This window comes from Uloborus diversus, chromosome 6 (genome assembly GCF_026930045.1).
Source record: "Uloborus diversus isolate 005 chromosome 6, Udiv.v.3.1, whole genome shotgun sequence".
Taxonomy (NCBI): Eukaryota; Metazoa; Arthropoda; class Arachnida; order Araneae; family Uloboridae; genus Uloborus; species Uloborus diversus.
In genome coordinates, this window is record NC_072736.1 from 493,455 (window position 1) to 565,543 (window position 72,089).

Below are 72,089 nucleotides of genomic sequence, written 5' to 3' on the forward strand. Positions count from 1 at the left end.
GTTTTGAAAACTTGCAAACAAACTGATCATTTTTATTCAATATTCAGGATGATTGTTGCAAATTTGGAGCCAAATGATCAGAAATTGGTGCCTGTTACATTGATGGAAATGTTTTGATATAATAAGCATGTAGTAATGATAACAACAATTCTTGATTTGTAATTTTCCTTTCTTTTTTGTGAGTCCCCCTGTTTCGTGGGAAAAACAAATCATTATATGTTTAAAATTGTATATATCAACCAGCCTGTGAGATTATCTTACTGTGGGGTATGTTCTCAGGTGAAAAGGATTAGACACCACTGGTATAAACAATGCTTAAGAAGCAAAAAAAAAAAAAAAAAAAAAAAAGAAAAAAAAAATTAAATTGTATAGTATGTTTCTCTCTTTTTACAGGAATTGCAGTTCATGCAATGGATGAAAAGCCTGCGAGTGCAATGGCAGTGCCCCGAAAATCAGAAAAATAACAGATATGCCCTCAATGTAAGGGAATCCTGTGAAAATGTGGCTCAAAGTAAGGTTACGCTGCCCTTGGCACTGTAGGCAGCATGGCAACTTTTCCTTTATTGGCCGATCCTGGCTGCTCATCTCATTGGTCGTAGCATCCTTACTCCTGCCTCCATATTTTGCTCATAACAGTTCACAGACAGGCTATTATGTTGTGGACTTTTCATCTGAAATTGTTGATAATGGTGAGGGCATTTATTGTTTTTTTTCCCCTCTTATATATTCATGGTAGCAGTTTTGGAATTCTTAAGGGAGGGGGGGGGGAATCACCTAAGCTGAAGTTGAGGTTATTGATTAACTCTTGCATGTGGATCAAGACCCTGTCCCCTCCCCCCCCCCCCAGCTATCTCAGTTCTGTGGAGTATTTAAACCAGTATATGACAAGAACTTTCATCACAAAATTGCTGATATGTATTGTTTTGAATAAAAACTTTTTCCTGTTTAAATTGAAAGGCACAAATTGTTTAGATACATAGTTAAATCAAATTATTAGACTCAAAGGACATTTTTGATTAAAAAAAAATGAAGTATCAACCTTTTTAAAATTGGCAAAATTATTAGTTATTAAGCAAAAATAAAGCTTTGGCATTTAACATTTATTATTGAAAGTGAAATTTAATGCTTATTTATGTTAACAAAAGGTATTTTAATGAGTATTTGTGTGGCAAATAGCTTGTTTATTTGTTTATTGAGTAATTATGTGAGTGTTATTTGTTTGCTGAGTAAACATTATTTACGGGTGTCTGTGTTCTGTTTATACACTTAAATTTAGGTATCATTCATGAATTTTTTTTCTTCTGTTATCCCTTTGTCTTCCTTCTTCAGCCCCAAACTGATAAAGAAAACAATTCAGTATGCTCTGCTTTTTAATTTAAATCTATTTTATATTCAACTTCAGTAATCAGTAATATAGTTCTACTGCACCACTAATGCTGCTGGTAGTGTATGCAACTTATGTTTTTAGATTTGTAGCGGATTATCTTTTGTAGCTGTTCTTTTTTTTCTTTCTTTCCTACTTCTTGAAAATCTAATTCATTTAGGTATGTACAGAATAGGACCCCTAAATCTCTAAATTATCGGACTAGCACAGTTCAGGGCGCTCATTCCAAACAATTCTCGTTTCGACTTCGAGATTTCCCGTCACTTGATCGATGTTGTCGAAAAAATCTCGCAACATTGAATTCTGAACAGCTCGCAGCTGTCTCTCGAAGAGGCACCGATTTTTTCGATTAGTTTGGTCGGCCAGGAGGTACACGTGACTTCTTCCAACCAATGTCCTTTCAGCGCAGCTAGTTTTGTTTTGTTTAATCCTTGCACGGAAGAGCGCGAACTTTGATGACTGGCACGCTAATGGCTACTCTTCAAAGAATACGTTTTACGTTACAAAGAATCACACCGAAATAATTTTAGATTTTCTTGAAGCAAACCCAGATGTTCTTAAAAATTAATTCTCCGAGAATTTTACAAAATAGTACACAAAGGAAAAATGGCCGAGTGCTCCGTTGCAAAAAGCTTAGTCGAATGGCAAAAAGTAAGTCATATTTTTTGCATATTTCAATATTAGTGTCTAAAACAAAAATCGAAAAGGTGAAAACAGTCAATACATAAATATGATAAAAATTAACCGTAAATTTTGTTGATTTACCCTATAACACCATCTATATTAGTAAGAACGTCTTATATGAAATATATTTTTCCCAAGAAACTATAATCGAAATAAAAAATAATGATACTAAAAAAAAAATCTTAACCCTCCTAAATGCAAACGAAAAAATACAAATAGTTCGTAATCGTGGACTGAATAATATGTTGTTGCCGTGTCTAATGAAGTGCAGAGTGCGAAAGGTTTAGAGGCATTCAAAAGTCTTGATGAAAAAATCTGCTAATTCAAATTGAATAAAAAAAAACACTAAAATGCAGGGAGGGGGGGTGTTAGGGCATGGCGCTGACTGCGCCATTGAAATTTTTAAAGGGGGTTGAGGGGTATTTTTTTATTTGGGGGGCTCTTGCTTTTGGAGGGGGGAGTCTACCGGATATTTTGGGGGAGGACACCCCTACAAAATGTAAAAGGTTTGTTGTGCTAATTGAGCTTTTGGGGATGGGAGCAGACATAACAGAATATATAATCTTCCATATTAGGATTAGTAATGTAAAAACCAACCCTCCCCCCGCTCCCAGTTGCAATTATAACAATAATCTCAGTTTCAAAGATATGTTCCAGATTTTTTCTCTCTTCTCCTTTAAAATTATAATTTAATAAGCATATACTAAATAAAAAGTATTACTTCTTCAATATTCCTGTTTTCAAATTCCATTTTTTCTAGGTATTGTTTTCCAAAGATATCCTCAAAACAGTACTTTTCTAGATTACTTTTTCAAAACAAGCAACTTGTACCTATGATTACACAATTCCATCTTTATTTTCAAGATTAAAAAGTCAAAACAGTAATCTTGGTTACAAGAGCAGTTTAAAATAAATAAATACTCGGCTTCTGTAAATGTATATTGAAAAATATTCGTAAAAGGAATAAATTTTTCAATCATTATTTCTCTTCAGCTGATAAAGAACTTTAAAGTTCAACCCAAAGGAAAGATCCTAAATTGAAGAAGAAAAGAAAAAAGGAGCATTTTGAAGCATTCTCTTTTCCTTGAAATGCATCATATTACATAGCAGCCAATTTACAAATGCGCACACGATAATCGAATACATGTATAATATTGCTAATTTTGATGTCGGCGAAATGGAAAATCAAACTTTAGAAACAATTCCCCAGAAATTACCAGTATTTGTACTGTTTTGTAATTAGTAAATCAATATCAAATTTCAATAAAGAAAAATAAATTTTCTTACAAATTGAATTCAATTGAAATTGAATATTGACAGTAGGTAATAAATAAAGAATTTAGGAAAAAAAGGGGAGGAGGATTTTATATCAAAAGAAGACAAAAAAAAAAAAAAAAAAAAACCTACGTCAGTGGCGTACCCAGCATGGGTGACACCCAGGGCGATAATTTGTGATGTCACCCCCCCCCCCCTAAAACGCAAAAATAAAAGGGATTGTATATTCTGTGTAAGTTTGAAATTCATACAACTTTCAGAAACAACTAGTACTTTTGTGAAAAAAACTAAATTTTAAGTGGGATAATGTACAAAAGAAAAATAAAATTTATAAACGCTTTTTACATAAAATTTCCCCTAGACGCATTTGTGCAGGCCGTCGAGCGGTCAAAAAAATAAGAGGGAGTAGGAAATTCCTAGCCCCTTAATTATTTCAAATGCATTATATCTTGAAAATTTGGAGTGCCCCCGATTCCCCCCCCCCCCACTCGTACCTTAGTTCTTAAATGATGGGTTTGGTTACTGGAATCAATGGAAGTTATCAACCTTAGCCTAATGCATTTTCATTCATAAACATTTTTTACATTGAAAAAGGAGCTCTTAACACGTGTCTACCGAAACACGTGTCTGCAATTTAAATCGGATGTTTGTACATTATAATGTTGTTATTAGTTGAATTAAGCATTTTAAGCTTTTAAAACTTGTTGTAAAGCGAAAAATTTTGCATATATACCTGTTTTATGTTTGCAGTTATAACCCCCCACCCTGCACCATTTTTGGGGTTGGCCACATCCTAATTCGTTTTCCTCGTGCCAATACCTATCAGAAAAACCAACTGCCGTAATTTTATCACAAAAATTCCACGGACAACCACTTTTTCACCCCCCCTTCACTATGTTCAAGGTTCCTAACATTCTAATTTGTTTTCTGCTTACCAATACATTTCAGAAAAACTAACTCCCGTTTTTGTGTCACAAAAGTTTAACGGAAAACCACTTGCCCCCAGCGCGGTTTTAACCCCCTTCCCTCCCCTTCACAATGTTCAAGGTTTGTAACATTCTAATTTGTTTTCTGCTTGCCAATACCTTTCTGAAAAACTAACTCCCGTTTTTGTGTCACAAAAATTTAACGGAAAACCACTTGCTCCCCCCCCCCAGCGCAGTTTTAATCCCCCTCCCTCTCCTTCACTATGTTCAAGGTTCGTAACATTGTAATTTGTTTTCTGCTTGCCAATACCTTTCAGAAAAACTAACTCCCATTTTTGTGTCACAAAAATTTAACGGAAAACCACTTGCCCCCCCCCCCCCAGTGCAGTTTTATTCCCCCCCCCCTTGCCCCCCTGCACCATCTCCAAGTTTGGCAACATCCGAATTCGTTTTCCTCGAGCCAATACCTTTCAGAAAGACAAACTTCCAAATTGTATCACAAAAATCGCTCAATCTCACCTACTTTAGGGCAGTCGAGATTTCGCTCCGCAAATAAGCGCCCGAAAAGTCACTTTTCCCCTTCTTTTGGCGCTTGGAATTGCTACTTGCGAGAATTTCCTTTCGAGACCCGCTTTTTTCCCTATAGCGCCATCTAGTGAGGCGATCAGAACTAATCTCGCAAGGTGAATTTCGAGCTTGGAATAAGCACCCTGGATTTCAGGACTCCCACTTTCCTGTTTAGCTTCAAAAAAAAAAAAAAAAAACAAAGGCTTGAGAGGCTTGCATTTTTGAGAGAGTTGACTGTAGTTCTGTGTCTATATGATTGTAATAGCTGTATGACTGTTCATTAAGGTGTCCAAAAAAAAAACGAAAGCCGATTTTTTAAGTCGCACTCTTTTATTTTTTGCTTTTAGATCAAAATAGTTGTAAAAAAAGTTTCATATAATTTGAACAATGGCAACCCGTTCCGACTTGCGCCTGAAAGTGTAAACCAGCTCTGTGTACTGGCCCGAATCAAAGAAATTTTTTTTTTGAAATTCGAAATTTATGTTGATAAAATGTTCCCCCTATAGCCCCATATGTACCACTAGAATATTTATTCAGATTAAAAAATATTTAGGTGTCTAGCAGAATACCTAAAATTTAAAATTTTCTTCAAAAAATTAATTTTTTTGATTTATCTTTTAAAAAATTACATATACATTTAAATAAAATATCAAGTTCAGAAATTATTAGCAAACATATTTTCAAATGAACATTTGCAAACGAATAATTAAAAATATATATATTTAAAATGAAAAACTCAACTTAAACTGGAAAAATTCCATATTTTTAGTACAATGTGGGAGACTTAATTATTGCAAGAGAGCAAAAATTTCTATTTAATGCTAATTACAGACTTCTCTTTTTATATATATCAGCTTGATAACTTTTAAAATTTATCTTTCATTTGTAAAAAATATATATAGAAAAAAAAAACAATTTTTGAAGAAAATAATTCTAGGTCTCCTGCTAGACACCTATATATTTTAAAATTTTTATTAATAATTTTTTAGTACATGTGGTTCTATAGGGGCAATGTTTTATTAACATGATATTTTGAACTTCTGAAATTATTATTATTTTTCGATTTGGCATAGTACACAGTGCAGTTTTACACTTCCAGGTGCAAGTCAGTATGGGATGCCATTGTTCAAGCTATATGAAACTTTTTTTTACAATTGTTTTGTCCTAAATGGGAAAATATAAGAGATTGCAACTTGAAAAATCGACTTTCCTTTTTGGGACACCCAACTGTTCATGATACCTTAAATCAATACAATAAAATATTGCTCTTATTTGTACCAACCCGTATAATCTGGCAGAATTAATCTCAAAAATTTAAATATGTGTGTTCTGCATTCTATTCTTTCATCTGCAACATTTTCTTTTCATTTTTCAGAATTCATAGTCAGCTTCAAGCAGTTTTATAACCCAGAAACCCGCGTAAAGTTCATAAAAGCCGCTCTCGCCTCCCTGGAACCCCATGGGTGGCAAGTTCTTCCGCGGGATAATCCCGCCAGCAGCTTTCCCAGTGACTTTGAAGTCTTGCAGGTAATCAACATGTTCATCTTTTCTCCCAAAAAATCTTCCCCTGCCATCTACAAAATCATTGTTAAGGAACAAACTGATGAATTTTCCAAAAATTGTCTTTCTAACTACTAAACTACTTAAAACACACAATGCAAGGCTCATGTGTATGTAACAGATATGGTACCGTAACCGCGGGCTACTTGGCCCAGATTTTAAATTTTTCTCATTCTTTTCTCAATAATTTTGTAACTATTCATTTTTCCAAGCTGTGGAAACTTGTTTTACACATCAAGAGGTCTCTTAATTTCATTTTTGAATAATGATCAGTTTATATCCAAGTGCTTTTACTCTTTATTAGTGTTTTTTATGTGATCCAATGTTACCCTTGCGTTTGGGTTTATTTGGCCCAAAGTGGTTTTCTCTATTTAAAATCACTGTAGAACTAACTAGAGTCAAAGAAATATGTGTGTTCATACGAAACACTATTTATTTGAATGATAAATACATTTAAAAGAAGTTTGAGTCACACATATTTGTTTTAAGGGAAATTATTATTATTATTATTTTCGACATCTGTGTGCAATCCTCTTTATTGTCTCAAAAATTACCGATGGAGAACAGTCATCTTTTCATCAGTTTTGGAGGTTGAATAATTTTACTAAGAAAATACCATTTGTAAAAAAAAAGAATCCTAAACTTTTGGTTATTTCCAAAACTTTTTGGTGCATTCCATTAATTTGCTCTCAACATTCGCTCCTTCTTCTCTCGCATCAACAACTATCTTTGGAAACCTAAGCTCATTCCAGTTTACAATAATAAAATTCCATGAACTTTCCAACAAATTTAACAATATTTGTAATATGTAGATGCAACTGCGTAAACCTTTTTTTAAAATCTCCTGCAACTTTTAATTCCTCTTCATCTTAAATAATGAAAGCCATGTAACTGAGCCCTGATGAGTTGAGTCTGCAATCTCTCTATTTTATCTGTTGTCAATAATTCCAGGTTTTTTCTTGTGTTTTTCTTATTTAGAGTTTTACTTTTAGCTATTTTTTACTTTTCCAAATCTCTCTGGTGGTTTTTTCCACGTTTTATGCTGGGCCAAAGTAGGTCGTAATTTTTAGGTAAAGAGATATGTTGTCATTGTGAATTTTTTAAAAAAAACCTAAACAGAAATGAGAAGTACAATTATACTACGGCATAGAGTATTAAATAGTGCTCGTAAATAGGTACTTAAAAAACTCATATCTGATGTAGAACTGCTTCTACATGGAGAAGTTTGAGAGCTAATGAAGGCACATGTTAGCACAGAACCACTAGTGTTGCTTCTTGTGCAGAGCTATAGAACTGCTTGGTATTCATAATTGAGTGTTTGGGGATGCTCTCTAGTGGAATTTGTCAAAATATGTTGAAAAAATTGCGTCCTGAAGGTTGACAGAGGACGTTGTATCTTTTCATCCATTTGGGCCAAAGAAGGACCCTAGAACCAAAGTAGCCCGCTTTTACGGTAATGTCTTTTACTATGTATTTAGTTTTTCGATGTATTACAATGAACATGCTTCCAAAATTGTTGTATTTTTATGTAAGATTGCGTTGAAGTTAACATTTTGTTTGATTTTTATGAAATGATATTGGATCACTTCTATCTTAATAAGTTTAAAATAGGACGTGCTATTTAATGAATATCTTTTTAAATAAAAAAATGTTTCATTTTTTATATAAGATAGTTTTATGGTTCTACTAAACTTTTGGGCATTCAATGTCAGTGTAACTAAATTTAATGAATAACACCAAGGCATTTTTTCATCATATATCACAAAAATGTTTTTTAACATTTTCTGTATTATTCATCTAATAACATATATTGATTAGAGGTCAAACTAGGGTTCAAAATGAGGGGACAAAAGTTAGGAGTATTTATTGGTTTAGTTGCTGAAATGTTTTACTTCTAGGCCTCACTTTAAAATAATTCATATAGTGCAACCAACAAAGCAAATAATGCTAATAAATATGCAAATAAACTATATTGCAATAAGCAAAACACCCAACTGCTAATTGCTACAATAGTTATATTTTTGTTTCTAATTATCTGAAACCTCCCTAATTTACTGACAGTTATTGAAATCTGACTGACTGTGATTAAAAATATATTTCTATAAGAAACTTTTGAAAAGTTGGCAATGTCATTTAAGTGTATGCATATGTACAGATGCTTATTTTTATTAACAGTCAGCAAAATAAAGTACAGGACAATCATATGAACCATTAAAACTATAGCTCTCAGCTATAGTTTTAATGTTTTAAAGGAAATAGTTTTTGTAATAAGTTTCACATCAAAAATGAGGGTTGACAAAATTGTAGTGTTCAAAATGAAATTTCTAGATTCATAATGCAACTAACAACCATTTATTTCAAGCCCTGGGTCAAACATTTAACTTCAAAGAAATAAATTAAAAAAAATAACAGTAGTTTATGTGTCTCTTTGATGATGTTTTTCTAGCTTGAACAATTTCTTAATAGTGTTTGCCTGTGTTTTTATATGCAGATTCAATCTGACATAATTGAAGAAAGCATAGAGTCACTGAAAAATCACAATTCTATCAAGCATGTTACACCCCAAAGGAAAGTAACCCGTACTCTTGCATACCGTAAAGGTTAGTATTTAACAATAAGATTTTTTTTCAGATGAATTTTTTCGCTGTTGTCACTGGACATTTACAATTCTTGATGATTTTTTCAAGGATTTTTAAAAGATGTAGATAAAAAAAAATGAATTAGTTCCTTATCTATCCTTTAGATAAGATATTGTACCTCTTTCATAGCAACTTAATGCAGCAACTCCTTGTTTGATTATATCTATCCATGGCCCCACTAGATGGCACTGAATCTTAAGAGGCCTTGGCAATTTATGATTTTTCTGTGTTAAACCGATTCAGCTCATGCATCCACCAATTTATGTCAATGTTTCAAAGTTGGCTTATTTTTGATTGGACATCGCCCATTTTGACCACAAGAGGAGCTGATAGGAACCCCTGCATCCACCAATCAATGGAAACAGGGATTCCCTATGGCGCCCTCTTTGTTGCCATGAGTTTCAGCGATTATCATGACCTATGAGAATTAAGTAGGGCCATGATCTATCCTTCTGATGTATTTATAGTGATTTTTATCTGTCTCCCAAAAAATTAAAGGCAATAAAACAGCTTCAAATTTCAAGTCTCTTATGTATTTTTTTTAAATGTATTTCTCAAGAAAATTCTTTTTACTTCTTTAGCCTGTAAATAAATCAGGGATGTATTTCAATTCAAAGTTCTTTATGTTAAAATAAATTAATAAAAAAACAAAAATGAAAAGCAATTGGTAGGTTATTTTTTTTTTAGTTGTTTTTATTCAGAAATCCATCCTGATGTAATAATAATATAATTTTATTGTAGATGTGCGTATGAGATGTTTGAATGAAAGTTGAATAATATTTTGTAACCTTGGTTGCGTTATGCCTTTACTTTGTCTTCCGAAAAGCCAATCATAACAAGGAGCTACTATGGTTTTTTTTAGGGTTAAGGGATCATAAAAATCTTGAAATAGTTATTACAGATTATGATATGACTGGAAGCAGTAATTATTTTTCTATTCTTGATTTATAACCATTTTGTTTCTAGTGGTAGTGTTGCTTGGTTATTTGTATTATTTTTATATTTCAATTCACTTTATCATGATACTGAATAAAATCTTCTTGTTTACTCTATTTTAAGAATAATTTTAACTTTTCTTATATATGATCAAAATATTGAAATGATTAAAATATATTACTAAATTTTATTTCATTCTAATAATTGATATGTTATTTCATGATAATTACTTAATACAATTTTCGTTTGTAGATAAATCTGATTTGCGGGATCAAGACTGCGAAAGCAAGAGTAATAGTTCGTGCAATTTTCAGAAGTGGTTTTCATCTCGTCGGTTCACTCAGAGATCAAGTCTCTCCTTGGTAAGTTCCAATTGTTTTTTCCTTCTATGTTCGCTGCCAATGAACTTGAAATATTTTCCGTTTTTCACCTTTAGAAAAATAATGTGAAATCTGAAAACAACATCTCCCAGTTGAATCGATTATTTCAGAACGGGCATAAGTCCAACTAATGCAACTTTTCAGGAATCAATAAAAAAAGATTATTTCAGTCAGAAATGAACTAAATTCTACAAAAATTTTTATGACTAATCTAGCCGCTAGTAGGATCATTACCTCACCTTAAATTATGTTTCGTTTCAGCACTGAAATTGATAATTTTTTTTTTTTAATTTGGACTTACGCCCTTTCTGCAATAAATATCCTAAAAGACTAGTTTACAGTGATGAAAATGTAAATTAAGTGAAACAGATTTGTTTCATACTGATTTATGATAGCAAAAAAAAATAATATTACAAAGTGACAAAAATAATTAGTGAAGTCCGTATTCATAGATTCATTATCTTAAGAAAATACAACGTGTATTTTCCTCTTTCTCTCTTCTTGGTTTAGTGAAAGTCTGGCATAAAAAAATTAAAAAAAAAAAAAGAAAAACTAATAAACAGATAAAAAGCAGAAGTTTTGCATGCGTATAAAGCTATACTCATATTCGTATTCATCAAATACATCCTCCATAAAAATCTTCTTTTCTTTCCTTCTCTTGTCTAGTTTTGTGTACCAAGTTCAATGTATCAATTAGTATGACTGTGTTCAAAATTGCATTGAATAATCATCTTGATATTTGTTATATCTTCCAACAACATGAAAATTTTTCCTTTCTACTCAATATTGGCAAATTTTGTTCAGCCGACAAGCGTTACTTTGCAATATTCTCTTGAAAACCGTCTATAACATAGCTAGCCTGAAACCATTCCTTTGATGTTCTGTCAAATATTTAAGCATCATGAACGTTGATAATTGAAAACATTTGTCGCCCAGTAGGATATTTTCCCAAAATCTCAATTTGGGAGATAAGTCCTCTTAAAAAATGAAGGGCACTTGTTTAAGCAGCTACAGATTTCGTTATTTTCAATAGATTTGATGGTGAATCTTGATGTAATTTCAGGATTTCACTTATAAGAGATTGGATTTCATATGGTTATAATCTGTCATATCTCTTGAACATTTGCTTTACTGTCCCAAGATCTCAGTCGCAAAGGACAAACAAATGTCCTCTCGGAGGAAAATTATCAGCAGTCTTGTTAAATTTCTTCAGTGTTATTTCTTAAAAAAGTCTCCTGCAGTGTTGTTCTTATTTTGACCAGTGTACATCTCACTAAAAGCATACAGTTTTTTTGCAGTTCCTAGAGTGATGTTAATAAAACCCCTGAGAAATTAAGAGAATTTCATTCGGATTCCAGGATTTCGACCCCCCCCCCAACCCCCTGAACTGAACCTACCATTACCGAAATTGTGTTAAATCAAAAGAGTTATTTGTTTTTACTTCATTCTGCCAAAAAGTCTAGTCCTTCTATGATCTTGCAATTTCGTCTTATCATTTCTTCCTTCACGTTTCGTGCAGAAAGAGCATAAGTCCGGGACTTACGCCCTTTCTGCACTAAACAAAAAATGTGACCCCTAAATGAAGTGCTTTACAAGGCACTTGCAAGGATTGACTTCTTTGCTACACTAGTCGATGTCTTTACATACAAGCATGGGAAAACCACAGCTAACTCAATTTTGAAAAAGAATGTGACTTATGCCCTTTCTGCAATAATCGATTCAGTTATGATCAATAGCACAAACATAAACTCATTGGCATTTATAACAAAATAATGAAAATCATCAATTTAGGCAGTAGACTATTTTTTATGCTGTTATGTACAAAATCAGTTGATACAAAATCAAAGATATTGATATCCAAGTACAGTGGCGGCAATTCAGGGAGGGAGGGAGGGAGGGGAGGGCGATTGACTCCTCCACTTTTTATGGATGGTTTATTTATTTTATTTTCCAATTTATTAACCAAAACTTGAGATTACAGAAAAAGCAGAAAGGTCGAAATTTTCGGAACAATTTTTTTAAAAAACTTAGTAGGAAGCATTATTTAGCACAGGCATTAACTGTTAGTTTATGTATTCATTTTTTAGATACAGTAACACCTCGTTATATCGTGCTTTTTCGGGGGACAAAGAAAAAGAGCGATATATCTGAAAGCTCGATATAACGGAGGTCATTAAAAATAATTATAAGCCCAATTCACAAATAAATTAGCATTCGTTCTTTTTGACATGATTTTCTAATGGTTTTGATGTAGCTCGCGATCTACTATCGCGATCTACTATCGCGAATGTACTATCACACCTATTGAAATTTGAACAAGATTGAAATTTAAGTAAATGTTCACTGTTAGAAAGTAAAAAACGTCAAAGGCGAATGAAGACGACCTTTTTGAGCTGCCGCGAGATAAGAGTGAGCATTCCAATACCCTCTTATTCCCAATAGACTTTCTAATTTGTTTGACTTGTTGTAGAAAGGATGTGAAAAGCAAAAGTAACCACATTGTTAACAGAAAACTCTTTCGCCCGTCCAGATCATTCTTCCTTTCTCTGATGCAAATCCTGGTTTGTGCAACCAAGCACAAATCTTTTCTGCACTAAAAGAAGGGAGTATGTTCTCTTCTACATGGACTAGTATGACATGACACCTGCTTGATGCCTCTCACTTATTGTAAAGGCAACGTATCAATACAAAAGAAGATGTCTAGTAGTATACAGACTATCAGAAATATACTGCGCGGGTATGTACATTTGGATGACAGGTATTGCCGCTGCTTTTCCAGCGAATTCAGAAGAATAGCTTCCTTTTAATCATTGACAAAATAAAGAAGAAAGAGTCCTTCTCCGAGCAATACCATATGTTTTCAGAAATGGTTTCAAACTTAAAGTGAAGTTTTATTTTTCTTATTTTAGACTTTAATGTTTCGGGAGACAGAAGAAAAGAGCTATCTATCCGAATGAGCAATATAACAAGGGGCCACTGTATTAGTAAATTAATTGTTTTACTGAAACAAGCCATACTTGTTTAATAAAATTATTACCAAATGTTTGTGACACTTCAAAATGCTTTGGAGTAAATAATGTAAGTCAAATTCATGGCTAGTAGTTTCTTTGGGGAAAGTTATTGTGTGCATAATGTATCAAAATCTTAAGAAACGTGTGAGTTAAGCTGTTACATTCACATCAATTTCCACTCACATGCTCTCAAAACCAGCCATAGCAAAATGGTGTGTGTATGTGTTTTTTGCTGCCGCTAAAAATTCTGTGGCTTTTAGATGTCGTTTTTTTTTGGCCCCCTCCCCCTCACTTTTTTGTCCCAATTGCCGCCTCTGTCCAAGTAACTGGACTGCTAAGAAAATAGATTTCAAAGCCCCTATTTTTTAATCTTTAAATCCTGTAAAACTCCTGAAGTTTACTAGAGAAAAAAGGGTGCAAACCCTGTTTTGAAATTTCTTTTCTCCATAAGATCTGAAATACCCTATCTAAATAATATTTAACATGTTACATACTAAGTCTGTTAATGCTTTTAGTTCATTTTTCTTATATCTTGTGTTACAAATTTAGGGATCCACATTTTGGGAGTCTGCGGGAAAATTTGTCAGACGTCGATTGATGAGAGCTGTTCCCAGACAAATTACTAGCACATTACAAGCTGATGTTTTATGGAATATAGGGATTAGAGGTTAGTGTTTTTGCATGTTTATTATTTTTATTAGTTGTTGTAGTAGTATTAAAGGTTTGAGAGGAAACAAAGTGTATTTTTGAAATATTTTGTAAAGTCCTTGTATTTGTCCCTCCCTGTGAACATAGTCGTTAAAATATAAATATATAAATATATGTATATTTAGGTTAATGCACCTTTTTACTTCCTTTTACAAAAAAAGGGAGTATTGTATTCAAAAAAAAATTTTCACTCAAACTTCGGCCTTAATTCCCATTTTGCTCACCCCCTAATTAATGTTGAGTTTTTTTTTTCAACCCGACCACATGCAGATAAATGCCTAAGGAGGTATTGACTCCTGAAATATCCATTTTAACATTCCCTGAGTTAATTACAACGACTTTTCTCATGACGTCCGTATGTACGTTTGTATGTGCGTATGTGCATATGTATGTCGCATAACTCAAGAACGGTATGTCCTAGAAAGTTGAAATTTGGTACGTAGACTCTTAGTGGGGTCTAGTTGTTCACCTCCCTTTTTGGTTGAATTCGGATGTTCGAAAGGGGGGGGGGATCTTTTACACCTTTTTGGAGGGAAGTCAATGTCAATTTCAGTGCAAACTCAAGTGGTGTTATACTTTATGCAAACACTTGGCTCCAAGCTTTTGGTCGCCAAGTTTTGTCGCCAACTTGGCGATTTTTTTTTTAAAATCTGGTTTCAATGTAGCTTTTATTGTCATTGAATCACATTAAAATTGCCAATAATGGGGAAATACCTTTAAATTTGTGCAAAAGGAAGTCATGTGGTGCACACATCAGCTCCTTTTTAAAGAAGATGTCATGTCTGGCAAATTTTTGTTAGTTAAAAAAAATGTAAATTTAGCTTACTTGTGCCAGCTAAAATCCAAACCTTGATATTTATTTCTTAAAAAAGGTGGTTTAAAACCAATTTATACTATATTTCCATCAATTTTACAATAATAAACTATACAGTTCTGGAAATGGCTCCCCCTCCCAAGCTATTGCATTGAATGTTAGACGATCAAGCATGCAATGAGAGCTGGATAAATACCTACATCCAAATTGATATTTCAAGCTGTAGCTTTTATGTTGTGCAGTAAATTATTTAGTCTGTTTGTGAAAAATATATATTTTGAATGTTAGTACAGTAAAACCTGTCTACAACGATACTGTTGGGACCTAAAAAAAATATCGTAATAGACAGGTTATCGTTATAGACAGTTTGATTATTCGTGCTGACATTTTGCTGGGGCCAGAAAAAAAAAAAAAAAACTGGTTTAGACAGGTTATCGTTATAGACAGTATCATTATACACAAGTTTCACTGTATTTATTTTTGTGATGGCTAAAGCTAATGCGTTGTGAAAATAACTTTGGATTTTCTTTTTGATACATAATCTATCTTTGTATAAACTCATCATCAATAGTTTGAAGTTATAGCTGAGCTAATATTTGGCATAATGTATTTAATCTTTTTTCTTTCAAACTAATTGTTTCTCACTTCATGCACTTTTAAAGCCCAAAATATTTGCACTCTCACCAATTGCTTAATGTTTACTAAGTGTGTTTATAAAAAGTGCAAAACAAAAAAGAGGATTTTTGCTTTTAAGAATATTTGCTGCATATGACAGGTTTCAATTGTGTTCCATTCTGTTATTTCGGTCATTCCTTTTTCTTAATCACATTGTTGATTCAAAATTATTATTTATTTCAATACCTCTTTTTTTTTTTCAAAATTTTCTTTCCATGTTTTTAGGTGCTGGAGTAAAAGTTGCCGTATTTGATACTGGTTTAGTGAAAAATCATCCCCATTTCAAAAAAATCAAAGAAAGAACAAACTGGACAAATGAAAAAACACTTGATGATGGTAAATGTTTTTAATCCTCTTTTTTAAAATTTATTCACTTTTTCTGTTGTTACACACCATTGTAATGATGGTATGAACGCTATTCCTCACAGGACTAGGCCATGGAACCTTTGTTGCCGGAGTTATCGCAAGCAATCGAGAGTGCCTGGGTTTCGCTCCTGAATCAGAATTGCATATTTATCGAGTATTTACTAATAATCAGGTATGAAATTGCACTTCTTTGTACTTTCTAATTCATAACATGTTTTATTTCTGCTTGTAATATTTCAAGAATGAGTGAGTTTCTATTCAACCAAAATATCTTCTAGCATTATGAAGAGGCTAAGATTTATTCTCATTGCTTTCTTTGATTTCTGAATTATTTAATTGTGCAGCTGTAATAATAATAATACAGTTAACTCTTGTTTATCGCGATTAATTCGTTCCAGACTTCACCGCGATAACTGAATTTCCGCAAAGTGGGATCCTGTATTTATAAACTGAATATTTTCCTAATTAGAGGGCATAAAACTTACTGACGACAATTTAAATAGGTTTTTAATATAGTTAGAGCCCCCTAGACATGAAACAGCACCCTTATCCAACATTACATTTGTATTACTTAATATATTGCACAAAATATGAGAAAACAAGATATATTAGACAAAATCTATATCACATTAATTATATATTGGGAAATAAAGTACACATGCACACATGCAGTTCTTACACACTACTACTAACCTATGAAAATAGCTCAACTTCAACTTGTTCAGTTCAATGATGAATTAGTTTTCAGTTAGTGACCGTATGTATCCCCTTTCTTCCTCTACATTTATCCTCATCAAAGGTATTAAGCATACAGCTTAAAAAACTAGTAGTACGTTGTTGAACACCATTAGAGATGTATTTATCCCCTAGTAATAATACAGTAATTTATACTTTGCAGTTAGCGTTTAAGGGTAAATTGAGATAAACTTTCTTCGGCAATTTCAAACCTCCACTCCCTCAACTAGTACAACTACAGTCCCTAAGAAGAGCTTACCTTATTCAAAAGACATAATTTGTAATTCTCTTGTAAGGAAAAGTTTACGCGAGAACATAAAAAAGGCTCATTGCTATAATTGAAAAAAACAGAAAAAACCGCGATGTAGTGAAACCGCGAAAGTCAAAGCGCAAAGTAGCGAGGGACGTCTGTAATGAGTTAATTTTTAATGATAAAAAATAACTTTTCTGTTCTCATTTTCGTTGATTTGTGATAGAGCAAACATAAATCTTTTTTATGTTTTTATTTTCTCAGGCCACTAAAAATTTGTCTTTTATGGGCCAGTAAACTTTTTTTCAGCATGAACGGTTGTTCACTTGTTGCTATAAATACTTCGCATGTATCTTTGCTTCAGGGTCACGTGATCTTTGACATGTGTTTGTTTTAACCATGGTTTTATATGTCATGTCGAAAATTAGTTCATCAAAAATGTCAATACCTTGTTAAATTAGTGTTATCTGCTATGAGCAATAGAATAAGATAACACAGCAAGCCATTCACTTTTATCGAGGTACTTATTATTGTTTATTACTTAACTATTCAAACATTTTTATAGAGTATTATTTTACTATGAATTATTTACTGTATTAATTATTAAGTTTATCGATTCAATTGCAATTTGTTAACTATTTATAATTATATACACAATTCAGTATAATAAAACATGTATTTTTATAACTACAAGCTTAAAATGTACTTCCTATTAAATTTGTTTAACTTTCATTATACGATTTTTAATAAGTTTAAAAAAAAAAAAAGAACATGAAGAGTTTCATATTTGGATTAAAAATATTTCGTTTTTCATGAAATTAAATTTTTTATCTTGTATACTAAAAGTCAATTGTATTCAGATATGTGCTATTTACGGCTAAAAATTATTGATGATTATTTTTTACTGCATGGAATACAATTGCTTTGATTAATTTGTGTAATATAATTAAAATTAAATAATTACTTTGAATTGTGTGCTATGTTTAAAGTAAAATATTTCAGATTTTGGATTTTTAACAACTTAGTTTAAATGGAGATGAGAATGGTCGGGAAGAAACCCAGAAATTTGGAGAGCGGATGTTTTTTTTCTTTTTCTGCCCCCCCCCCCCCCCCAAGGGTTTTATTCCAGGAAACATTGAAAATTTTGAAACTTCTAGTACAAAATTATGTATTGAAAAATTTATAATTTTAAATCTTGGATGTTTTTTGTTTTGTTTAGGTATTTAGTTTTTGTTTAGTAACGCTACGTGAAAAGATTAACTTTTATTGCAAGCTCTAAGATGACTTAATTTCCCTGAGCACCAAAGTATTATATGCTACTTTTCTCAACAAAGTAAACAAAACAGAATTAGTGTATATTATTAATGTCAGTTAGACGAAATGTTTAAGTAAAAATGTTAATATGTTTTCATTTAATGTATGTGTGCATTTGTACACATATATATATATATATATATATATACAAGTGCATGTAAGAAATTTTAAAAAATAAGAAAATTTTCAGTTTAAAATCTCACAATTTGCCCTCCCCCCCCCCCCCAAAAAAAAGAATCAGTCAAGAAATTAAATTTGATTTAACAATTCAGAAAATTCACATTTTAATCATAATGAAAGGCTGATTGATGATTCGGCTAATTTAATTTCTGGTGCTCTAAACAGAAAAAGCTACTATCTTTTCTTCCCTAACAGCAAAAGTTTTAAATTAAGTTATGTTTTAAAGAAAATAATAACATGAATGGTATGTATCTTTTATGAATTCACCATTTTTTATGTTTTCTTAGAAAATATAGCTATTAAAATGCATTTGAATTTTCAAAAAATCAAACTTTCCATTTTTCCAGAAAAAAAAAAAAAAAAGACTGGATTTTCTCCACCTGCCACTTTAAAATTCTTGGAAGTTTTACATCTCTAGTTTTAAACAAGGTTTATACACAAATCACTTCAAAAGACTGCTTTTGATGTCAAGAATTCAGTCCTGCTTTACTTTATGCAGAATGTATAATGTATTTATGTTTTCAATATCAATAGTTACTTCTATTTAAGGTTTCTTATACATCTTGGTTTCTGGATGCTTTTAACTACGCCATCTTGAAGAAAATTAATGTACTTAACTTGAGCATCGGAGGGCCGGATTTTATGGATCATCCATTTGTTGATAAGGTATTTTTTAAAACTGGTTTCTGTTTTATTTTACCCTTGCATTTTACTGATTGAATAACCTTTATTTATATTTAATTCTTTTCCGTTTAAATCGTACTTCAGTGTGGTGAGCAATGGGGAAAAATCAGGATAAGATAGGGAATTTAACCATTTTGGAGAATTGTGTCTTAAATTTCATTATGTTGGTAACAACGAGGACTAATTGAGACAAAAAAAAAACATTTACTATGATAAAGTAAGAAAAAACAATGTTAAAAAATGCACAAATTGCCTATTACAGCAGACATGTGTTTCGGCGGTACAGGGAACGCCTTTTGTCGGATGTCTTTTCATCCATAAGCTCATTACTTTTTGCATCGAAAAAGGCATTCCCTGTAATGCCGAAACACTTGTCTGCTGTAATAGGCAATTTGTGCTTTTTTACTTTACTGTTCAGCACAAAGGTATTTATTTATCTTATTTACTATGATATTGCTTATTATTAGTTAAAATTGTGCTGATCCAAATTCTGGGATTTTGTTATTATTTAAGGAATTTATTAATCTTTACTACTAAATCAAGTAATACTTAACACTGCTCAAGGATTTTTTTTTAAATGAAAACAAAATAAGAAACATTAGGTTCTAAAAATAAGTTTGTAATTACAATTTTAAAGAATTTTATTGGTAAAATATACATATAATAAAAAGGGCTCTGTAAAAAGTTTGTTGCTTTTGACACTAGCAAATCAAGTTAAAATTTTACTGAACTTAAACAATAAACACATTGTTACCTAATAAACTTGACTGATAAGATATTATTAAAGTTTAGTGATTTTGTGCTTGATAATAGTTGTTTCTTTTTCATCACTAAATGCACTTCTTGTATGAAATCCGGCTTTTCAATAGAGAAGTAATTTAACTCAAGATTTCTATAGATATTGCATTCCTTTTAGTAACAAGCTAATCATATCAAATATTTATTTAATAGTTTCCATAAGTTACTTTAAGATTTTTTTTCAATAATAATTGGTTTACATTTAGGAATCATTAGAATTGTTAAAGGATGTTGGAAAGGAAACAATTAACAGCACCATTTCAAAGAAATTTTGAATGTCTTCGGTACCTTTATGAATTTTTAAAATTATTCATGTTAGTTCAGTAGTACTTCAACCAACCATACTCTGACTATCTGAATCGCTTTTGGAATTTCAGGAAAAAAGAAAGATTGTAGCGTGCTGTGATTCACAAAATAATGATTCTATCTATGCGTGCTAGTGTAGACTCAGTGCTAACATTATTGGAGTGATGAGTCAGCATCTGATAGTGCAGTTCTATTATTGGCTGCTGTCAATCACTAGGCCACCCATCCTTTCATTTAATCAATTAAAAACTCATTTTCTTCAAAAAGTTTTTTTCTCCCATTTTCACCATGCATATAATTATTTATCAAAATGGAACTTTTTGAAAAAAATGCTGTTATCCAAATGATGACCTGTCCCAATTGATTTGGATAATTGGAGTTCGACTGCAATTAAATTTTTGCATTACATGGCTGATTGTTTTCTCCTTGAAATTGTACACTTGTTGTATAATATTTTGAGACCTTATGTAAATTCAATGGATGTAGGATCATTTTGAAGCAGATTTTTAACTTGGTCTTCTTTTAAAATTTTGTTTTTTGTTTTAACTTGCAAATTTAAAAAAACAATTAAGACTCTATGTGATTTCAACATGGTTGAAACAATTTTACTTGTGAATATATTTTGAAAATAAATACAAGTATGTATTGTTATTTTAGGTCTGGGAGCTCACTGCCAATAATGTGATAATGGTGTCTGCTATCGGTAATGATGGGCCACTGTACGGGTTAGTAATTTTCTCTTTCAACATCTTCTTTACTAATAATAAAGCTGAAAGTCTCTCTGTCTGTCAGGATCACTGTGACGCGCATAGAGTCTAGACCGTTCGGTCGATTTTCATGAAATTTGGCAAAGTTGGTTTGTAGCATGGGGGTGTGCACCTCAAAGCGTTTTTTCGAAAATTCGATGTGATTCTTTTTCTATTCCAATTTTAAGAACAAAATCATTATAAGATGGACGAGTAAATTATGAAATTATCATAACATGGAACCGTAACATTGGTACAAGCCAATTGGCAAGAAAATTCACCATACATTATTTGTAAATATACAGGCGAACCAAAAGACCTTTTAATTTTTATATTACGAGCAAAGCCGTGCGGGTACCACTAGTTACTAATAATAAAGCAGAAAGTCTCTCTGCTGGATCTCTGTGACGCGCATATTGCCTAGACCATTCTTCCGATTTTCATGAAATTTGGCACAAAGTTAGTTTGTAGCATGGGGGTGTGCTCCTCAAAGCGATTTTTCGAAAATTCGGTTTTGTTCTTTTTCTACTCCAATTTTATGAAAATTTTCATAAGCAAAATTATCATAAGATAGACGCGTAAATTACCAAGTCATCATAATGTGGAACCGTAACATTGGCAAGCCAATTGACGAGAAATTCATCATACATTATTTGTAAATATACAGGCGAACCAAAAGACCTTTTAATTTTCTACTACGTGCAAATCCGTGCAGGTGCCACTAGTTTATTATAAAGTGATCAAATATCTCATTATCAAATGTCTCAGATTAAAAAAGATAAATAATTAAAACAGAAAATAAAATGTTAAAATGAAAAGGGAAAAAAGAAACTACAGTTTTGTAAAAACGGATTGTAGCCTGATCTTAAAACCGTTCCCCCCTCACAAGTCTGTTTTTGAAAATTTTGTTATTTTCCCCCTTCAAATTTATATGCTTTATTGTTGATTACTCCTTTCTGATAGTTTGCATAAATTTATATTTTTCAATTTGTTATTCGTACTGAGATGCATTTTGTAAGAGTATTTTCCTATGAAGTTGATTTGTTTTGTTAACAATTATTGATAATGCAAGTATTTTGTAATTTATTGGAATTTTTTCTGTACAGTACTCTTAATAATCCCGCGGATCAGATGGATGTCATTGGAGTAGGCGGAATTAATTTTGAAGATCAAATTGCTCGTTTCTCCTCTAGAGGCATGACAACATGGGTATAACTTATATTTTTTAATAAACACCATCTTCTTAACTTTTATCAAAGTAGTAATGCAATCTTTTAACATGGAAAATATGATTGACTTGCAAATTAATTAAACTAGTAAAAGTCATAAAACATTTTCTTTTTTGTTCCCATATTGCACTTTGGCAGCAGAAGTCATACAGTTCAAAAATTGGAAAAATCTACAAATTGTTGGTTTAAAATCTAAATTTAATGCTTTTTCTTGCCACGGCTATAGCTAGAGAGGTAGGCTAGCAAGGTAGGCTAACCGAGAGCCAGCCTACCTTGCTCTAGGTTAGTCTGCATAGCTGGAGCTTTGTGAACTTGTAGACTATATAATCAGTAGTTACACATGATGAAAAATTTAAGAATTTGTAAAAAAAAAAAATCCCACTTTAAGCATACAGTATTCATTTAAACTACAAAAACGAACCTGTAAACATAACATTTTCACATATTGTAGTACTTAAGAATAAATCAGTTAAAAGTAGTAATGTGTAAACTCTTAATTTTCTCTAATGCTGTTTTTTGGAGTTGTGTCACTTCTGTTGCAAGGGTGTTATATAATCATGTTTTCTTCAGTGTCTCAAATTGTTTTGAAAGATTAGAACAAATGTGAAAAATAAAAAGTTGGTTTAGAAAGAAAAGGTTCAATATTTGGACTGTTTTTGAGTTTTATTTTTCATTTATTATAATTATTTTTAAAAATTATTTCATTTTAATGAGTAACCGTAATATTTTAATTCTTTCCTCATATTTTCTGTACATTTATGATTTTTTTTTCTTTTTTAATTAGTTACTCTCTCAATATATTTTAACATCCACATCTAAAATACATATTTTTTGAATTTCTGAGCTGGAAAAACAATTTTGGTAACATCCAGTAAAATCTTTAAAACTTGGTAAGCAATTTGTAAAACCTTTTACCAATAAAAATAAGTCTTGAAGAAATTTTCTTTTTTTTTTTAGAAGTCTGCCTTACTAAATTTTGTTTCTTGTTCTGCCAGTATCATTTGTAGAAGTTTGTACTATTTGATTCGTTATAATATTACACTTTTTGTAGGAATTGCCAGCTGGATATGGCAGAGTGAAACCAGACATTGTAACTTATGGATCATCTGTGAGAGGATCCAGTATTAAGTAAGCTTCTGATTTCACTGATTCTGCTGATAATAGTTAGCTTAGATGTTTATTCCATTTCTGACATTTATTTTTTCTCAGGGGCATGCACAGAAATTTTAGAACCTGTCACAAATCACTTTTACGATCCCCCTTCATATTGTTTACCCCTACGTATTTACATATATTTCGCCCCTTATTTTAAAAATCTCGGGCCCCCTTCTGGCTCGGTCCGGTCCAACAGATTTCCCTCCCCCTTCCCCCTGTACATGCCCTTGTTTTTTCTCAGATCTTCGAATTAGAAAATGAATTAATTGCTTGATAATGTTTTTTTAAAATTTTTTTTAAATTCTTAAATACTGCAATTTAAGTTTTTTAAACTGTACCAAACAGTGGCGGATGGGGCCGGCGGGCAGCCGGGCAAATGCCCGGTGGGCCGCCTCGGTTTGGGCCGCATTAAATCTTTCAATTGAATAGTACCAAAAAAAAAAAAAAGAAATTTTTTTTTTCTTCCTTAAAAAAACTAGTGAAAAAAATCTGTCGCCTAGAAGACGTGAAATCAAACCACTTTGCGACACTGGAAAATCTAAAATTGGTTCACTCATTTTTGTAAACGGATTTCAAATCTTCGTAAAAATCTTAGGAAGACCCTTGCCTTCTTTAAAAAAAAAAAAAACTGTCGACTGTTATATGACGAAAGCCTTCTTTTTCTTCCCTTGTGGACCGGCCGACCACGCACTCGGCGCCAGACTAAGCAATCGATTAGCACCCCACCTCATTAGCCCTTTCATTGATGATAGCCGATAACCATTTCACGGCCATCTGTGTACAGGGTACGGGGGGGGGGGGGGTGACAGGGACCAGTACAGGAACACTACTTGGGACGGGACGGCAAAAGGAGTTTTCCGAACGGAAACAGCTGTTTTTCATTCGAAGATGCAAAGAGAGAGGTATTTTTCCGAGAGTGAAGCCTAAGGCTGAAGGGTCGGGATTGTTTCCTGGAATTCTTTTCCATAATTTTTGCTTTAGGGTAACTGAGGATTATACCACACCTACCACTTCCTTTTTTACGGCTTTGTGAATAAAAGGGATTGGCGCGTTGTAACTTGTAGGCACTGGCAATCTATTTATTTTTTCTCCAGTTTCGAGGCAACAGGACTGAAAAATGATGGAGTCATTTGCAACACGTTTTAGCTGTCATTAAAAATCCTTTTGAAGTTATAATGAAATTGAAATTCATTTTGATGATTCAAACAAAGGATTTTGAGAGCAAGTTTGGTTCGTAAAAAAATTTACTTATTTCTAAAACTTTTACTTTAGTTATCCGTTACCGCTTTTAATTTGTAAAAATGTTTTGGAGACTTTGTTATTTATACTATCATTTCCAGGGCCGGATTTACATTTTAGTTGAAAGCTATTGCTTATAACGAAAAGTTGTGTATTGTCGTTCCTAAAAAAAATGGAAATATACTTGAAAAAAATCAATTTCATTTTCAAATGCTTGAAATTTTGCAAAAATGTGGCTACAAGCCTTGAATTTTAAAATTTCTAACAAATTGGAGTTGATAAGGGGGAGGAGTGCCAAAATATGTTTAATTCAGTGTGTGCTTCAATGTATGTTCGTCAAAGTATGCTTCAATTTTATTTCTTACTAAGAGTATAAATTATGAATTGTTCAAATGGGCAGTATATTACTCTCTTGCTACCTATTCTCTAAGTGTTGTACCCTATTTCTTTTAAAGCAATTTGTAGATAGGTTGCAGAGATGATTAAAAACTAGCTGTATCGAAAGTCCATGAGCGCAAGTAACAATGCATTATCCTTTCTCCTCCCTCGCTCTATTTCTCTGTCGACTGCCTCATCAATGTGTCGACCCCTAAAAAAATTTTACTGTGTTTTATCTCAACTTGCAAGAGTACATAATTTAAAAAAGTTTTGTTTGCCTACTTTTCCCCCGAATATTTTTGATTCCAATCTTCCTTTCTATGGCTTCAAACTGCAGAATTTTACTATATATATTTTTTTTTTCAAAATTCCCTCTGGGGGAACCCCTAAATTGGGAGCCCTGCATCATTCTCTCGATGCTATTCCCCTTCTTAAGGGAAATCCAAAAAGGCAGGCAAACACACATTAAAAAAACAAACACAAAAAAAAGAAAGAAAAAAAGAAAGGAAGGAAGAAAAAAATAATGCATAACTTTATGTGTCTCAGGGAAAAGACAAATATAGAGCAAAAAAAGTAATAATAGTCATTAAAAAAAAAAAAAAAACACTTTAGCATTTCTTTTTTCGCCACCGACAAAGTGGTCCGGATTACAAAAAGGGCCCCATACCTGAAATAACTTAAGGCCCCGTCAAGTCTAAATCCAGCCCTGATCATAAATGTTTTAGAAATAGTAACAAAACTGGCTTTATATGCTAGTCTATGTAATTATTCTTTTTAATATGAGATCTTCCAAACCACTCCTCTTGTTAATATTACCAAAGATCGTCTACAAACTGAGTTTAAAAAAAAACTTGTAAAAGTTTCCAGGGGAGGGTCCCCCACCTCTCCTTTTCGCCAGCATCGTTCAAGATTGGCCGATTTTGATAAATAAGGTGTCATTCGTTTCGTAATTAAGACCCGGGTAACATAGGCTATATTTTTGCAGACTTCAGCAATAGGAAAATTTGATTTAAACTTATACATCCTAATTTTAACCAATTTCATTCCTTTCTCTTTTTAGCATGGGTTTCAAATAAATATAACAAAATCTGTAACCATTCTACGGAAAAAACATTATTAGGTAAAAAACAATTTAGGTGTTGATTATTATTATATTCTTATTAAGTAAGAGCAATCTTTTGTAAACTAAGTTGTCTTCCAGTTTAAGGTAATAACACTAATTTCATTTATCTTTCATGTGTTTCAAACTAAGATGCTTGCTTGCAGGTATATAGTGCTCAAGCTATTGTATTATTCGTTTTCACCCGACTAAGGCAAAGTCAAAAGAAAGGGTTATGATTTTAGCAGTCTATGTATGTTTGTATTTACGGTTGTTTCACCGCAGCGTCAAAACTATTCATCCTATTTTGTTTTTTAATTGTAACCCGGCTAAAATAGGCTACATTTGAAACTTACAGTCCTGATTCTTTTTAAAATATCTTCGAAATTGAAGATTAGTCCAGTCAATAGGTAGAAAAAAACGGGCTTGACTTACAAAAAATGGGGTCAGAGATTTTTTTTTTTTTTAATTTGTATATACTAGTGCCAATATGAAAAAACCAAGTTATCCGGTAGTGCGGTAGTCCGTAGTCGTGCGGTATAGTAGAACTATAGTTGAGAACGCACGACAACGGCATTTGAATTGAATTATAATGTTATTAATGTGAAAGTGACAGAGGATTTCAATAGAACTAAATAAATAGGAATATCTAACCTATCGAGTTACTGGTTTTACTCAATAGGACGATGATATTAGACAGCACCTACCTTGTTTCTTATCTTTTAGGGGTTTTTTTTTTTTTTTTTTGCCGTTGTCGGGTTTCAGTTTTTTAATCTTTTATTTTTTAGAGCTACAATTTCCGAGGGAGTGCTCCAAACCTCTTCTCCCCTACCGTTATAAAAGACAAGTAGAATGCATCTTTAAGAGTGCAAATTAGAAAAATTTCTTGTTGCGGGCCCTAGAATCACTCCTCCACGTCACATCACAAAAAGAGCGCATTGAACTCCGTTTTTAGCACTACAATTGCAGAAAAAAATCCGCCGGAAAACCCCCGAACCACCCTCCTCTGAACATTTTTGGACATAATGTTTGCGTTTTGAACGTTTCAATTTCGAAAAACGGGCGTGGGGAGGGAGTCGCACCCGAGCGCATAATATTACGAAAGACAGTTAGAATACATTTCTAAGATTACAAATCAAGAAAAATTTCCTGGGATATGAACCGTCAAATCTCTCCTCACTCTAACATCTTCAAAAAGATCGCCTAAAACTGCATTAGAGCTACAAGTTCGAAAAATAGACAGGTGAGCGACACCGAACCTCTTCAATCCTAACATTACCAAAGATCGTCTAAAATGCGTTTTCAAAACTAAAAATTTCGAAAAATTTCCGGGGCGGAGTTAATACTATGCTTAAGGTTTGTTCATATCGGCTTCCTTTTAAATCAGAAATCCCATACAGCTGCCACAGAACAAACAGTACTTAGAGAAATACCACTTTGAGACGACGATTATGCATACATTTGTTGAGAAAAAGGCTGTAACCTTCTCAATAATTTTTACTCTTATGATAAACTTGTGTCGCCTAGTAAAAATTCCTTAAAAAATGCTCTGCTGTGAGCAATAAGATGCTTTACTGTGTGTCTGTAAATTCATCGATCGGTCGATAAGATAACTTTGTTGCATGACTGTCCCGGACCTTCTAAGGCCTTAACAGCTGCCTGTAATAATAGTCTGTAGGGGACAATGAACATGTAAAGGCAGGGGTGGCGTAGAACCGTGGCTGCCAATTTTAATTTAGGGATGAACAAAGTAAAAAAGAAAGAAAACCTTCTCAATATTTAAAAAAATTAAATGGAAGTAACAAAATACCAAGTGGAATTCCCGTGACAAAAAATATTTTCTCAACAAAATTTTGAAAGAAAATGCAACCCTTGAATATTAAACCTTTAAATATTATTTAGGAACATCCACGGTTCTTTATTATAATTTACCTAACTAAAGGCAGCTGAAATTTTTCGAGACATTCTGACAAATTAAAAAAAAAAAAAAATCAACCAAAAAAGTATTCAGTACATAGTAAAACCCTGTGACAAGTTTTAATTTAATACAATGAATGAATAGCTGGATAATAATGGCGGTTTCATAGGGGCCGCCGAAGCATGTTTTAAATAGAAAAAAGTTAAAATGCAGTAAGTGTTTGAATGTATAAGACGAAAGTAAAATAAAACTTTATTAAGATATTCTAGCTGGAGGATATTTAAAGTAAAATTAAGTTGGAAGAAGATCTGGTGTCCCTGAAAAGTACCACATTAGTCCAAAATGTTAAAAAATATTTTAACGAATCTCAAACTCTTTTATTTTCAAACAACTTCAAACAACAGGTTGGAAATTGAAAATTTCACTATGAAAAAACCAAAGAACTAAAATGATCTCGGAAAAGATATACTGGGGGAGGTTTTTCCATAACATTTGTATCAATAATTTAATAAAAAGATCGAGACTTAGCAAAGAATGCGGAAGGGAGAGACATCCTTTAGCCTTACCCTTCATTTTACACCTCCAAGGTATATTAGAAACGTGTTTAAAACTTCTATTTTGAAAGAGTGCAGGGGAAGTTTCTAAATCGGAACCCAGTCCCATCTCATATCGCCTATCATTATCAAAGATGGCCTACAATTCGTATTTAGAACTTCAAATTCGAAAAGCTTCCAGGAGAGTGATCACCCAAATCCCCTGCAGAAGTGTCTCCACCCCATCTTTAAGGATCATTTAAAATTTACTTTTTAGGACTACAATTAAGAAATTTTTCAGAGGTCATCGAATCTCTCCTCCCTCTTGTATCACCAAAGGTAGTGTGAAATTTCGTTTTTAGGACTTCAATCCCGAAAAGATTTCTGAGAAGAGCCCCTGAACCCTTGGTAACATCAGCAAATATCATCTACAACTGCGTTTTAGAATTCAAATTTCGAAAAATTACCGAATGAATGTCCCCGAACAGCTTCACCCACTAACATTACCGAAGATCGTCAAAAACTGCGTTTTAAAAGCTAACTTAGAAAATTTTTTGTTCCCTACACGCTCGCCAGCATCACTAAAGGTCCTCTCAAATTTCGTTTTATGGGATTCAATTCCAAAATATGTCCCGAAAATTCTCGCCCTCACGTCATTGAAAGTCGATGAAATAACGTTTTTTAAGCTTCAGTTTCCCAGAATTGTCAGTCCCCTTTACGTTATCAAAGAAGACCTACAATCCCTTTCTTTAGATTTCAATTACGAAAAAATTCTTGGAGAGCACCTTCGAGCCTCTTCTCTCCCAAACATTACCTAAGATCACCTAGAATGCATTTTTTAAGACAACTAATTGAAAAAAAATTCCCGGAGGGGAGGGGAGGACACCGGATCTTTGCTCTCATTAACATTGTCAAAGATAGTTTAAAGACGTTCATCAAAATTATACGTTCTCTTTTCACGCGATATCGCGTGAAAAGTTCCTCATCAATCGTTACTGCACATAAGACCTTCAGATACTGACTTTAGGAGAGGGGGGGGTAGGCAATTGATAGGTAACAAACTTTTTGAAGAACTTCAATTTCAAAAACCATAGCTCTCCCCCCAGAGATCGTCAATTGTCCCCTTAAATTGGCTCTTTGGGAACTTCAATTGATAAATTTTGCCCTGAAAGAATTCCTCCCCCCCCCCTAGTGTTTCAAAACAATGCTTACGCATAGTTTTAGAGCTCTGATTTTGAAAAAGTTTTGGGGGAATTCTCCAAATACCCCCTCCCGCAAACATCGCCCAAAATCATTTAAAAAGTCTAACAATGCGTTTTTGAAGCTATAATTTTGAAAATTTTTCGGGGGAGTGCCCCCGAACCTCCCATCATCAGCAAGAATATTAATTTTTACTATGCAGGTGTTCTTATTATTGATTCTTTTTCTCCACATTCGTAAAAGCAGTTCTCCTAATTTGAATACTCAAATTCTAATGGTGACTCCCTACTAAAACTAGAAGATGTATCCGCTCTATCTTTTATATCTGAAAAAAATAAATAAATAAGGACGGTGGGAGCGTCTCCTCTTCAAGGAGCAAGTCTTAAGGGGACCGGCTGGCCTGTAAATGCCAGGGCCGGTTCATGTTGCCCCATCCGCCACTGGTACCAAATTGAAAAAGTGACATTTTGTTGCCTAGTTTTACTTAATTACTGATTTAGTTTGTCTGCATAGCAAAATACATTCCAAAAAAATGCAGTGTGAGTCAGCATTTGACAAATATGAGATTTTTTTCTTAAAAATTCTAGGATTTATTTATTTTCTTTTTTTTAAAAATTAAGTAGTCTGCAGACTTTCTCATGAATCTGTAACAATCATCTCAACATTGCCCTGTTTCTGCTGTGAGGTATCATAAGCAGGGGCCTGCATAGAAATTTTGGGGCCCCTCACAAATAACTTTTTTGGGCCCACCTCCATATTGTTTACCTCTATATTTCACCCCTAGTTAAAAAAATACTGGCCCCCCTTCAGGCTCATGCCCGGGCCAACAGGTGTCCCTTCTCCCCCCCCCCCCCCGTGCACGCCCCTGATCATAAGTTGCATGTTGTGCAATAACTGACATTTTTAAATGGCACTTCTTCCATACATTATCTTACCATGTGTTATTATCATTTACTTCACTAGTTTTTTTAAAGATTAGGTGTAAAAAGAATTAAAATCTGATTGTATGTGACAATGGGGTTGTTTCCAAAATTTTAAAAGTATTTTTTTTTTCGGAAAGAGCATGCTTAAAAACATAGATCTGACCATTTTTTAAATAATTTCTTTAAGTTTTAATATTTTTAAAAATTACTTAAATAGGTGCTCTTTTATCGTTTAATGATTCTGCTGATGACATCACAAATGATGAAATGCCATTCAGTGTTGCTATTATGGTCCAAAATATTTAATTCACATCTTAACTCACGTGTATTGGCAACTATATGGTTGATAGCAAAGGTAGAGCGCAGTTTTAATTTGCTGCTTGATTATCATAATGTGGAAGCGTAGTAGAAAGATGCGGCAAAGTGCATCATTTGTGATGTCATAAAGACTACACCTTGTTTGAAAAATCAGAAATTTTAAAAAATTAATGAAAAAAACTGTTGGGAAAATGAAAGTATTTTCTGTGTCCATGTTTTTTTTTTTTTTTTTTTTTTTGCTCATTCTATCCATTTCAATGACTAAAAGTAGTACTTTTGACTGAAGGAAACCGCCCCATTGTTCTAACAAATTATTTAACTTTTATGAAGAAACTTTTACTTAAGTTATGCTATTAACTTGATCCTTATATTTTGGATGATAAACACACCTATTTTAAGATACATATTTGAAAACTATGCTCAGCTTTAAAACTTCCTCTTTTTTTTTTTTTTTTTTGATACATAGAGGAGGATGCAGATCATTGTCTGGCACAAGTGTAGCATCACCTGTAGTTGCTGGAGCTGTTACTTTGCTGATGAGGTATTTGTTATTTTTTGTAACTATAATAATAAAGAAAAGAGTTATCAACACTACTATCTTTGAAAAAAAAAATCTAATTACCAAACGGCACGACCTTAAGGGTCACAGATTTGGATGAAATTCTGGATTTAGGTTAGTATGCAGAGGTCTGTCCAGGATTTTTCACAGGGTTTGTGAAAAATCAAATAATTTTGTGAAAAATGAATTAATTTTGTGAAAAATCAAATAAATTCGCAAAAAAAAAAAAAAAAAAAAAAAAAAAAAAAATGTTAAAACGAAATTTTAGAATTTAGAGATGGCACAAATTGCATCAATTAAACTTAAAGTTGAGTGTTTTCCTCTTCTATGTTGAGAAAATCATTCTGAGGTGTTTTTCTGATATTTGGCGGGGGGGGGGGGGCATCGCTCTCTCAAGTATCAATATTACCATTCTACATTATGTTAAATTATACTAGAAATATTTCTGTGCAGTATTTAAAATAATTGTAACAAATAAATAAATAAATAAAATAAAATTCAGAATAGGGTTCAGCATTTTACTTTTTGACCCAAGACACTCTTAAAAAGCACAGAATTTCGTTTAAAACTTATAAGTTCCGTGATTTTAACAAAAATAAAAAGATATTTTAATTGTTTACCTCTTAACAAAGCGTAATAATCATCAAAAATTCGAAAAATTGGATTCCCATAGCGGATGCAAAGAGATCGCAATTCTCAAAGTGAAGGCACCAAAAGTATAAAAACGGCTTGTAAAAGAAATACCAGAAGAATTTTTGATAAAATTATTTTAAAATTGCATTTTAGTGTCCTATGATAAACATTTCATTAATATTTGTGGACACAGTTGACGCAAAAAAAAATAAAAAATAAACCATCTATTCAGCATTTTAATTTTTGACTCATAACAGAAAATGGAATTTTGCTTTAAAAACTTGAAAAAAGAGTTCTAACAGAAATAAAGAGGCTTTTCATTTATTTGCATCCTAATAAAGCGAAGCTAGCTTGAAAAAAGAACAAAATATGATTCTCATATCGGATGTTAAAAGATTGCATTTTTCAAAATGTAGACATCTAAAGAAAAAAAAACCGGTAATTAAGAGTTTATTTAAAGTTAATCATTCTTGTTAGCATCGAAAAATCAAAACCATATAATTTTCTCCCAAAATAACAATTAAACATTGACAAGCTGGTAAAATGATGAGAATATTTTCTAATCAAGTCATTATAAAGGTTCAATGCCAGACGCTAAGTGGTGGTAATTTTGAAGTTGGTAACCCTATCTGAAGCGATCATATTTTTTCCCCACCCATATCCTCCCTTTCCCCTATCCCTTTGCAGTTCTAAGTTCATTTCACAGATATATATTATTATTGTTTATTAAATTATGAGCGGGGAGAAAAGTGCTTACCAATGCCTTTTCAGAAAGTATACAACAACACCGCTGCTAATTAGATGTGATAAAACAAATAACCATTATATTTATTAGGCTGTAGCAATTATTTATCCCTTGCAGGAGCATTGCAAGAGTGCCGATTTTTTTTTTCTTTCAAAATTAGCCGATTTTGTATAAGCTGATCCCTCTAATTTGACTTAAAAAAAAGTTCCAAAAAATATCGGTTTATACACAGAAATATGGGTTATTTTGCTTTCAGATTTGCTCTTTCAATAAACAATTTGTGAAAGATCCGATCTTGTTTATCAGAATTTTGTGAAGGGTCCGTTTTGTTTGATCAGGATTTTGTGAAAGGTCGGTTTTGGTTGATCGGATTTTTGTGAAGGGTCCGTTAACGGACCCAAATATCCTCTGGCCAGACCTCTCATATGCACTAGATGTGAACCCAGGTAAAGCGGCTTGACTACATAGGCTCTAGTTCGGCTGCAATGGCGGTCCAAAGTTGCTGTTTGAATCCAGAAAAACAATGGTTTTTCCTTCGAAATTAAACTTTCTATACCCTTTTCTTGATTTGCATTGCCGTATGTGTCAATTAAATGCATTCACAATATGTACGGAGGGCCATCGTTGTACTGACAACAGACGTCGAATGTCTACAGAGGGTAGATATTGTCCCAAAGTTTCAAATTCTAATAAAGACGCCATTGCAATTCTGGAGTCCTGCAAATCAGTGTAATTCAGACGGCAAAAACTTGAGGATCATGAATTTGGATGAACTTCTGGATTTAGGTTGATTCGTACTAGATATGAGCGCAGGTAAAATAGTTTGAGTACATAGGCTTTAGTTCGGCTGTAAGGAGGGTCTAACTTTGCTGGTTTGGTCCCGGAACTGCAATAGTGTTTTCTTTGGAGAATTTGAAATTCTGGCACAATATTTGCTTTCCTAACATTAGTCGCATCTCTTGTTAGTGCAACATAGGGGCAGTGGAATTTATTCTACACAGTGACTGCATTCAGTTGGGTGATATTGCCATACAATATCAAGAAAAGATTTTAAAAAGGTTAATTTCAAAGGAAAAATTATTGCATTCTGGAGCTGAACTAGAAACTTTGGACCCCCATTACGGCCGAACTAGGACCTATGCAGTCAAACCGCTTTACCTGGGTTCATATCTAGGGGGAATTAACCTAAATCCAGAGTTTCATCCAAATCCGTGACCCTCAAGGTCGTGCCATTTGGTAGTTAGTTAAAGCTTAAATGTTTGTTTCAATTGTTAATGCTGAAATGGAATTTTTACTGCATGGTTAGGCAGTGATGTACTTAGCATGGGTGACACCTGGGCCGGTAATTTATGTGTCATCCCCCCCTCTCAACAAACACAAAAGAAAAAAATTATGTAAATTTGAAAACGTGACATTCATGCAATTCAGAAACTGCATTTGTGTTGTAACAAAATTTTAAGTCGACCAATCTACAAAAAATAGATAAATATGGGGAATCCGGGGGTTTACTCCGTGGAAAATTTTCGAATTTGTAGTCTTAAAAATGCATTTAGCTGTGTAATTTTGAAAAACTTGCAATTCCACTTAGATTGTTACCCCCCAGAAGTGTGACACCCCGAGCGTACTCCCCCCCCCCCTTCGTAGTGACGCCACTGGTTTAGGGCTTAATTTCTAACAAAAAAATCGCAGAGCCTTGTGCCTTTGAAAACTTATATTCTGGTGAAAATGGTCTGAAAATTTGACAAGTCGGTTAAAATTCACCAAAAAAAAAAGCATAAAAGCTAAATTCGTATGCAAATTAAGCCTTGGGTGTGATTATATATGGAACTGCTTACTGGTGAAACATAATTTCCATTGTATTTTCATGAATGATTTTTTATATATTTTAAAAATATTTCTTACAAAAGTAGTATTTTATTTTATTATATTTAATGAATTTCTTTTTTTCCACAAAATTATTGATTTTTAAGAAAAATAATTTACAAAACAAAACTTCAGGGCCTGGTCTGATTGTGGATAGTTTAAAATTAAAGTGCCCATTTTATTCAGTGGTGTGATGTATTTATGTCAATAAAGTTAGTAAAATTGAAAACTCAAGAACTGTGAGTTTATGTAGTCTGAAATTGACAAATGATAATAATTATTAAATTTATAGCCTTTACTCCTATCTCCTCAGTCAAGGAGCTTTAAATGAGTAGGACATAGGAGTCTTTTGTGTCTGCAATTTCTTTCTTTTTCATTATGTTAAATATATTTTTATCACCTTTTGGTTAAAATTAATTAAATTGAATCGAATTCGGACAAGTAAAATGCCAATAAGTCAATTGTTTTTCCCCATTAAATTAATAATTTTTCTTTAAAATAATTTGCAAAGCAAGATTTTAAGCATGAACTAAATGGTGCTTACTCTCTAAAAATGTCACCACATATTCTTACACCATTTTTCTCCAGCGGGGTGATTCATCTTGGTGGCGCCATCAATCCAGCCAGCATGAAGCAAGCGCTGATGGCGTCAGCTCGTCGCTTGCCCGGTGTTCCAATTTTCGAGCAAGGGTGGGGGAAGCTGGATCTGGTTCGTGCTTACCAGGCCCTGCGCAGCTACAGGCCACAGGCAACCCTCAGTCCCAGCTATCTGGATCTTACTGAATGCCCATACATGTGGCCTTATTGCTCACAGCCATTGTACTATGGTGGTCTTCCTACTATTGTAAATGTAAGTACAAGCAGTGGTTGCTATTTTTTATCAGATTTTTATTGATATTGTGTAGCTTGTATTGGCCTTTAATTTTGACAGAAAACCTTGATTTATGTTTAGAAGTAACATGTTACAGTAGAGTCTCAAAAATCCGAGGTAATTAGGGCTCACCTCACCTTGGACTACTGAAAGCTCGAATTATCCGGATAATTCCTTCAGGTTTAAAATTTGCACTATGCGGAAGACATTAGGAGGAGCACCTTTTACTTCCCTGTGTAAAGAAAAGAAACTTTTGCCTTCACGGAAAATTTATTGCTCAAATTTCAACACAAATTTCCTTTTAATTGCGTCGAAACGAATTTTGACTTAATTGTTTCTCGATATCCCTACGTATTTATGTGTGCAAGGCAACCAAAACATGCATTCTGACTGCACCCGAATCTACTTCGATGAGTTTTCCATGACGTCTTATCAATATGCATTCATGCATATATTTGTATCTTGGTTACACAGAAAGCTCAGCTTTTGGAAGGTTTCAATTTTCCCGTATTTGCAGCTTATGTGACTTCAGGTTGTGCACCTCTTTTTTTTTTGATGAAAATCGGATACTCCAAAAGGAATGTTAGCGTGATCTTTGTGGCAAATCAATGCCACTTTAACGCATCAAGGTTGTTATCTCTATGGCATCGCTTAATCTATATTTTGTAGTCGATGAATATTTCGCGCCACTTAGGGAGCGTTGTTGAAACCAACCTCTCGATGTTTTTTATTATTAACAGAACGAAAAAGCTTTGCAGTAACGAAATGTTTCTATTTTCAAATTTTAATGAAATTTGAATTTTTTGCTACTAAAAATATAGAAATAAAGCACCTCGGATTAAGCGGAACCTCGAACTTTTGAGACTCGGATTTTCAAGACTCTACTGTATATTCTTTTTTAAAAAATTATTGTTATGAATGCTATAATGCCCTAAAAATATGCCATTTTGCTTGCTATTATTATTTTAATGTTGGAATTAAAATTAATGAGTATTTATCACACTTTTACAAAGCACTGCTACCTTAAAAAGAACTTGTTTGCTTCATTTCAAAGTTCATACCATGTTTCGGTCTTCAAAAAATCATTGCATATTTATATTATTTTTGTTGTTTCAAGTTGAAGCATATAAGTGATCTCAGTAACAGTATAATATTTATTGCCTAACTTTGTTGCATTATTTGTTTTGCATCCTTATAGTATATTGTCTTTATTCTATTACGATTTTGATTGTCTTCTTAGAAGCTCTCATAATAGTCTTATCATTATTATTATTTTTTAATTCCTCATCGTTCAACCATAATTTCAATGTTATTTTATTCCGTTCTTAAAGCTCCTTATTGAAGATCATTTGAGAAAGTTTTTGTGACTATTTTTTGTTTTTTAATTTTAGGTTACAATATTGAATGGAATGGGTGTTTCAGGAAAAATTGTTGGCAAGGTAATATTGCTTTTTTCCCTTTTTTTTTTGAATTTATTCATACATAACCATAAAGTGAAAAGTAAATCTTGTTTTGACTGTGTTGAGTTAACAAATAAATACCTTTGTGCTTTAAAATTAAATGAATCAATTGACTAACGTTTTGATGCACAAAAATTGCAAATTACTGCAGACACGTGTTTCGGTGTTATGAGGAACACTTTTTTCTTGTTGATATACTTTCTGGAAATTGAACCATCTCTAATCATTATCTTTCCTGTTTAGCCCCTATGGCATCCCTACACCCCACAGTATGGCCACCTTCTGGAAATAGCCTACTCCTACTTGGACATCCTGTGACCCTGGTCTGGCTCTTGTAACACAAAAACACATGTCAGCAGTAATTCGCAATTTTTGTGCATCAAAATGTTGGTTACTTGATTCATTTATGTTGAATTAATTTGCATTTGAACTTTGTTCACACTGAAAACTTGGTTAATTCATAAGGTAATCAATATTGTTACAAGAATAGAATTAAGATAGGTGCGTTTTTGGTAGACATTTAGAGAAATGTACTATTTCTTGTTGATGTGCTTGATGGAAATTGAACCGTCTCTGATCGTTATCTTTTCTGTTAAGCTCCAATGGCATCCCTACACCCCACAATATGGCCATCTTCTGGAAATGGCCCTCTCCTATTCAGACATCCTCTGGCCCTAGTCTGGCTACATAGGTGTTCCTTGTAAAACCGCAACACATGTCTGCAGTAATTTGTAATTTTTGTGCATCAAAACGTTGGTTAATAGATTCATTTATGTTGAATTAATTTGCATTTGAACTTTATTGACACTGAAAACTTAGTTAATTTATAAGGTTATCAATATTATTACAAGAATAGAATTATGATAGACGTCGTAGTCTCTTTGGTAGACATTTAGAGGAATGCACTATTTCTTGTTGATATGTGGGATGGAAGTAGAACCATCTCTGATCATTATCTCTCCTTTTCAGCCCCAATGGCATCCCTACACCCCACAGTATGGCCACCATCTGGAAGTGGCCCTTTCCTACTCAGACATCCTGTGGCCCTGGTCTGGCTACATAGCTGTTCATATTACTGTGTCTTCACTGGCTACCAACTGGGAAGGCATTTCTCAGGGACACATCTCATTTACAGTGGAATCCCCACCAGAGGTAAAGATTTATTCCTTTTATAGTGCCATGCAATCAAGATAAGTACAGTCATTCCTTTTTTTTAATATTGTTTTTGTATTTTGGTGTATATTGTTTTGTATTTTTTGCAAAGTCTAAGTAAAGGTTCTTAATTTTTCTACAAAATTTGTTATTTTTTTTATTCATTGAGCGTAATTGATTTTCAAATGTTGTTTTGCCAAATCAGATTGAAACAAAAAGTCAAAATAATATTTTGTATGATATTTTATTTTTTTCAAAGTGTTTGACTTTTTTTTTTCTCTCCAGAAATGATTCTAAGTCTTTAGTGCTTATATTCCTAAAAACAATTAAAAAGTCCTTCCTTTTCCTCAATTTCATCACAGTTTTTTTTTAAATTTATCGCGAAAATGTAAGTTTGAAATACCATTTGTGCGATCTGTATTTTTTCATCTAACAAAAGAGAGGTTGAGTTTGTCTGAAAAGCTTATGATGTAAACTTCCTAAAAATGAATAACTTTTTACTTTGCTCTAAAAGTCAATACAGTGAAATCTCATTACAACAAACATCAAAGGACCACAAATTTTGTTCATTGTAGTAAGAAATTCTATGCAATGGTATTCAAGCAATGTAACATAAATTAAATCGAGATTGTAAATGTATTTTGTTGAAACAAATATTTCTTTGTATCAGTATTAACTGTAACAGGATTTTACTATATTTTTTTTACTATCAAGCAAAATCGAATTGAAAAAAATATTATTTTACCTTAGTAAAATAGAAACAAATAAGTTTTAATGCTGGTTGTTTTTCAAATAAATTGAATTCCGTGTAATAACGAAAAAGAAATGTAAATTTTCAATCAAGATCATTTCAGAGAGTTTTTATTGTTTCAATTACTGTGAACTCAATTGAAATATGTTTATTTTTCTATTTAAACTGCTAAATTTCAAAAGATATATCAGTAATGGCTCTTGAATCATTTCAATGAAATCTGTATCATTTAAGTTGTTGCTTGATGAGCTAGAGTATATTTTGTTCCTCATTAGTTTTATATTATGCATAAAAAGTAAATTTCACATTAAGTTCCTTGCAGGAAGACTTTGTATTTTCTAACTTTCATGTTCTTTTAAAAATTTCATATGCTCTGTATGTTGCAATTTTCTAGTATTTTTAACCTCTGACGCACAAATGAAGGGGATTATAAGTTTGACGTGTCGTATATCTGTGTGTCTGTCTGTGGCACTCGAGCGCCTAAAGGGATGGACCGATTTTGGAAAACAAAAAAAAATGTTCGAAAGGAGAGTTGATCGAGAATGTTCTTAGCTAGGTTGCGTCTTTGGATGGCATTAATTAACAAAGATGTTAATTTAAAACCTCTAAAAGGTTTTTCGCAAATTTTTGAAGTGAAAATATATTTAAAAATTATAAAACTTAGTACCAAAATTAAGATTTTTTTAATGCATCTGATAGAATGTGTTTGTAACTTCCATGTTGTATAAAATTTGAATTATAACGCTTTTTTAAAGCAGATTTTTAATACACCTAAGCTTTTTTTTTTCAGAGATTAGTAATCGAGTTCAATGTTGGCCGACAAAGGAAATTAAAAGCAATGATTTAAAATTTTTATCTGTTGCCCATTTCTATTTGTGAACAAATAAAACACTTGCAATTGATTGATAATAGCATAGTCTTAAAAAGGATTTTCAATTTATCCTCTTGATTTTTAATTTGTGACCCAGTTGGTTTTTTTTTTAATTTTTAGTTTTAGTTACTTGTTGCAGTTAATTAGTTTTTTTATCTGTAGAACTTTGTTTTACCACTTTTTTTTGTTTATATTATTAAAAAAAAAAAAAAAAACATTTTTTTAAAATAAAGTTGACTGACATTAAACTTATGCTTTCTGTAAATTTATGTATTTACTGTCGTATGAACAAGTTATATGAATGATGTTCAAAATTTTTAAGTGGAAAGTTTCCTTCATTTTTCATGAGCTTGTTGCATGCAAACATATGTTTTTAGAGCAAGAAGCTCAAATGTGTTTCAGCTGGTCTGTGGATTTCAACTTTGAATGAGCTTGGTCTTGCTTGGAAGGATTAAATAGTTGTAGATTGTTCTGTTGAATGAATACAATGTTTTTGTTTTCTTTCTTTTTCTTTTTGGCAAGTTCTGTTAAAATTCACACTGTTTTTATTTTAGGAGGGTGAAACTGAGCCTAGAAAGTCTCACATAAAACTTCCTCTTAAAGTGAAAATCATTCCAACTCCTCCGCGAAGGTAAGCATAATTATCCATTTATATTAATTCAATTTAAATAAAATAAGATGATAATTGATAAAGAACTTACCTTCTATTTGTTCATCTGTTGTTCACATTGCGGCTTCTCTCTATAATCATTTATATTTTTTTTAATTGTGTTGTGTTATCATTGTTTCATGCTTTGTGCAGTCACTGCTCAACAATAGTTTAACTAATGAAAAGATTAACAACATTTATTAGCTTACATTACATCACATATCTACACACTACGACGGTTCAAGAGCCTTTGACTGTTTTGCAATATGGATGCAAACATGGAACAAAAAATAATTTTTGATTTGGATTTGAAAGTTTGTATTTTGGTTTATAGTTTTGGTTTGCTTTTAGCAAGTTCTTTTACAGTTCAGTTCAGGGATTGTAATTATAAAGATATTTTTACAAGCATGAATCTTTTTTTCTTTGACATTATCAAGTGTTTATTCCATTGCATTTATACAGGTAGTTATCAAAATAATGGAAACACTCTGTGACAAGTGTGGTGGGAATCGCTACTCTGACATAAATGTTCTGTTGGTAAAGGTGCCTTCTGACTCTAATCACTCACACTGGTGAATCCAGATGGTGATTGAGTTCTCTGGTCATTTTTGCTGATATTGTTCGCTTTTTGGACATTACAATCCTCTTCAATACCGTCGATTTCTTTCACTAAGCTTCTCTTTCCATCCTTTATTTTGCTTTGCCGAGCTTTTCTTACCTCGCTGCGTGTATGCTGTCATGACTTTAGATACTGTACCTCTAGAAACACCAAAAAGTTGAGATGTTTCAGTTACACTTTCTTCAGCTAGACGTGCTTCAACAATTTGGCCTCTTTTAAAATTTGAGAGGTCCAATATTTCACGCGCTTAAAAAAAATCCAAGACCTCCAGAACTTCAGTCAATCCACCATATACTACCAGAATATGTACATTGCTACTTATAAAAAACACAGATATGTAGTTTTATTCTTTATTATGTACGAAGCACATTCAAAAATATCACTTTTATTCACAGGTGTTTCGATTATTTTTATAACTACCTGTATATTATTGTCAACATTTGCCTTTCAGACCTGAAGAGTTTCAATACATATTTAATATATTTAGCAAAGTATTTATATTTTATTATTATTATTTTTTTTAATTCTTATTTTCTTACGTAGAAAAAACAAAAAAAAAAAAAAAAAATTCAGGAACTATGCAGTTTCAAAACTTGTCTTAAATGTTTTAGAGCTTTCTTTCATTAGTTCCTTGCTTCTTCCTATAAAACTCTTTTAACTTAATCAGTTCTCGAAAACATCCTAAGTAATTATACACATTGAGAAAAAATTAGCTGTCACTCAGTGATTACCTTAAAAGGTGGATCTGATAAGACCCAATTAACACATTTGGGTTGTTTTCTAATCTTGTCCTTTCATTCTTAAAATTTGATTTTGTTTGTTTAAAATATATATTTTGTTGCATTATTTTGGATTTACATGTTTTACTTTTAGATTTTTTGACCATTTATTGCTTACTCTTCTCTGAAACTTATTTATTAATTTTTTTAGTAAGCGTGTACTGTGGGATCAGTATCATAACTTAAGGTATCCACCAGGATATTTTCCTAGAGATAACTTGCGTATGAAGAATGACCCCTTAGATTGGTAAGTGAATGTTTTGTGCACCAAAATAATGAATATACTGTGTTGGATTTTTTTTCTGCATTGCTGATGTATTTTAAATCCTTCTGTTTTTAGTCATCTAAGTTCAGATTGTTTGAACTTTGATAAAAAAAACCCTGCAAACTTATTTTTAAATTTAAAAGTTAGTGCAATAGTTGCAAAATAAGCCTGGAAATACTGTGACTACTTTTATTAATTTTCATGTATTATGAAAAAAATATTAATTTTTTTACAAAAGTTTTTGAATGATTTGCAATAGTTTGTTAAGGCACATCGAAAATTACCACTCTATGTGACATTATTAGTTTGAGGGAAGTTAGGAGGCAACAGTTTTCTTCAGCTCCTCTTAAATACATGCTTGTTTTGATCCTATTCTTTGTGCATGTAGCACTTTTCAATGTTCATTGATCTAGCCCAGTTTCGCAACTGTAAATTATAGCAACAGAGGAATTTTTTTATATTCTGATAAATTGTTTTTGTTATTGATGCAAATAGTTTTGATCTTTTTTTTAGAAATCTTCTGAACATTTGTTTTTTAACTATCGTATAGCTTAAATTTTAGTGAAGTAACAGAGGTATGAGGTCTCTGTACACATCTTGTCCTCACAACACAAACTGGTGGAATAGACATTGAAAAGTCGTCGAATCTGGTCCAAACACTCGCCTATAACTGATCTAAAAACCTTCCCTAACTCGTCAAAATGTCCCCTCAGAACAGTCGAAGGTCATCTTGTACACATCAAAAAGACGACTACAATGGATGAAAAATGGTGGAATTAGATCAATAATAGACGATATCCATAGCACTAGGTAACGTTATTAAGCAAAGTTATAGATAATCTAAAAAACCTCTTCTAAGTGCGCTTATTAATGCAGCACACCTTTTTTAAATTCTGAACTCTTAATTATTTATACGACACATTACATTTTCCTTAACCTTTTAGCATTCATACATTTTTGTCTAATCTGCCAGTCCAATTTTTTAGTACTTATTGCAATTACATTATTAAACTTAAACCTTATTTTCAATTTTTCATGTGTGCAAGCTTATCTTTTTATCCAACAGTCTTATTTCCATATATCATTTTAAAACAGAAATCAATAAGCCTACCGAAATCAAGGCGCTATAAAACAGACTCTAAAATATCGGAAGTAAAGAGCGATGCTGCTCAACGAACGTTGAAGCACGTGCTTCAACACTAATACCATAGCAACAAGTGTTGCCAAACATGTCAATTTTATTATAAATATCATCATTGTCATTAATTCTTTTTAAATAAAGTTCTAGTCCTTTAACCGTTGTTCTATGAACTAATGAACTATTTTTAATTCACTTTTCGCAGCAATCAGCACCACCGCAATGCGCGCTCATCCCTCACTGTTTGCGTTGATTCTACTGGACGTTTAGTAGACGACCCTTGTGGATGATCTAATTTACGTCTGTAAAGGATAACTAATAGACGTCCAATTATAGATGTTTAATAGAACATCTAGAAATAACGTTTATTAATCGTAGAATAGATATCACCTTTAGATGTAGATGAGTATAGATGAGTTTTAGATGAGTTTTGATGAGAAATAGTCGTTTTATAGACGAGTGTGCTGTGTGGGTGTAGTCATGGTAAAAGGTGATGTCGCAAATAATTTCACATTAATAACATTCTATTACCTTTCATCATAAAGTTGTGACTTGGATGTATTCACTGTAAAACATTCTTTGCATAAAACAAATCTTTAACATTCTGTAATCATTTATTTAGTAAGATCATCTTCAGATTATCTTCAGATCATACAGCATATTATTTTGGATTGCAAGTTTTATACTTTTTTTAATTAGTACGGCTTTGCGTTTTGAATTCTTAGAATTCCAATTTTTACAGATTAACTTGGTTAATAATATGTTTCTATAGTGGTTTAATTTATCTTTGTTTTCTATACTTCTGCAGGAATGGTGATCATATTCATACAAATTTTAAAGATATGTATCAACATTTAAGAAATAATGGTTATTATGTTGAAGTTTTAGGTAAGTATTACTTATAGTATTAAATTTAATTTTGTTTCAATAATAATTTGTTTTGCTTCTAAAGTAGTAATCATGTAATTATTTAATATAGGTTCACCTTTTACTTGTTTTGATGCTCAGCAGTATGGTAAGCTAATGCCACTCTTTACTTGTTAGTTAGTTTTTTAATTTTTTTTAAAAGATGTTTGATTCAAGTGCTTAAAGTATAATCAAACCTCATTAAAACAAACTCAAAGGAACTTTTAAAATCAATCTGTTTTAACCATAGTTTGTCTTATCCAAGCAACAATCTGCAACAAATAAAAGGAAAAGGATCCCAAATGTAGTTTGTCTTGTGGGAAATTTGTTTTAAATGTGTTCAAATTAACAAGGTTTGACTGTATATTTCCTAAAACCTGTCTGGTATTTGGAAACATTTTGCATAGTACACTACACACTGCTATGGATCGTTATTGGGAGGCAAGAGAGCGTATAGGCAGCTAATATTTTACTGTATTTCTTGTTCTGAGTATTGTGTTGGAGCCAGCCATTGGTTGGTGTTGTGTACCAGCCATTGGAAAAAAAAGAAAAAAAAAACCTTTCTTGAACACATTTTACTGGAAATAAGTTTTTATTGTTTATGTACGAGGGCAATTCGGAAAGTAACCTCCGAATCGCTGTAAATAAGACAAACCAGCACAGAGGAAAAACATTTATTTACATATTAAAGGTACAAATCTCCTCTATTTTTCAATGTAGTGGCCGCCATTATTTAGGCACTTGTCGTACCATTTTACCAATTTACCAATTCCATCTGCATAAAAAGCGGCCGCCTGCAATTTAAGCCAGTGTGTCACTGCGCAATTAAGTTCCTCGTCCTCAGCGAAATACTGTCCCCCAAGCCACTTCTTCATTTCAGTGAACAGATGGTAATCAGAAGGAGCCAAGTATGGGCTACAGACGGCCTTCCATTCAATGATTCGTCATGAATGTCTGTTATTCCGTCCTTGAAAAAGCGTACCCACCGACGCACTACACCTTCACTCATAATGTTTGGGCCATATATGGAACACAATTCAGGATGGATATCCGCTGTTGACATTGTTTTGGCCAAAAGAAATCTTATCACTCCTCGCACCTCATATTTCGCGGGACATCTATGCGGCACTTATTTTGTCACGATATAACTAGCAAACGCTTGGTCCTACAACACTCTCACTCTCCCACTGGGAGCTTACTGAATCACAGATTGCTATTGCATTCGATTGAGAGCGCTCCGAACCGTACTTCCAGTGCCACGCTCAAACGGCGGTTACTTTTCGAACTGCCCTCGTATAAAGTGACAGATTCAATCCTGTTATTTACTTCAAGGATAAATTTGAACCCCCCCCCTTCCAAAGGCACCCATATGCAAAGTTGCAGGGGGGGGGGGGGCTAAAATATTTTTCCTGTGGTTTAGCTGGATATTTTCCCCGTGGAAACTGATTTCAGGACAGATTAGTCATTAAAATTTGACATTTTTAATAACTTATTCATTAATGACTGAAGAAGAAATGTTTTTAAATTTTTGCAGAGAAAAAAGTACTAAAAGCAAGGAAGTTCTAATTTCAAAGGGGGGACTCGAGCCCCCCCCTTGCTTCCTATATGGGCGACCTTGCCCCCTTCCCTTTTTATTTTGAAAATTTCCGTCTTGAGAATTTTTACAACTTTCACTCTTGATTCTCTCCTCCCATTATTGTGAACTGTATATAGGAATCAGTACTGAATTGTAATTACACAAAATGGTTGACACAGACAGATTAGTAATGATGTTTAGATTTTATGACATTTATTTCTATTTGTGGTCAATAATAAGTGCTCATTCTTTAAAAAGATACTGTTTTAAATTTATTCACGTAGAATGTATTTTGGCAGCATTTCTATTATGCAATTTAAATTTTTATGCTGCAGGTGCTCTGCTGTTAGTTGACAGTGAAGAAGAATTCTTCCCCGAAGAAGTCTCAAAGTTAATCAAGGACATAGACAGTGGTCTTTCTCTTGTTGTCTTTGCTGACTGGTACAATGTATCTGTTATGAAGAAAGTGAAATTTTATGATGAAAATACTCGGTAAGTTGTTCGTTTGGCATGAAGTGGGGTTGTATTAAACTGTTGCCTATATTTCATGTCATATAATCCTTTATAATAATCCTTAAATTTTCATTAGTAAGTAATATTAGTCCTAATCTTTTAGTTAATAAGTAATTCAGTTATTTAGTGAATTTCATATTGTTAGTTAAAGATGAAATAAAAAGTACAGTATGTTACCAGCAGGACTAGAAAAATCTTAAAAACGTTACATGTCCTACCGGGCATGTTTGTCTAAAAGGTACACGCCCGAATAAACTTTTACATGCCCAGGTATTTTTTTATTGTATAATAATAAAAATATTTAAGCTTGTTGTCTAGCATTAATCACACAAAAATTAATTTCACAGCTTTATATCTGAATCAAGAACTATTTCAATATACAACATAAAAAAAAGTTTAAATAAATAGTACATAATAAGTCATTAAAATTAAAACACATAATTTAAAAATTGTAATAATTATATGCCTAGCTGGGCATGTATTCGTAAAAGATGCATGCTCGATTGGAATTTTTACATGCCCTGGACATGTTGGACAATATAATTTTCGAGCCCTGGTTACCAGTTAAATAGAATGACTGTTTCAGACCTGTTTTTCTGAATAACTAGTTGCTGGTTGACATAATGCATATTAGTCAAACTTGTGCTGTAGAATGCTGTCAGTTTTCCTTAGCTGAAACCTCCCACAAATTTTCACATGCGTCAGTTCTCCTCTGATTTAAATCAAAATAGTTGCGGAATCCCAGAATTAAAAGGATGCAAATTGTAAGTGAAAAAAAGGAAAAAAAAAAAAAAACGTATTCAACAGCTTGTCTTAATTAGTGTCAAAAAAAGATAGAGACAGCAAGTGCAAGGAGAAAGTGTCCGTCATATATTACCCTTTTTAAAATGGAATCTATCCAAGTGTTGGTCTTGTCTTTCAAAAACAGACAGTATGTTTCTCTGTAATTTTTTTGTTATTTGAATTATGTTAAAATAATTACATTAAGAATAAGAAACAAGCATTTATGTTTATTTGTTTAAATTTAGATACAATCAATATCTTAGATTACTTAGAATAATGATGTTACTTTTTAAATATTTTTTTAAATTAAAAATAATAATTGTTCTAGGGACAACCACTGTTATGAAAGGGGGGGGGGGGAGCACTATTTTGAAGAAAATTTGATATCTTTTATTTTCAACATTTAAGGCATTTGTTTCAAATTTGGATGCTTGAAATCATTCGCATTTGGTTTTCACATACTTAAAAAACTAGCTTATTTTTTATATGTTTCTTTGAGGCCAAGTGTCATGCCTGATATTATTATCTTTCTATTATTGTGCTACAATCTTTTAGCATCCCCATTCTATTTACAATATTTCTGATTATTTTCTGAATAGTGCACAATATAAAGCATATTGAACAGAAATACGAATGTATTTGTTACAAAATATATGTTTTTATTATGTACTGAACAACATTGTTTGAGCAAGTGATTGCTATTCTGAACTCTGAATTATTAACCAAAAAGTGCGGTTTGTTTTCCACTTCACAATAAATAATATAATAAAAAATATTTTTGGAAAAACACATTGTTAAAAATTACTATGATGATTGACATTTATGATGCAAAAATTTGGCAATTGATCGATTGAAAGAAAGTGTGAGACATTTTTAAATCTGTCATTCATTGTAAAAGTGGTCTATCTCAATATTTTAAAAGTGTATATTTGTTTGTTAGATGGTAGCACACTTAGTTATATCTTTTAGTATCAGGGGCCAATCCAGGTTTTTTTCCTCACTACCTATTTTTGTGAAAGTATAGCATCAACATTCTATTTTTGTGAAAGGTTTTTTTTAAATTTTTTTTATTAGCATTGATTTTGTGATTTTTTAAAGGCACATTCTAATTTTTGTTAGAAACAATTAGAGAAACTTAAACGTTAGTTTGATGAAAAGTTCAAATGCCATCTACTATTTTTTTAGTAGGTTTTTTTTTTTTTTGGGGGGGGGGGGGGGGGAGAGCTGAAAACCTTGAGATAGGAAAAATGCCATTGTATATGAGCTCAATAAGCTTTGTACTGTATACAATTCAGGAAAGCATCTGAAAAACGGCTACCCCCCGCCCCTCCCCCCATAACCGATGTTAAAAGATTACTGAAAGTTGTTCGCCTAAACAGCTAAAAATTTGGCGAAAAACAACTAAAAATGAGTTTAAATACTACGAAAAAGTTGTTACCTAAGCTATTGTTCATCTAAATCATCTTAGTATTTTATTTATGAATAAACTGTGTTTTAAACAGAGAAGCAAGAGGATTTTTGTGAAACTTTTGCATTTTTAATATTGTTTTGCGGTTTTTCAAAGTTAGCTGTTTTGTTAAGCTGCTGATTTTATTACTTGATTTTTGTGAAAGTACCGATTTTAAAATAAAAGTTTTGTAAAGATACCAAAAAAAGGTAGTAAACTCAGCCTGCATTGGGCCCTGAGTATAAATTCGAAATAAAGCACTTTTCAAAAGGTAAGTATCTCATGACTAATAGTAGCTTAATACTTCAATTTTTTCTCCTGAGGAAACATTTGATAAGGGCTTTGTATGATAAGGGGTAGTAAAATCATTTACAAACAGATACACCAATTTTACAATGAATAACACAAATGTAGGTTTGTGCACCGTATAGGAAATCGATTAATAAGCAACTTCTATCCGATCAGATCTACATGTCATAAATAAATAAAACTGACTGGAAGCTACAGCAAAGCAAAATCAATAAGCAGTCGTGAGTGCTTAAAAATCAAAAAAAGAATGAAAGAAGAAAAATGAATCAGAAACATTATCGAGTGAAATCTGTTTAAAACAAATATGTCCCACCATTTTTTTCCACATGATTTTTCTAATGCATAAAAGGATGTATCCTCTTCAACTGTTTAAGGCACTGGAAGTTTTTGGTAATTTCTTTTCATTGTGTGAATCTGTATTATGTAATACAAGTTCTTGGACACATTGTCCCTTTGTTTTAGAATATGTAACATCTGCTGACGTCCCTCCCCCCTTTCATCTCAAAATGTTCCTAAAAATTTTATTTCAAAAATGCAATTACACAGAGCTGCCAACTGCTATGAAAAAATCGTTGTTCTTGAACTACGACGCTGCAAAAACATGTCCAAAAATTACAAATTTCTTCTTTTCTTATAACCCTAAAATTTTTTCATCAATACAGATATTGTCTACATTTGTAATCATTTAGTTGATAATGCTTTTTTGCTAACTAATGGTCCAAATTTTTGCTTAAAAATAAACAAAAAGAATTTATCATACTAAATGATAAAATAATTAAAAATTAAATATTTTTTTCAAAATTACCTGGAACTTGTCCTAATGAAAATTTATCATGAAATCTTGAAAGTAACCATTCCATCAATTATGCCCCCCCCCCTCCCTTGTTAACAAAAAGTAAGATTATTCTGTAATCCAGTATATCCTCATAATTTTTACCAATTTTCTTCATTTGCCGCTCCCTCGAAAAAAAAAGAAAAACACACACACAGATTGAACATTTTCAGCTCTGCTCATCAGAACGTTTTTAGAATTCTTGTTCCCACCTCCATGTGCGTTTTTTTTTTTTTCTAAAAAACAAAAGTAAAGCAAGCAATATCACGCATTAAAAAAAAAAAACAATTTTCCAATTCTAGGGATTCATTCCTTCTGCTTTATCTTGACCCATTTTTGATGATAGAGCGCCTTTTCTTTTTGTTCAAATGTGTTACAAAAGGAACTTATTTGGAACGAACAAATTCGAAACTTACACTGAAAATGAACAAACTCCAACTTGATGCTATGTGGGGAAAACGTTGTCAAAAATTTTTGCAAAACTTAGATATAACCTGTGAATAGAACTGAAAACAACTTTAAAAAACAACTGGATAATAATTATCCCCCCCCCCTCGACCTTAAATTTATCAGTTTGTTTTTGAAATGGGGGGGGGGAGGTACTTTCTAGAATTTACTAACGTAACTTATTCATTCTGTCTGTTACATTTGTTATGGAATGTGTCCCCCCCCCCCCCCCGGTCTGCGCAAAACTCTGCTACGAATTTATATTTTCAAAAGTTGGCAGCTCTGCAAGTACATATCACCAGAAAATTTTTACTGAGGTGAAGACTAATTCCAGCAGATTAAGAGGTTTTGATTTTATTTCCTCTGCTGGGGGAAAATTTACCTTTGCCCTAGTAATTTTTCATTATCCTGTAGGATTATGTTACTGCTTTCTTCTCAATAATTACAAATTAACTGATATTTGTTCTTTGAACTTCAGAAAGATGGAAAAGAGTGGTTCATGTTGCTGATCATTTTTAAAGTGTTTGATTTGCTAGTGCTTCTTCTTTCAAAAACTTTCTAATAATTAATTAACATTGTGATAGAAAATTTCACCCTTTAAACTTTCTTGTAGACAATGGTGGATGCCTGATACAGGTGGTGCTAACATTCCTGCTTTAAATGACCTTCTTTCACCTTGGGAAATGGCTTTCAGGTGAGTTTAAATATTCTACGCAATTTTTCTTGGTTTTGTTTTCGAGAGTGATTTTTAAAAAAATAAGGAACTTGAAATTTATTTTTAGTGATGAAGTGTATGAAGGTGATTTGACTCTTGGCAATCACGAAAGTAAGTAGAAAATTTACTCCTTTGTTCTGTTGAATACTTTTAGTTGAAATTGCTCTTCACAAGGCAGTGAATATCGTATTGCCTGAAATGAAAACTTCATTTTGAGGTAAATTTTTGACATGAGAAAAGATTTTTTGACATGCATATATTTTAGCTGTCAGTTTAGGTAAGATATTTAGTTTAATTTCATAAGGAAATAAGTTGTAGATTAAAGCTCAATTGCTCGTTGTGCACAGTTTTAAAGAATAATGAATAAAAATGAATAATTAGAAAATTCTCAAATATCAGTTTAAAAAATTAGTTTATATAAAGTAAGTTTTTAAAATTCATTCCTCTTCTTTGTTAGGTAATGAAAATCCAAGTTAATCATATCATAACTTTGTTTCTGTGCTCTCTGCCTAAAATTTTGTTTTGTAAATCATATTATTTAGACCTTCATTTAGATGCTCTGCTTGAAATAAGTTTTGATTATGTCTTTGCAGTGTATTATGCTTCTGGCACAAGTATTGCTCGGTTCCCAAAGAATGGTCTGGTTGTTAGCCAAACCCTCAATAACCAAGGTAACAAAAATTTCTTCTTTTATGCTTTGAAAGTAGTAGTATTGAATCATATTTCAATTTTGTTTTTTTAATTTACTGAAAATTTTCCATTTAATCGTCTTTTTCCTTACTGTTTGTCCCTCCCCCTCCTCCAAAAAAGGAAGATTTAAATACTTAAAAGGAAATAAAACTTATTTTAAGAAAAAGAACAAGATATATCTTTAAAAAATAAGAATGATCAAACTCATACATAAATCTATACTGTTTCATTAGAGCTGATAGATAGCCAATGTATGTTATGTTATGAATGTGTACATATTGCCTTTGTTTTTAATCTTTGTATTATGTTTATGTGTTGAGGATGAATTATTTATTTATTTTTATTATTGTGCACTATAAACTAGACCCAAATGTGGTTCCTATTTGCGTAGTAGTGGAAGCTGGTCAGTAGGGTGGGCCGAAAAAAGGAAATTTTCGATAAGCAACTTCTAATAGCAAAAAAAGTTGTGCATTTCCATCCTAAACATGGAAAAAATAATTAAAATAATCAATATTTATGTCGTTAGATCGCGCATTGGCTGCAAAGTTTGAAAAAAAGGTAAAAAATGGCCAATTTTCAAATGTTTTTATGAAAATCTAAATGTTTAAAAAAAATTTTTCACCTTTTAAATGCTTCATATTAACACTCTTTTCATATTTCTTTGAAAATATTTGCATTTCTTTACAGTTTTTAGTTTGCACGTAAGCAGCAAAGTATTGCAAAATTCACGAAAAGTCGACATTTTTAGCTTATTTTGCACAGAGCAGTATTTCTTTTTTGAGATCCCCTGTTATAATCATTTTTACAATGAATGTGTACCATAATACTCTTTGTTGGAAATGCAATTATATTTTACTGCATTAACAACCCAGGATCCACCACAAGTAGGTGGTTACACTTTTGAGTTCCACACCCTGCAAATCCCAAGAACAATAGTTATTTACAAAACTTTATAAAAAAAAATTACGTTTGCAATAACTAGTGATTGCAATACAGGTATGCTAAATACCAGTATTTGGAGCAAAAACCGGTAGTTGCTAAGATAAAATACTGGTATTTTTGGGATTAAATGAAAATAATAAATATTTTCAACTAAATAATTTTCAATTTAACTTATTAAATACCTACTCATGTTTTAAATGTGCATTTCTTTTTCGATGATGTAGTACCCAAAATCAATCTTTTGATGTATAAATTTGGCTTTAAAAGCACGAGCTAAAAGAATATCATTAACCAAAAGTAGCGGAAAGATTACAAAATGATATTGTCAGGATGGTAAAATTAATCATATTTTTGTACATTTTTGTGCACTATGCTTTTATTTTTTTCCATTTTCCCTGATCACTCACTTTCCCTTTTGGGAAAGTTAATTTCGAGTGCAATTCTGAATGCTTTTGTCCTAAGAACAGCTCATTCCAACCACCAATTGCAGTAATATTTTATGTTTTTTTTTAAAATTATTTGTCTCAACAACTGTACTTTTTCTTCTTAGCATAACAAATGGTAATTTGTTTGTCACCAGTATTGGTTTGTTGTTCTGTTTCGCTATTTGGCTTTATACTTGGCAAAATAACATTAAGAAATTATGTAGAGGTTTGAAAATTTGCATAGAGGTACTGCATAATCCATCAAAACATTTTTTCAGCTATTTACACAATTATTATAGTAAAGCATATTGAAAAGAAAGCAAAAATGAATAAGAGAAACTAACAAGGTCAAATTTAGTCAAACTTATCGTAAATTTTAATCCAAATGACTAATAAAAAGCAAACACAAACCTCTCCTGCTCAAGAAAAAATGATGTTAATATTGGAAAAGTATCATCTCTTGGAAAGATATTGCAACTATCTGTTAATTGAAAAAATAAAATAATGAAGTGTACAGGTTCACGGAAGTTTCACGGAAGTTTGTTGTTTTCTTTAAACTTTCATTTTATCAAAACATAGAATTATCATTTTCAAATGTATAATTTACGAGTGTCTTCATTCCTTTAGTAGCTTAGTTTGAAAAATATACTGCCCGTTCTCCGTTAGTATGTATTAACGAATGCTAATGACTGAAAGGTCTGGGTTTGGGGAGAATGAGATCAATTTTACATTTTACTTTCTGTATTACATTGACCATCAAATACTTTTACTCGTTTTTTAAGTCAGTTTTTAAAACTTCGATTTCTTCCGACCCAGTTCTTTCTAAGTTAATAATATTTAATTTTACAAAAACAGTTGAAGCTTTACCCATAGCTCAGTAAATACTCTTTTACACTCCGGCAGTTGTTAGGTTATTGAACTGGTTAGTGAGTCAGTAGGTTGCGTATTTTGGAATGAAACGAGATATGGATTAGTGTGAAAAACTTTATGTTCGCCATCACCAATGAGAAAATTGAGTCACAAGTCCAACTTCAAACCTTAATTCAAACTTAGTAACTTGTTTTTGCTTTAGCCCTGGCTAATGGGCGGTAATTTACTGAATATAATGTATAGTTATTAAGAATGTTTTTTTTTAAACACATAAGTTCTTGGAAATTGTAGGGTAACACAAAGTGCACCCCCTACTTGTGGTAGGTTCTTCTTGTTAGGATGGGTGCTGGGTTCTTAATGCAGTAAAATGTTATTGCGTTTTCAACAAAGAGTTGTAAAGTACATATTTATTGTGGAAAAAATTGTAAATGGGAATCTCAAAGAAGAACTACTGCAGTGTGCAAAATAAGCTAAAAATATCGATTTTTGGTTAATCTCACAATACTTTGGGGCTTACGCGCAGGGCTGGATTTTATTGGGAGGGCAGGCGGGGAAAATATCGGATACATACATATATATCAAAATATTCGGATATATATCAAAGTATCGGATATTTTCCAAAATATGATGATCTTTTCGAACCCTGACTAGGAGCCTCCAATCCTTCGTTGCCCTGGGACCTCCACACTTCCAAATCCGGCCCTGCTTACATGCAAACTAAAAATTGTAAAGGAGCGTAAATATTTTCAAAAACATATGAAAAAAGTATTAATAGAAAGTATTTAAATAGTATTAGAACAAAAATTTGAAATATTAGGATTTTCATAAAAATATTTAAAAATATGCCATTTTTTACCTTTTTTTTTCAAACTTTGCAGCCAATGCTCCATCTGAAGACATAAACATTAATAGTTTAGTCATTTTCCTCATGTTCAGGATGGCAATACACAACTTTTTTTTGCTATCAGAAGTTACTTATCGAAAATTTCCTTTTTTTGACCCACTCCACTGGTTAGGCTGTTATAGCCTTTACTCTCATCTACTCAATTAAGGAGTTTCCAATAGATAGGGCAAAATATAAATAATTTGTCTGTAATTTATTTTCCTGTTTTTGTTTTTATTCTATATGAATTGAATTTTTTCTTAATTCTCTTAGTTGAAATACGCTGAATTAAATTGAATGCAAACAAATAGTTGCTGGTTTTCCCACCAACATTTGCAACCTTATTTTTATCTTTTTAAATTTGAGTTTGAAAAGAAATCACTGAATTCAGAAATGTAATTCCTCTAAAAATTTTCATTCTAAATGATGATCTTTTAGTCTTTACTGTGCCAAGCAAGCTACTGTATTACTAAATGTCACATTGCTTGTCTACCTGTGCTGTCAGTTCTTGTGAAATAGACCCTTGGGAAGTCTAACCAGTAAATAAACACTTAAGAACGATTTCATGGTCAGAAATTCATAATATCTTTAAACCATAACATTTGGTACGTGGCAGCAAAGAAATTTTTATTTATGGGTGAGATTCTCTAAAAATAAGAACTTCTGCTTCAGTTTTTTTTTTTTTTTTTGGTGGTTTCAATAAAAAATTTACAGCAACACAGTGAATGAACATATTCAACCAACAGCACTGTTTTCACATTTTCTTTTTGGAATTCTTTAGATGGAAGTTATTACTGCTAATTCATCAAAGGAAATACTATTAAAACGGTATTTTTTAAAACAAAGTGCAAACTGTTCATTCCCTGTATCTGACTACACCACATGCAAATTAAATTTTTATCCTCTCGTAACCAAGTGTGAAGAAGTCCGCTGTGCTTCATTCTGACCCTGGATCATTTCTCTGCAGGCATGGAAGTACTGAAAGGCCAAGCCGACAAAGTGGACAAAGTCCCCATCCTGGGGCTGTACCAGACGACTCATCGACCTTCGGCAGGTCGCATCGTTGTCTACGGGGACTCTAACTGCCTGGACACGGCCCACATGCAGAAAGGTTTGTCTCGTTCATGATTCCTCTCTGAATGTTTTGCTGGTGTCTGGAGTTAGAAAAAATAATGAATGTAATTGGAGTGCAGTAAACTCCTGACTATCTGTGGAATTGAGTGGCATAAGTGCTCTGGATAATAAAAATTGCGGATAAACCACAGAAGGCTAAAATGAGGCACTAATAAGGGAAAAATTGTTTTTTCCAAAAACTTGGCTGTATTGATGCATAATACTTTCTACAAGCAGTGAAAATATGTTCAATACAGTAAAAATGCTTTGTATTTTTACTCAACAAAACTTAATATCAATAAAGAACAAGTGTATGTACGATGAAGAAAGTGCAATAAATAAATTAATTAATTAAACAAACAACTGAGTTTAAATTTATAATTTTTCAACAACAAAAAAAAGGTTATTTGTGTTCAAAAATACAGGTTCTTCTTTGGTGTGAACATGATTTGACAAGTTTTTTGATCTCTTTATGCATCATCTCGCAAGAAAGCTGGAAGAAAAATTTTTTATCTCCTGGTAGTTGATGGAAAGTTAACCCTTTATGAGGCAGTGGGTAGCAACTTCCCATCCCAAAATCAATCTAACTTGAGTCATACTTTCCAACTTTCAAGCATTAGGTGTAAGTTTAAGGGTAGGTTTAGGATTTATATTAAGGCCCTGCATTTTGTGAGAAAAAGAATTTTTTGTGAACATTTTCTTTTTGTGAAAAAATAGAACTTTTTTTTGGCATTATTTAAAAATACATTTTTTGGCCTAAAGTACTTCACTAGGACTCCGAAGCTGTGGAGATTTTTTACTGATATTTTGCTTTTAAACAAATTGATTGAGCTTAAAAGTGATGAAAGAACTGTTTTTACAAATGAAATTTTGTAAAAGGTCTAATTTTAAGGTATGAAATTTTGTGAAGTGGCGGCCTTTACGATATAGAAATTTGAAGGAGTCGCAAAGCGGATCTAATTTAATTTTGAGCTGACCCCTGAAGTTGCACATTTTGACCACTTTTTTCAGCTTTACCTTAGGCTGACATTTTTTACGCAATCTTTTAATGGGGAATTTTTTTCAACTTTAATTTCAGAATAAAAATAATGAATAAAATTTTTTGCAACGTCGAGAGAAGCAACAGTTTTCCTAAACCCTTTTTAACTGCAGCTGTTTTGTCCTACTTCTATGTGTATGTGTACACACAGCTCTTTTCTGGGTTTTGAGATCCATGCCAGTTTCACTCGGTGTTACGGCAAAGATTTCAACCATTAAAAACTAATTGTAAAATATTTGTATGTGTGTTCCAGTGTTACCAAGTTTCTGATCTCTAATTTCCACCTTTCACAGATTGCTTTTGGCTGCTGGATGCCCTGTTGCAGTATGCCACGACGACCCATTTACCTCCTATATTCGAAGAACTGAAGTCTGATGAAGTTCTGGATGCCAAGAGCTTACCTCAGAGGATGGAAGGTGAAATTTTATTAGGATGGTTTCAGAGGGGGGGGGGGAGATTGTAGAGGAATGTAGGGCAAAGTGAAGTGGTGAAATAAATATTTACTCAGTTTTTGGTGCAACCTCTGTGGTAATATTTTAACTACAGTACACACCGCTTAAATACAATTTGATAACAGAACCGAAAAGAATCCAGGAGACACAAAACAATGATTTTTTTTCAATAAAGGTGCATTTATTTCGGCAATCTCAAATTAAAATCAGAATGACTCAACTGAATGCAGTTTTAAATTATAAATTATTAAATTAACAGAATGGAAACATCTGAATTATAAAAAGTTAAATCTAAATTATGCAATTTCTAATCACATAGTAATAGGTGAAGTAAAATATGACCGTTTTCCCTGACATTCGTAAACCAGTTTCAAAGCACATTCAGCTTTTTTATCTTTTCCAGCATGGTTTTGCATGTTGTTTAACCTTTAATTTAACTTCGCTTTGTTTTCAATCTCAAAGCAATTCTTTAATAGTTTACAAAGTAATGGCAACAAGGGAGGTCCCACATCAATGCCAGTAACATGTCCAGCGGCTGAATTTTTTTAGATGCAAAAGAAAGTTTTCTTAGGGAGAGTCTGTGGTCACTGGGGGGCGAACTTTCGGTAGCTTCATTCCTAGAAGAATTTTGAACTGCTATTGAAAACCACAAAATGCTACACAGAAAGTTAGTCTCATCAGGGTTTGCCTATGTATTTCTGTTAATTGAGGAACAATAACGGGGAGAAAATTTGAAGTTTATGAAAAAGTGATAACAATAAACAAATCTACTTTTTTAACGTGTGATAACGTACAATTGTTCCGGGACTTCGTGATTCTGATAACATTAAGCGAATGATAACATTAACCGTGATCACATTAAGCGGCACCTACTGTATGTAGTAACACATGTAGCCTATTCCAGTCAAGAGAAAGTTACCTCTGAAGGTCAAAGCACAAGATAATGCAAGCTATTTTCAAATATTAATACTCATATTTTAATATTTTGTCATTAACAGATTTTTTTTTTTTTTGTTTAATAAATGATAGAGTTCTTGTTATTAACACTTTTAAATAATAATTAAAACCTATTGATATTCAGTGGAACAGTTATTCATTTAATTTAAGCTTATTTTTATTTTTAATGATTTGTATAATTAGTCAAGTGCATGAAGAGCAAAGTGAAATAGTTCGTTCCATTTACCAATTCAATCATTTACCAAATCACTCATGTATTTATTTATTAATTAATTCATTCACATTTCATCCTTTAATAGTTCACTGGTTTATTCATTCATTCACTATTTTATTCACATTTATTGTCCCTCATATCCTAATTAATTATTTTTTTATTTGTTTATTGTTTCATTATCTATTCATTCATTCTTTTATTTACTGATTTGTTTGATCAAAAATATCGTTAATAAACAAATAGGCCATATTTCATTAGAAAAATATTTTATTTTTCACTTTGTCCCGTAAAAGAAAAAAGAAAAAAATTAAAAGTACCGAAGAATTTCCTCGGATGACTTTTCATCCAGAAGCTCACACTTCTAACAACCAAGACATGTGTCTGAAGTAACTTGCAATTTTTCTGCTTCAAAATGTTGGTTAGTTGATTTATTTAATTTTCAGCACAAAAGTATTTATTTGTTATTTGTTAGCAAAAACAATGTTCATATATTGGTTCTTCGCAGGTAACCACTTGTACCGGTACTCCAAAGTGTTGGAACACCATCTTGGTACTCCTCACACTCGTCCTCTGCCCACATGTCCTAGACTCAGTTGGGTTCGTCCACAGCCTCTGAACAAGTCTGGACCAAGGTAAGAGAGACGACATTTTACTACTGCCTTCCTGGAAAGTCCCTTGTACCTGCCATGTCTTGAATTGTTTAATGAAACTGTACATTGTTTGGTAACTGAGTTCAATGCACAGGATAAAAAAGGGGACATGAAATGTAGAAACATTCAGTTTGGCAATACTAAAATGTTTGCTAGGTGCTGAATAAAAATTAGTTGAATTTTATACGGTTTAATTTTTGATTTTGAAAAAAGGAATTGAAAAGAATTATCCTTTTAAAATTGTTTTTAGATTTGAGTGTTTTTTCAATTAAAAGCAGTATGATAAGATTTTCTCAGATAAAAACTGTTTAATAAATTGATTTTCCAACTTTAAGGATAATTCCAAAAAAAATAAATAAATAATAATAATAATAATTAATCCGAAAAAAAAATCTTATATTAATAGATAATCTTTTTTTTTTCTTTCCCCAAAATGTGTGGGTAATTCCAAAAACCTGGACGATTTAGGGGATTTTCAAGCTCTAAGAATAACTCCAAAAGTTGTATAATCTGGTCCTTTTCAGATGTTACCGATAGTTTCGAAAACTGGATGATTAGGGGATTTTCAAACTGTGTTGGTTGTTTTTACAAACTGGATAATGAGATGAATTTTAACCCTTCAAGTACCATAAGCTTTGTAGTAAAATATGAAAGTTCATAGTGTTTCCAAAAAAAAAAAAAAAAAAAAACAGTATATTCTTTAAGGAATAATTTTTGCAAATTTTTTGCTACTATTGGGACTTTTTTTTAAAATAATGTTGAAATAATTTATAAATTTTTTGTATTGGATAATTTATTTAAGGAAAATAGGGGACACATTTCATAATGATTCTTATCGGGTTACACTCTATTGAGCCACTCCGCAAAAAACAACTACATTTCATAAAAAATAACCACTTCAAAAGGAAATGAAAAAATTTTTGTTTTTGCTTAAGAAATCACACCTATGCTTTTAAAATGATTACTTTTTAATTTGTTGTTTAAGAAATCATAAACTTATGGTTATTTGTAAATCAATATTTTTTTTTCATTACCTTTAAAAGTGATTACTATTTTGAATGAAATAACAACCAGGTGTCTATTCGGCTATATTCTGGCCCTATTAGCAATTGCAACATAATCAGGAGATTTTTAAACTGCGTAGGGATTTAAATGTTCTGTGTACCTAATATACAGGGGATTTCTAAAGTCTGGCACTGAAAAAAATATTTAAGAATAATACATATATTTTTTTTTTTATCCTTATCTAATCAATTTTTTTTTTTTTTTTTTTGCTGCAATACTCTAAAGCAGCGTTTCCCAAAGTGTGTTCTGCGAATCCTTGGGTTCCGCCAAAGCATAAGAAGGGTTGCGTTGCGAGTTAGCCGTTGCATAAATTTATTTTCCCCTAGTTTCAAGAAAATTGAAATAATCAATATCAAGGATCTAAAACGTCACTCCAGATTACAGTAGTAGTTGTCACAGCATTTTATATCACCATGTCATAATCAAGTAAATACCATCTGACTTGAGATAAGTTCTTGATGAAGTTTCAGAAATAGTTAATTTTGTCAAATTTTGTTTTCTCCCCTCAAGACTGTTTAGGAACACTTATAAAGACATGGGTAGGTTGTAAAAACCACTTCGTTTCCATATGAAATATTCTGGATATCCAAAACAAAAGTTTTGAAAAAGATGAACTTCCACATGAAACAAGGGTTTTTCGACTGGAGCAAAAAGGGATGAATATTTTCAACTGTTTGCAATGTTTTACATGAGGAACAATGGCAGATAAATATTTTATCGAGTTTTCTGGTGAACTGAACTATTTTCACTCAAAGGAAAATAGTAGCCACATTTGTTGGTGAGGGACAAAATAACTGATTTAAGAAGAAAGCTGAATTTTTGTGTTCCCTGCCCAAGAAGAACAACCTAGAATGTTTTGTGATAATAAAGGGAATTTTAGCTGGAAACAATCTCTATAAAGCAAAACCCAGGGCTTACTTATTTCGTGATATTAAAAGCCATTACCATCCATTTGAGAAACCTATGGCACTGTTCATGCCCGAGTATGAGTCATAATTGCAATTCAGAGTTGCTGGAAACCAGTTTTCTAATTTAGTTTTACTCAATAAACTTTGATTTGATGCTGAAAATAAACACTGTTGTCTTTACTAATAATAAAGCTGAAAGTCTCTGTCTGTCAGGATCTCTGTGACGCACATAGCGCCTAGACCATTCGACTGATTTTCATGAAATTTGGCACAAAGTTAGTTTGTAGCATGGGGGTGTGCACCTCGAAGCGATTTTTTGAAAATTCGATGTGGTTCTTTTTCTATTCCAGTTTTAAGAAGAAGAGTATCATAAGATGGACGAGTAAATTACGAAATTATCATAACGTGGAACCGTAACATGGGCACAAGCCAATTGGCGAGATACGAAATTATCATAACGTGGAACCGTAACATGGGTACAAGCCAATTGGCGAGAAAATTCACCATATATTATTTGTAAATATGCAAGCAAACCAAAAGACCTTTTAATTTTTCTATTACGGGCAAAGCCGTCCGGGTACCACTAGTGCTCAATAAACTTTGATTTGATGCTGAAAATAAACACCGGTGTTGGATAACAAAGCTGTATCTCAAAACTTATTCTGCTCGTAAAACTTATCAATGCCAATCAAGCTTTCCAACCGATGCCTACAGAAAAAACAAATTTAGTTCTTTGACTCTACATAGGGTAGACCAGGTCACGTTTACGAGGATTGTTTTCAATGAATTTTCTAATTTTTGTGTTTTAACTTAGGAAGTTTTAGACATTGCGGTTTTATAAAGCAGTTAATAGAGTCAAAATTAGTATATTCAGTGGTTGCTCAGCTTATGTTTTTAACAGTTAAAAAAATATATTTTTGAGTCCAAGTCGGTTGCATAAACTTGCCCCGGACACGGGGTACGTTTAAGCATATTGTTTTTGACACCTAATGTTATTCACAAGAAGCTTCAAAATGTTCATCACGAAATTTACTCAACTTGGTAGAAAACAGATTATTCTCTCTGCATGCTGGACCGAAGCTCGACTAATGCGCAAAAAACTTGTGAGAATGTTTGCTAGGGAGTAGCATCAATCTGTTATGACTGTTGGCTCTCCAGTTATTATTCGTTTTGAAAAAGGGCACTGCTTAAATGTGCCCCATGCATGAAAGTGACCTGGTCTACCCTACTGAAAATTCCGACAAAGCAAAATTTATAGCTATTATCAGTTTACGATGAACTAATTTAATTTTTCATATGAATGTAACTTGCTGCAGGAATAGTAATAAAACTGTTACAACAATTTAATGGGAGAATTATGTTTGCATGAAGAAGATGTTATTTCAAATTGCTGGTTGTAATTTGTATTCATACTGCCTCCTAGTTTTTTAAAAGGTTGCCTTCGGTACATAGTTAATTACTATGCTGTGGACACAAATCGAGCTCAGTAAGCATTGAGTTTGTGGCTAAAGGGTCACAGGTTCAAACTGTCGATGATCTACCATGTGCGCTAATTTGTTTAGGGCACCTTCAATCAGTTGTGTTGAAAGTCTTCCAAGGTTCCATCCCAAACCAATAGCATTGGAGACAGTGGGCTGGTGTTGCTTAGTCTCTGGTAAGCAGAAAAAAAAGCTGTCTTTAGGGTCCCTTAAAAACTGGTAAAGCCACCTGTGTGATAGGTACAAATGACCAATGGCAGATTTACAGGTTTGGGGAAGATAAATGCAGATTTGGGACCCCTAATGTCTATCACAGAACTCTATAAAACATTTATCATAAACGTTTTTGTTTTCCCTTCAGGGAGGGCCCTTTGAACATCACCATTTATATCAGTCAAGTTTGCCCAATTTGCTGTCAATTTCAAATTTATGTAACATTGCAACCATCAAGTTGGATAGATTTAAGTGTCTTGCCACAGTTCTAATAATGCACATTGCACAAATACTGAATAATGAAAGAGAGTATCAGTCATGTTGGACGACAAAAGCATTTAAAGTCCTTCTCCTGAGGAATAGGCGCAAAAATCAAAGGTGAATCCATACATGTTTCAATTGATGTCTCTTGGTATTTCAGTTTCTGTTTGAGTTTTTGTATTATTTTCCGAGATAGAAGTAGTAATAATTGACAATAGAATTATTCTGTTTCTTCACCCCTTTGAAATGATTGGGAGTAAAAATTTCTCTGCATCTCTCCCATTAAGGTACGCATGTGTACCAATTTTTATGCAAATCCTTGTATTATTGTTTGACAGGCAGCAGTCATGATATAAGTGGAAGTTGTTTGTTTTAGCACTAATCTTTGAAGAGATTAGTGGCAAAACTAATCAACGTCAGATCACATGGAGATGCACGTGTATACCAAGTTTTTTTCAATTCCGTGCATTGCATTGAGTTTGATCGCACTCAAGAAATCGGTCAAATACATGCTAAACACAAACAGTCAGACAGACAGCTTCCAAAACTGGTTAAGGTAGGTTCAGCGCAGCTTAAAATATGTGTCAAATGCAATATATCAAAATAAGTTCATTTTCATGCAATCAATAGTTTCTTCTGTGCAGAAGAAAGTAATCAAATGATGATCATTTTTCATCTTTATCATTTGACTTCTAGATTGTCGACATTTTGTCTTTTAGTCAAATAAAAATTGGGTTCCTTTAACCCGTTGGCATCCAGTGTCACAGGGACACTACGCAACGATTCCTCTCTTATCAGCCCAGTGGCATTTCCCTGCTACGCACCCTGATTGATGCTGACGTCCTAGTGTCACATATATGTTTTCTCGAAATGGAACGATTGAATTGAATATTTAAACGATAACAGATGGCGCTCTAAATGACTATAACTTTCATCATATTTGAGTCACATTGTATTTGACCTTCATGTACAGGCGTCAGTTTCTTGTTTCTCTTAATAGGATAGTTTTTTTTATGTAAACAGACAGTGAATCACTACTCTGCACATATGATTTATGAGGTCTCAATTGCTCTTGTTTATGTCTTTGCTTCTCTTTTTTTGTTACGAGTAATTGAAAGAGATATACATCTAGCTGAATAAATTATGGGGAAGGGGAGGAAGGTTAAAATATTTTTGCGTATGTGTTCCAGACTATTAAGATTCCTCCGTTCAATGAGAGTACAGGAATTATTTCAAAAGGCACTGAAGTTTATGATTATTTTTGAATCCTTTCTGATATTGTTCTTCTTTATGTATTCTTTTTCATTTAGAGACTGGAAAACTGCAATAAAAATGGTTAGCAAAGTGAGTGGAAGGGAATGTTTTCAAGTGCATAATGAAGCAGTTTTGAGACTTGTTGCGTGGAAATTTAACTAGTTTAAATTCGTTGACCCTAGTTGTTTCAATTAAAATTACATAAGGAACAGATTTTTTTACTACATTTCTTTTTCTTTGATTCCACATTCACGATGTCTAACTCTAACTTTGTTTTCGTGCATGTATCATTTAACTTTGTATGCATAGTTAAAGTTTTAGTATTCCACTTATTTCACTCCCTTCTAATAATGTCATAGTCTTTATATTAATGATTAGTTATCAGTAGTACATTTTTTAAGCAAATTAAAAATTTGGAGTCATTATTTTGAGATGCTGATTTTATATGAATAATTTTGTAAAAGACTTAACTGCTGTAAATGCTCGGGCCGATAGTGGTGTTCCATTTCGGAACGTTCGGTCCCGTAGCTGCCTTTCGTTTTCCATGCCCTGGTACTCAAGGGATTAAGAAACAGCAAAACACTAAGGGATTCGTGGCCTAAAAAGTTTGGGAACCGCTGCTCTAAAGGCATTTGGTGGCACTAAAATCGAAAGCTGAAAAACAGCTTCTATGAAAGAAAAAAAAATCCTGGGGCGCTGCAAGGTGGTTTCTGCGGGTCAACTCCTCAGAACGTTTGGTTTTTACTCATATTGCCAGTTCTAATATGAATGTCTATATCCATATAAGGGCTGTTGTGATAAAAACCCTTATCCCTAGAAGGTAAATGCTGGTTTAATTAGTGCCTGGTGTGAAGTTGTCTAAATCTTCTCAGAACTATGAAAGGTGCACATGTAGAAGGGTATTAGTGTTGCAAGAAACTTTTTGAGACCAAGATCTAAGTAAAAATCAAACTATGTGCAAGTCTAAAAAAGTTCTTATTTAAGGAATTTCCTTTACCTGTGCAAAGCATTGTAAACACCTTGTAGCATAAGATAAATAAATACCTTTGTGCTGAACAGTAATGTAAGAAAAACAACGTTAAAAAAACGTTTTGTCAGATGTCTTTTCATCCATAAGCTCATTACTTTTTGCATTGAAAAAGGCGTTCCCTTTAACGCCGAATCACATGTCTGCTGTAATTGGCAAATTTGTGCTTTTTTAACGTTGTTTTGCTAACTTTACCTTGTAGCATGTTTTCTTCACGATTGCTAATGTCCAACTCTCTCTCTCTTCCTCTAGCACCCTGTACAAGGCCCAGAAGCTGCTGTCTGTGAACCTGGACGCCGCCCCCTTTCCCTTCCGCCCCGAGCCCCGGATGTCAGAGCCCCCCTGGGACTCTCCCCCTCACACAGTGAGCAACCCCACTCCCCAATTCCAATGGAGGCCCCTCCATGTGCTCATCCCCCTCGCCTCCCTGGGCGCCCTGCTCTCCCTGCTCTACAGGTGGCTCAGGCCCAGGGGGCGCCACGGGCGGCGCAAGATACGCCCCCGTAGGACAACACAAGCCCCCTCCCCGGGCGGCAGGCCCCCCTCCGTCTGAGAAAACGCATTGTGATACACTTGTAAATATACTCTGTACAGTACGTTGTGTGAAGGCGGAGACTCCAACTTCGACTTATTCCCCCGTAGTATGTATGGATGATATATAAATGATATCCATTCTACCGAAGATTACATTTTCCCTTAACGTGAATTATTAAAGAATCGCTGTAACCCTTTCTGGTGCCACTTATTAAAATTTTTCGTAATGAAAAAGCACTATGAGTAGGTTTAATCAAAATCTAGACAAGATTTTCAGTCAACAATTATTTTTCAAGATTTGTTTTCTTTGTGAGTTGTGTCTCCATTTGTTCACACTGCTCACTTGGGGGGCAGGGAAAAACTTGTTTTGAGATGCAAGAATGAATTTAAATCTTTTACAATAATATGATTGAACGTCTCAGAGAAAATGAAGAAAAATGGTCGTCTGTTTTAGTTCAAATTAAAATTTTTAAAGTCTTACAAAATTTTCCATTTTTGAGCTCAAAAATTGGTTGATTTTAATTAGAAATTGAGCTAGCAGAAAAAGCCATTTTTGTACTGCTGAGATCCATGATTGTTAAAGAGAACAAAATATTCTCTCCAACAATTTTTGTGGTTTTAAAGAATTTTTAAAATTAGTGTTCTTATTTGTGACTATTGTGCCAGAAAGGGTTAAAATTATATCTTTTGTTTTTAGAAGTTGATCTAAAAGCAACTAAAAATCAATCAAAAAGAAAACTAATTTTATTTATGAATTCTATTAAATATAGAATAGTATGTAATTTTTAATAAACTTCCTACCATTTCCATGGGTCTGAAATCTATAATGAGAGGTTGGAGTCTCTGTGAAGGACTTTTATTTATTTTACTTCTCGCCAGTGATTCTGTGTGACTGTGTGGTGGCCAATAGTCTTCAGGCATTTTGAAGGCAGCACTACTCTTTGAGGGCTTTACTGAAAAAAAAAAAAAAAAATAGCTTGCAGCAGTTAAGAATCTTATAAATACAAGCTGACCCATGAACTATTTTACTACTGCTTTCTCTAGGCTAAGGTCTGGCCACATTAGAAGTCTGGTCATCAATGGCTCCACCAAGGCTTTTTCAACTTGCCCATGCTCGGCTATTGCCTCTCCCTCTCATAGTATTAGCTGTATCGGTGCCTCTGTGGGGCAACTGTCGGATGAGAATGGGATTATCTTTGATCTTTTAGTGCGACATGATCTCTTGGTCTAGGGGTCTAGACCATGGGAATCAGCAACACAACACCATTTTACTGCCATCCGTATTTGTTGCATGAGTACCAAGCCTCTAACTTTTGTGTCCAACAACACTGTATCTGTAAAGCATGAGACCTTATGATTTCCATGTAGCACAGTAGAAGTGATGGGTTCTTCCTCTAAACCATGCCACAGATTGATTCCAGATCATTTTGGTTAAGACAAGGGCCCTAGCCACTAGACCACATGGGACATTCAGTGACCAACTACTTTTAAATAACTTTGAAGCCAAGCCTAATCAACCATCTGCAGTTGGATTTCATATTCATTCATCTTTAAGTTATAGTCAATAACCGCGTTTACATGAGGCTTTTGTACCTCACATTTCCCCGCTTCAACTCCAAAAAAAAAAAGGCTGGAAGATATACCGTTCCCATGCAAAAAGAGCTTGTAAACTGTATCTGAGAAAGCTGTACCCAACTGGTAAACAAACCCGTTTCGCAAAGTATATTCTGGGTAAAACCCACGCAATTACTCCAGTCAATGGAAAGAGGAAGAAAGATCCACATTTATCCTGGAAATAACCGGAATGTTGTTGAAAGCAAGTTTTTCCCAGGGTAGAAAAGGTCAATGTAAACATGGCTAATTAGTATGAGTGCTTAATATTTTTTCCTTTGTTTTTCATTAGTAGCACCCTCAGAACATCAGAATGGAGAGGGTTCTGTGGAATGAAGTTTGAAGACCACTGGCTTAAATAAATGCCACAAATGCAATGGAGACCTGTATTTTTATAGGCATAACCAGAGTATACTGAAAATGTACTCCAGTACTCATACTTCGTCCTTAACTTTTTAAACTAAAAAATCTAAAGCATTTCGTAGGCTCATATTGTTATTATTTTTTGCCAGTCTTCATGTATTTCTTCTTTCTAAGACTGTAGGAACCTTTTTGATATCAGACCACGCTAGATCTCAGATGACTTGAGCTTGGAATAACTTTTAATTTTTCATCTACACTGTATTCATCAAGTTAAATAGGGAGTAACGTGATGTGGCCACCACTGATTCACACAGCTCAAAAATCATTTTTTAAATAATTTACTTAAATCATCTTTGTAAAAAAAAAATGACAAATTACTTGTTTTTTGAGGAGACAGTTTTACCTTCTTGAATAGAAACAAAATATTCAATAGAAGGTTCTTTCCAAAAGAACTCTAAAGCTGTTTATATTTAATTTTAATGAACTGCAGAAACTCTTTTATCAAAGTTTTAATTTCATTTTCATGAGTTACTGGGGACAAAATGCATTTTATGCTATTTGTGCAATACATTCATCTTCATTATTGTAACCCATTTTTGCATGTTTCCTACTAATAGGCTTTGATTAGTAAATTCATCTCTCATTGAAGATTAAGAGGAAAATATTTTTGTTGAGATGCAACAGAAAGATGCTTTCTTTGATAATTTATCCAAGATGGGAAAAAGTATAGTTGCAAAGATCATTTGGATCATTAGATTCATAATGGATTTGTAGATTTAGTTGCATTTTTCAACATTTGGACGTACTTATAATTCATATATGATTCTGTACAAATCAGCATTTCCAACTCTATCTCTCTCGTCCTGTACCAATTTGGTATTTTAAAGTGTTTTAACTGAAACTAAAAGACTGTATTTTTGACCCAGACTGTGTCAGTTCTTTAGTATCCAAGATAAATTATACAATGCGTTCATCTACTTAAGTTTAATTGTTGATGTTGTGCACTGATATTTTCAGACTCCTCTCATGACACAATAATTATATGTTATGTTGTTTCTTGTTTAGAAAGTGTGTTTTAAAAATAGATTTTGTAGTTCAGTTTAAATTGAGCAATCTTATTCAATCTGTATGATGCCCCCAAAACCCTTTGAGAATCATAAGCTTTGTGGTACAGTATGGAAATTTGGTATGTGTTTCTAAAAACAATAATTTTTTTTAATTGTTAATATTAAGTACATCTAAATAACATGGGAAAAAATGATTTTTTAGTTATTGGCATTCAATATTTTATAAAATGAAATTTAAACTTTGGAGACACATATTGATTGTCCTTAAAAGAATCCACCAAAATTGTAAATTTTCTTCTGCATCTAATACTTTTACATCCCTTGAATGTAACATAAAGTAAAAAATATACAACTCTTTTAACAACTACATAGATTTCTTAAATGTGGGATAAGTTTCTTCATTAGCATTATAAAATTAATTTCTGGTTATTAAGAAGTTGCTGACAATACCGATTTTGCTACATAGAGATCAATGAGTGGAAATGCTGATTGGCACTCGATAAATTATTTATTGTTTGTTTTGGTGCTGTGATTTTAGTTCATTTCCATGACATTATTTTTACAGATAGAATAAATCATTTACCATAAGGGATGAGTCTATTAACAAAGCTCGGTGAAGGTATCCAAATGTCCATGGCTCTTTAGATTAAGACCCTTTATGTATTTATATAGGTGACTGAATCCTGGTTATTACCAGGTGGTACTAAAGTCCAAAAAACGTGCCACACGGTGGCTCGTTGTAGGACATTATCATCTCCCTTTTCACCCCCCTTGCCTGACATTGTGGAAGTCAGATGCAACATAGAGGTGCATCAGCAGACGGAAGATGCTTCTGAGCAGTATGCTGCTGATTTTGAGACATCTGACTTGGAGGCGCATCAGCAGATGGAAGATGCCTTTGAGCTGCAGGCTGCTGGTTTCGAGACATCTGGCTTGGCAGTGCATCAGCGGCTGGAACAACTCTTGGATGTCTCCGAGCAGCAGGCTGCTAACTTTGAGGCGAGATCTGACATGGATTCCAGTGCCAGTCAACCAGAATATAAGTTCAACCGCATCACCAGTCACCATGTCGAGGTTCACTGCAGCTTTGTTGTTTACGGTGAGACCGAGACAACCTGTAGGTATGAGCCGTTGAAGAGTGCATTCTTGTTCTTTTTGGAAGCCAAAAAGGGTGTTTGTAGAGCAGCTAAAAGCATCATATGTAATCGGTGATATTGTCCATTCTATGTCTTTTGTACGGTGAATTAATTTAACACTGCCTTGTCATGTAGGAATTTTTATCAAAGGAATCTTAATATCATTGGAAAATCATCATTACCTATTGTAAATGAATATTTAAACCATAAAAGCAATATTTATCATAATTTTAACCAATTGTTTTATTTTATGTTTGTTGACTCAAAATTAAGTTTCATCCCTGTAAATAAAGTTGTATGAATTTTCCTACTATGACTTGTAAAAATATATGGCAAAATTGTTATTTAATTTGGACAATTTATTGTTAGATTTTTATTCAAAACAGTTTGTCACTGTATTCTTTGTGTTTCTATTAATAAAAAGACGTACTATTGGGAATTTTTATTTTACTTAATTGAGGTTATTATTTAAGTACAATGGCAGATGTATTTATTTTGTTCTTGGGTATGCCCAAATCCATGTTCAAAAATGGTTTTCAATGATCAGGTTTAAATAGTTATATAGTCAAAAATTAGAAATATATGAAGGAGGCAGTAAGAATTTGATGTGAATGAAATTTGGTGTAATTTCGAAAAGTATTCCACACTAGGTAACTATAAACCCAATTGCTGGTTTGCTACATTCAAAGTGCGGGTTTATAAACAAAATACTAGTCTTCAATCTTTGCTGAATAAGGGATTTTTTATTCGCTTAAAGGCAAAAAAAAAAAAAAAAAAAATCTGATTAATTAGCAGGTAGTTGCAATTGCAGTTTCTTCCACAGGTTATGTGGGGGACTGTGTAAGAAAATGTTCTATATTTTTTGATGAAATGCAGAATCAGGTGCTTTTCAATGCTTTATGCCATGGTTATGCCATGAAAGCTACTTCATGGTATACCTCGGACCTTTTCCCCGAAATCTTACTTATAACAATGGGGGCGTTGGTTGGGATTTGTCACTCAGTAAAGCCTAAAATTCTGGTGGAAATCTACTCAGGGCAGGATCAATAAATTTTGGGCCTCCTTGCAAAAAATCAACAAGGCCCTTAACTGCCTACAGGATTCATGCCCCCCCCCCCCCTTCCGCAATGCAGGGTCAGTGAGTATGTAAATCCGGGCCCGCTTCTCCTGTATATTTGATTTCATTATTTTATATATTTAATACACAAAGGACATCATAAAATGAACTATATGATCAGAAAAAAATAAATGTAAACCAAGACTGCTGAGCTTTATGCCTACATAAGGTGTTAGCTCCCATATACATGTATATATCCTTTATCAGAATTGTCTACCTTATATAAGTTTCTATAGACTTTCCCGGTTCATGTAAGAGAACAATTTCTTTTCCGCTAAAATTTCTACTTTCACTCTAATACAACAAAATCTAAAAAATCATAACTTCAAAAAATTTATGAAATATGTTACATTAACAATTTAGGATTTAATTTTTTTTTTAAATAGCTTACTAGTTTTTCCAACATCAGCAACAGTTGCGCACATGATGCTGTTCATGCAGCTTTGACAGAAGTGAATGCCTGCATTAAATGTTCAATTTTTTAGAAAATGAAGTATGTTACGTGTAACCGGTTTTTATAACTCAAGCCACCCTGTTTGCGTAAATTGAAACAAAGAGCTCAATCAAATTAATGCAAGTCATTGAAACTTGCAGGGTTGCCACAGCACCCCCCCCCCCCCCCCTGCCTCTAAATATGAACAGAAACTTCTCAAATCAACCCTCCCTGAAAGTTTAAATGCCACAGTTTTTGCCGTGGACATCCCCCCCCCCCTCGTGGACATCCATGTTGCAAATATGGAGAATGGCGCTTTCAGATGTAAGGAAATTTGATATTTTTGTCTTGTTTTGTTTTTCTGAAATCTCAACAACAAAAAGTAAATGCCAATGTGTGAAAAGATTGAAAATACACTAGAATAGTTTCTTAGAAGGAGCAGAAAAAGATTTTAAATACTGTCATCCTTAGTTTGTTACAAACCTATGCCAAATATCGTATTTCGTTTTACAGACACTCCAACTTTGTCAAGTTTTATCGAAATCTTATTTTATATCACCAAACTGGCACTGGA

General features: G+C 32.8%; 1 protein-coding gene across 1 annotated transcript; it reads left to right on the top strand.

The window, feature by feature from the left end:
• The first annotated feature begins 378 nt into the window (after positions 1–378).
• On the top strand, positions 379–59,034 carry LOC129223829 (membrane-bound transcription factor site-1 protease-like). Its single transcript, XM_054858189.1, has 26 exons — positions 379–689; positions 6,212–6,363; positions 8,888–8,990; positions 10,248–10,333; positions 13,912–14,029; positions 15,785–15,895; positions 15,988–16,097; positions 18,954–19,070; positions 20,850–20,917; positions 22,045–22,147; positions 23,219–23,295; positions 31,397–31,471; positions 35,319–35,580; positions 36,993–37,040; positions 38,031–38,213; positions 40,393–40,466; positions 42,034–42,129; positions 44,094–44,173; positions 44,265–44,300; positions 46,103–46,259; positions 50,712–50,792; positions 50,881–50,924; positions 51,407–51,484; positions 55,591–55,734; positions 57,069–57,191; positions 58,904–59,034. The coding sequence occupies exons 1-26, from the start codon at positions 500–502 to the stop codon at positions 59,032–59,034; spliced, it is 2,847 nt and encodes a 948-aa protein (XP_054714164.1). The 5' UTR covers positions 379–499.
• The last annotated feature ends 13,055 nt before the right edge of the window (positions 59,035–72,089 follow it).

Coding starts and splice junctions, on each gene's coding strand:
- LOC129223829 (XM_054858189.1), top strand. CDS start 500: ATGTGGCTCAAAGTAAGGTTACGCTGCCCTTGGCACTGTAGGCAGCAT. Junction 20,918..22,044: donor AATGATGGGCCACTGTACGG/GTTAGTAATTTT, acceptor TTTTCTGTACAG/TACTCTTAATAATCCCGCGG. Junction 42,130..44,093: donor AAGAATGACCCCTTAGATTG/GTAAGTGAATGT, acceptor ATACTTCTGCAG/GAATGGTGATCATATTCATA.